The sequence below is a fragment of the Sciurus vulgaris genome (genome assembly GCF_902686455.1).
Source record: "Sciurus vulgaris genome assembly, chromosome: 11".
Classification (NCBI taxonomy): domain Eukaryota; kingdom Metazoa; phylum Chordata; class Mammalia; order Rodentia; family Sciuridae; genus Sciurus; species Sciurus vulgaris.
In genome coordinates, this window is record NC_136472.1 from 68,095,533 (window position 1) to 68,167,621 (window position 72,089).

The 72,089-nt window shown below is 36.1% G+C and overlaps 3 protein-coding genes and 2 pseudogenes across 5 annotated transcripts; 3 read left to right on the forward strand and 2 right to left on the reverse strand.

The window, feature by feature from the left end:
- Window positions 1-4,583: 4,583 nt before the first annotated feature.
- Window positions 4,584-5,034, forward strand: LOC306640544 (mediator of RNA polymerase II transcription subunit 28-like; annotated as a pseudogene). The gene has a single exon. The product of its transcript is annotated as a mediator of RNA polymerase II transcription subunit 28-like (transcript).
- A 7,036-nt stretch (window positions 5,035-12,070) lies between these two features.
- Window positions 12,071-13,015, forward strand: LOC306640494 (olfactory receptor 51V1-like; the record flags this gene model as incomplete). Its single annotated transcript, XM_079104777.1, has 1 exon — window positions 12,071-13,015. One exon carries the CDS (start codon window positions 12,071-12,073, stop codon window positions 13,013-13,015), a length of 945 nt encoding a protein of 314 aa, XP_078960903.1.
- A 21,365-nt stretch (window positions 13,016-34,380) lies between these two features.
- Window positions 34,381-35,332, forward strand: LOC306638545 (olfactory receptor 51G2-like; annotated as a pseudogene). The gene has a single exon. The product of its transcript is annotated as an olfactory receptor 51G2-like (transcript).
- Window positions 35,333-37,053: 1,721 nt separating this feature from the next.
- On the reverse strand, window positions 37,054-37,998 carry LOC306638547 (olfactory receptor 51I1-like; the record flags this gene model as incomplete). The annotated part of the gene is made up of 1 exon (XM_079101768.1): window positions 37,054-37,998. The coding sequence occupies one exon, from the start codon at window positions 37,996-37,998 to the stop codon at window positions 37,054-37,056; it is 945 nt and encodes a 314-aa protein (XP_078957894.1).
- An 11,306-nt stretch (window positions 37,999-49,304) lies between these two features.
- On the reverse strand, window positions 49,305-50,258 carry LOC306640469 (olfactory receptor OR51C1-like; the record flags this gene model as incomplete). The annotated part of the gene is made up of 1 exon (XM_079104753.1): window positions 49,305-50,258. One exon carries the CDS (start codon window positions 50,256-50,258, stop codon window positions 49,305-49,307), a length of 954 nt encoding a protein of 317 aa, XP_078960879.1.
- Between the last annotated feature and the right edge of the window lie 21,831 nt (window positions 50,259-72,089).

Here is a 72,089-nt window from a genome sequence, read left to right on the forward strand (position 1 = left end):
TGACATTTCTGAGGCCCATTCTAAAGTTCATTTTAAGTGGTGTGATATTCAGATATTCTGGAACATTTTAATAAAATATTGTATAAAGGTCTGCCAGCAAAGAAAATAGATGATTCTGAGTCATCAAGTGACTAAAACAATGTTTATGTAGTCTCTGGATCCACTTACTGCACTTGTTCCTGTGGGGAAATACAGTTTTTAATTGATTGATAACTTTTTAGGAGCTGATATTTCTTCTTAGAAAAACAAACTCATATACCCTCTCTGGCTGGACCCTGACTGAATCTGGATCATCTTTGGCTCTCACCACCCTCCTCATTTCCATAGTTACAAGGTCATTTTGCTCCCTTTTTTGTAAATTCCATTGTTTTGAAGACATAAAATTTTATGTGGAAGTGTCCTCTGTAAGAAATTAAAATAAGCTACCCTCAATTCCTTTTATCTCTTTTTTTCTGTCATATCTCAAGATAAGTTTATTTTCAGATGACTTTAGCCCCTCTACCATCCTGGGGGACCACTGGAATTTCTTAATACCCAGAGTGTTCACCCTGTACCAGACATGCTTGATGGTTCACAAGGATGCATGCTTTAGTCATTTAATTCTATATTTCAAGGATAAGATTTGGGGACTGGGAATTAAGATGCTGACCTGAGGGTGGGGGTATGAAAAATGGTGGAATGAGACAGGCATCATTGTCCTATGCACATGGATGATAACACAAATGGTATGAATCTACATCATGTACAACCATAGAAATGAAAAGATGTACCCCATTTGTGTACAATGAATCAAAATTCAGTCTGTAAAAGTAAAAAAGTAAAATTAAAAAAATGATGCTGACCTGTTGCCATAGGCTCTTCGTGACAAGGGAAGATCTTGTAACTTTTTTCATGCCACACAGTACCCAGCCAAAGCCATAATGTAAGCTGACCCAAGGCTGCAGGAGACCTGTGCTTGTGAACTGTTATATATTCTCACTAGGTATGGCTGAAATCTGACAGAACTTAAATTACTAATCTAATATATGAAAGGGTGATGACAGCTTATTATTTACCTATCTACACAGTAAGACATTGCCAAGAATTTAAAACGGAGACTTTTGAAGATGGTGATAAGCACAGGAAAAGTGCCAAGTATTATATTGACCTCAAATATAGATAATTAAACAATAGAATTGTTGTTCATGGAGAGAGAGAAGGTGTTGTGAAATTTATTACCAGCCTTTTCATTACTTTATAATGATGTAATATCTATCTGTACCAGCATAAATCTACCCATATAAAATGACTTGGAAAGTATTTTCCTCTTTAAAAACATTTTGGGGAAATGACACTAAGATTTTCTCTCACTTCAGTCAGAATGGCAATTATCAAGAATACAAATAATAATAAATGCTGGTGAGGTACATCGATATTGTTGGTGAGACTACAAATTATACAACTACTCTGAAAAATAGTATGGGATTCTTCAAAAAACTAGGAATAGAGCTTCCATATGACCCAACTATTCCAATCTATTTATCCAAAAGAACTAAAATCAGCATACTACAGTGATACAGCCACTTCATTATTTACAGCAGCACAAGTCTCAATAGCCAAATTACATAACCAGGCCAGATGTGTGTCAATAGATGAAGGGCTTAAGAAAATATGGTATATATACACAATTGCTTTTTACTTAGCCATAAAGAATAATGAAATTATGGCATTTGCTGGTAAATGGACAGAACTGGAGAATATCATGCTATATGACATAAACCAGATTTGGAAAATCAAGGATCAAAAGTTTTGTCTCAAAGGCAAAAGCTAGAGCCAAATAAGGGAGAAAAGAAGGGGGGAGCCAATATCATAATGATATAGGGCAGATCAGTGGAGTAGTACAAGGAGGTCATGAGCAGGGGAGGCCAGGCACTGTGGTGCACACCTGTAATCCCAGTGGCTCGGAGGCTGAGGCAGGAGGATCGTGAGTTCAAAACCAGCCTCAGCAAAAGCAAGGTGTTAAGCAACTCAGTAAGACCCTGTCTCTAAATAAAATACAAAATAGGGATGGGGATATGTCTCAGTAGTTGAATGCTCTTGAATTCAATCCTCAGTAGCCCCCCAAAAGTAAAAGAGCAGGGGAGAAGGGGTAGAAAGGGGAGGAAATCCAGAATGAATTTAACAAAAATCATACTATGTATATAAATATGCCATAATGAATTCCACCTTTATGTGTATATATAAATCACAGATAAAAATATATTAATAAATGAGTGAAAAGAAAACCAGTAAAATAGAGGGAAATGCATGCATGATTTTGTCAAAATGAACCAGTATTACACATAACTATAAATCTCTAATAAAAATGTTTTGGGAAAAGTTTATAGAGTTTTTACTTTATTTTTTTCACTCCTATTTAGTAGTATTCACGTATTAAATCTAGCTGGGCCTGGTAAATTCTTTGTTAAATGTTTCCAATTACAATTTCTCAAATAAATGAAAACTTTGTCATATCATTTCTTTTGGAAGGATCTTTAATGGTTTGTGTTACAAGTAATTTTCCTTTCTTGTCCAAGTATTAAATATATTGGTATAAATTTGATCATAGTATTCACTAATTATATTATTGGTCATTTGTATCTTTTTATTTTCTGGTAAGTTTGGCTAATTGTTTCAGTTATACTGATCTTTACAAAGAACAATGTTGTACTCTAATTCCCATAAGTTTCAAGGTAGTATTTTCAATGTATAACAAATAAAGAATATGAATATGTATCAGCATTGGTCAACAACATGATATTGAAACAACAAATCCCAATACAACATTTATAGTTAAATTAACCAGTGGCCACACAAAAATTTGAAAATCACAATGAACTTATTTTCTCATCTTCATTGCCAACTTTTAGAAAAAACATGAATTATTTCTACATAATATGGTAGACATTCTTCATATACATTAATATGTCTTTCAATAATTTTTATTATACACTTCAGGTTACAACTGAAGATAGGTCTTGATGTCTTGGACTGTATGCTAAAACTATGCATCTCAAACAATATGTCCATAATACAATAGTCTCATGCTAAACATTATCCCTGTTTGGTTTGTCAATTTTATTTCATGGATTTGGAACAAATTGTCACAGAATTTTGCTTATCAATTTTATAAAATTCATAGTTATATTCAAATAATTTCATATATACTGAGTTTAGATTTTATGAGCAAATTAATTGAAGGAAGATAATAAAATATAACAGTAATTACACAGTTTGAACAATTCTCTAAAAGAAATATTGCATTACTATAGAGTAAGAGGTAAAAATAATGGTGGTCAGAGAACTTCTGTAATTAAAATATAATCAGTTTCAATGGCCTGTCAGGTGGATATGAGCTCCAGCTCCAGCCTATAGCAGCTACACTTTCATTTGCACAAATAAGTATACTTTTTGAAGAGAGTATGTCTAGAATTTTGAAAAAAAAAAAGATTGTGAACTTAGAATTCTATAGTCTTATATACATTTGCCTTGTTCATCCTTTACAGAAACCTGTAATTGCTTTCATATCATTCTCTGACAAAACTTCCACAAAAATTACCTAAAATATCCTCCTTTTTAGTGATCAAACACTGAAAACAGTTAAATGATAATTTCAAGATATAAAATAAAACAAACTTAAATCTTGAACTTTTAGATAATTAGCATAACAATTTAGATAATATAAAAATAATTTGGAAATAAGATTATGTTATATGAAGAAAACAGGAATATCTTTAGGACATGTGGAAAGCAATAATGTCAAGGACATGTATCTCATTGTGGAAAGAAAAGAATTGACAGTTATAATTTAAGTTTTAAATATATCTTTAATAAAAATACTGTTTATCAGAAGCTAAATTGTTAACATTTAATATTGCTTTTTAAAAATGTCCATTGTTAGAACCAATGATCTTTTAAAAACTTCATATATTTGCCTTGTGTTATCTGCTGATTAAATGTGATTAGCTCTCTGTATTTAGAATACATCTGTGATCTAGTGATACTCTTTAAGAGACAATATCTTTAATTTTGCACAAAAATCTCTCAATTTGACATAACATAGCCAACATTAGATACCCTCATGTTGCCAAAAAAAAAAAAAAATTCCTCACCAAATGAAATGAAAGAAAGGTATGCCCATCTTATGCACATTACACCAACAGTGTCCATGATACTAGTTGCTAGGGGTGTCTCATATCAAGGGAATCATCACGCTGGCCTATGGAAGGAGCCATCTTTTTAGACCAATATTTTCAGGCCACAATAAATGGGCAAAGGAACTGAACAGGCACTTTGCAAAAGAAGAAATAGAAATGGTCAAACATATATGAAATAATGTTCAACATCTCCAGCAATTAGAGACATGCAAATTAAAACTGCACTAAGATTCCATCTCACTCCATTCAGAACAGCAATTACAAAGAACACAAGTAACAACAAATGTTGGCAAGAATGTGGGGGAAAATGGTGGTGGGATTGCAAATTCATTCAACCACCCTAGAAAGCAGTATGGAGATTCCTCAAAACTCCAGAAATCGAGTGGGCCCCGGCCTGCCATCCCAAACATGGCGGCTCCGCTGGGCTGTATGTTCTCCCAGAAGCCTGGGGCCACTGCCAATCCCCGCCGGGCTTCCCTTCTCCACGTAGCACCTGGCAGCAAGGAGAACTTCTAGCAGCACCTTGGTGGACGAGTTGGAGTCGTCATGTGACGTGTTGATCAGTGTATCCAGAAGTTTCTAGACATTGCAAGACAGAATGCTTCTTTCTACAGAAAAGATTGCAGTTGTCTGTCCAGAAACCGGAGCAAGTTATCAAAGAGGACGTCTCGGAACTAAGGAATGAATTGCAGCGGAAAGATGTGCTGGTGCAGAAGCATTTGACAAAGCTAAGGCATTGGCAGCAGGTGCTGGAGGACATTAATGTGCAGCACAAAAAGCCAGCCAAAGTCCCTCAGGGCTCCTTGGCCTACCTGGAGCAGGCTTCTGCTAATATCCCTGGCCTCTGAAGCAGACCTGAGAGGGGTCTGTCCTACAAGGTAGCCTCTTGAAGACAGTTTCGCCAAACCTCTCTGTGTGGACCTTGTAATGTATAAAGCCACTGTCCCGCCCACCAGGTACAGCCATTTTGCCCACCTCCCAACCACTTGTCAATCTGCGCTCCACCCGCCTCTTACATTACAGGAATTTTCGGCTTATGCTACCACCATTTTCCTGCCTCCCACTTTACGTCCTAACATGCTATTGGTTCATCAATCGGCCTGCAAGAATTCTCCTCTGCCATTGGTTCCTTCCAGCCCATGAGATTCCAATATCTAGGAGAAGCCACATGCCATCTTTCTCTTTTTTTTTCCCTTTTTTTTGCCCCAAGCGGACGTGAATCGTCTGCATAAATTCTCTTGCGTGAGATCTCGTGTCTGCGGAGTGCTTTTTCTGGGAGCTATCAGTGAGCCACAACTGAGCCAGTGACATTTTAGAAGAATTATTTGCCAGGAAATGAGTTGGTGTTAATTTTGTTTCCACCTAAAAATTTCCCTGATTTTTGTGAACTGTTAATTACTTGATTAGTTTATAAAATGCTTATGGCTTGGTGAACGAAGTGAGATTTGGTTTTGTTTGTAGCAAAGTTTAGACTTAGTTTGTTGACACGGATTCTTTCTTTCTTTCTTTCTTTTTTTTTTTTTTTTTGCTTGTTTTTAATATTTTTATATGACTTTTATAAACTTTTTTCCAGTTGTTAGTTTGTTATTAACTGAGGGGGAAAATTACAATATTCCAGAATCAGTGAATCAGTGGAGAAAAAGTTTGGTTTTAGTCCTTTAACATTTACTACCCATTCATGATAGTAGAGAAAAATATGTAAATTTCCTGTCTCAAGACTGTAACTACCTCAAGAAGAGGAATCTAATGCAATGTTTGTAATGCTTCCATAGTAGTGCAGATATTTTGTAAATTTTTTTGAAAATGGATCAGAAAAAGGGTTAAAATATGCTGTTAGTGTAGTAAATATCACAGTAGATCTTTAATTTGATGCTGCCTTTTGTTTAGGTGAGTTTGTGTTGTGTGGTGTTGCCTGTTGGAAGGGGAGCTGTATTAGGAGCATGATATGCTAGATGCCTTGCAGTAATTAACCATTGTGAGTAACAAGCAGACCCAGTCTCTAACAGGACAGCTGGGACGCAGGTGAAGCACGAGGGGTCAAAGCTTGGTCTGATTCTTTTTCTTTTGAATTTTGTGTTGTTTGCTTGTGTTTTTGTTTTACTCTTTGAAGAAAAGGCCGTTTACATGAAGGAATATTCTTGCTCATGAATTTGATTGCCAGGGACTAGGGCCTTGGGGCAGAGGTGACCTACAGAGTGATCCTCTGCTCCTTCACCTCCATAGAGAGCACGCAGCTCCTCTGGGGAAGGTATTTGTCCTCTTGTTGGAGGAGGTTTTCTGTTCTCTGTTGTATCTTTTCTTAGATCACATCCCTTCAGCCAGTACAGACACTCCACTGTCTTCTGAGTACTCAGTAGGTCTGTGGCTCTTTTGTCCTCTCCAACAAGGAAGATCCTTCCCCACATGCTTTGATATCCACTCTTGTTCCTGGTCTGGCCGGGAGGCCACCTGATCGAGAAGCCACCACTCCATTCCAAGGCACAGGACTTTCATTCCTTCCAACTGCCTTGTGGGTTAGTGTATAGTATTTGTTTCTGTGCCCCTTGCTGCATTGTATGCTCATGGGAATAGGCATTACTCCTGTTAGGAACTGAATATACACATCGTGTATTTTACGTAATACTTTGTTCTCACTTTGTGTGTGTATATATATGTGTGTGTGTGTGTGTGTGTGTGTGTATAACTCATTTTGTTTGTGCGCTTTGAGGATGATATTTGTTTTGTGGACCTATGACTTGTGTTGATCAGCCTGAGGCTAGCATATTCCCTTCCCTTGGTTAGAATGTATAGGTCGAAACTTGAAAGTTATTTTTTACTCATAAGGGTTTAACCTGGTCATCTTATGCTAATTAGAAGCTCTGATTGGCAGCTTTAGGTTTCTTGATTAAAATCCTAAATAAAGTAAGTTTGAAGCGGTCCTTCAATGATAAAGTTATTTTTGGTGGAAAGATAGGGAACTATTCTACTTGGTGCTTAGTGAAAATGTTTTGAATTAGTGTGTATACAAGTTATTGTCATTTCTTTATATTAATTCAGAAGTTTTCTGTCAAATAAATGACAATTTTTCAATATAAAAAAAAATCCAGAAATCATGTCACCACTTGATCCAGTTATCCAACTCCTCAACTTATATCCAAAGGATTTAAAATCACATACTACAGTGACACAGCCACATCAATGCTTAATAGCAGCTCAATTTACAATACCCAAGCTATGGAACTAAACTAAGCGCCCTTCAACAGATGAACGGATAAAGAAAATGTGGTATATATACACCATGGAATATTACTCAACTATAAAGAAGGATTAAATTATAGAATTTGCTGGCAAATGGATGGAACTGGAGAATATCATGCTGAGTGAAATAAGTCAGTCCCAGAAAACCAAAGGTCACATGTTCTCTCTGATATGTGGATGCTAACCCACAACAAGGGATGGTAGGAAGGGGAAGTATGGAAGCTCATTATATTGGACAAATGGAAATGGAGGAAAGGGAGGGAGTATGGGACTAGGAAAGACATTAGAATGAACCAGATGACTTTCCTATGCTCATATATGAATACATAACAGTGTAATACCACATCATGTTCAACCACAAGTATGGAATTAATATTGTAATGGGTAATACCACATGCATGTATAGTATGTCAAAATATATCTACTGTCCTATATGTCTAAAAACAACAGATAAGAAATTTTAAAAAGAGACAATATCTGACCATTTTGAATGTAGAACTAAAATCTGTATTTCATCACATTATGAAGTTGAGAAAACACTGTGCTTACTAAGAACCAGCTTTTTCAGAATGACCTTTGCAATTGGGAATAAAATGAAATATATGAGGAATAAAGAAGGACACTTAGTGTGGAAATTTTTGGACACCTGATCTCTGATCTAGTTCAGGTTCACAGAATGGCTAAGTAAGGTTAGATAGGAGAACATGAATATAGGTTGGAATGTGGAAACTAAATCTGTGTGTAAAGGAAAAGAAAGACAGGAGATAAAACTCCAAGAAGACACAAGTGTGGGTGATGCCGATATTAAAGACCTCAGGCCTATCTTAATTTGTTTGTTTGTTTATAGTACTGGAGAATGAACAAAAGAGTGCTCTACTGATGAACTATATCCCCGGTCCTTTTCATAAGTTTTATTTTAAGACATGTCTTTCTAAGTTACCCAGGTTGACCTTGAACTTGAAATACTCCTGCCTCAGCCTGCTGAGTAGTTCGGATTATAGGCTTGTACCAATGAGCCCAGTTGAACCTAGTTTTCTTTGAAGGCAGCTTGAGTTATAAATAATTGAATGTAGGAGAGTGTGGTGGGTATTACAGTGAATCCAAGTATACTGCAATACACAAACTGACTACATATGTTCTTGATTTCAACAACTTCTGTTGCCAACTTCACTATAGTCATGTGCTTGCAGTATGAATAGGAGACTTTACTGGCCATTTATTCTGCATTTGAAGAGAATGAGTCATGGATATGCAAGAAGGGTCACTCCAATGCCAATCTGAATGAAAAATTGGTGGCTCAAAATTGTGTCATGTCAGAGAATCACTGAGAATAGCTTTCAAAATGAAAAGAAATGGAATTCTTAGAGCAATGATGTCCATGTTATAGAAAGAAATCCCAATCCTGAAATTCACACACTCAAAGCCAAGGATCCCAATTAGTGTAAGCACCAAGGGCTTGGAGACTGAGCCACTGAGCTTGAGCATGTTGGCCTAGAGCTCACAGCAGCCAGGCTTGCACCTTTTGATTCAGATTGACTGTAGATGTTGGGCATATTTATTCTGTTTTCTCTTCTCAATTAGTTTATTAATCAACTTTTCATTATTGCAAAAAAAAAAAAATACCTCAAAAATCGAGTGAAAAAGAGAAAGTTTTATTTTGGCTCAGTGTCAGAAGATGCAGTCCATGGACACTTGGTCCTGTTGCTTTGGAATGGTGACCACACATTATATCACCGTAGGAGCACATGGCATAGGAAATCTCTTCACCTCACAGTGGTTAGCAAGGAAAAAGAGAGGGACAGAAAGGGGCTGGGATTTGAATACCTCTTTGGAGTTCACCCCTCCTGTGACCTAACTTCCTTACACTAGGTCCTAACTCTTAAAGGTTCCAACACTTCCAAAAAGCATCACAGACTGAGGACTACATCTTCAACACATGAGTTTTGAAGGACATATCATCTTCAAACCATAGTCCCTGGGTGTACGGGTATAAAAAACCAAAGACAGAAGCTGGGCACGGTGTCACACTTCTGTAATCCCAGCGGCTGGGAGGCTGAGGCAGGAGGATGGTAAGTTCAAAGCCAGCTTCAGCAATAGTATGGAGCTAAGCAATTTAGTGAGACTCTGTCTATAAATAAAATACAAAATAAGGCTGGGGCTGTGGCTCAGTGGTGGAGTGCCCTTCAGTTCAATCCCTGATATCAAAAAAAAGTTTGACTGTTTCACACGTCCTTATTCAGACAGCCACTTACTGATGAGGCAATTAAGTAGGTCCAGGAATGCATACAGAGACACACAATCATTCTAAATGGTTTATCTCAGATTTTGGTTCTCTTTTATGTCTTTCATTCTTTAGATCTCTCTCTCTCTCTCTCTCTCTTTCTTGCACACACACACACACACACACACACACACACACACTCACACATACACACCACATACACACAAATACTTATTTACAGTTTACAGGCTTACACGCATTCACTCCAGAAAGAAAAGACACATTTTCAGTACTGTGATCCCATGCAATTTGAGTATAAGTAGTTGAAGATTATTCCACTGGAATGAGTTTGGTTTTCTGTGATAATTCATGGATTTATTGGTTACATATTCTTTTTGTATCCTTAATCAGAAGTATTTATTCATTCAATGAAGAGGTCAGGCAGAAGGAAATTGAAAAATTCACTATTTCGGTGACTATATTAAGTACTCAGTCAATAAGAACCCATGAAGAAGTTTCCTTAGTTTTAAGGATACATGAACTACTAGGCAAAGCTATGTGCTAAGTGTCCTTTAAAATAGAAATGTGGAGTAAAAAACTGATGTGAAAATCAGATTTTAAAATAAAATTTATAACCATAGGCTGGGAATATATCTCAGTGGTACAGCACTGGCTTAACACAAGACCCTGGGTTCTATCCCTAGCACTGAAAAAAATAAAAATAAATTACAACAGCAATTTTGATCTGGGAATATTTTACTTGATACAATATCATTATAAGGTGAAAATCACTCTTCAGTTTTATTTCCTCACAAAGATTTTTTATTATCAAAAAAGGTTAATATATATTGTCATGTTACAATATGTATATGAAAAAATGATCTTAATATTATTTTATAAAATGTATCAGATCAAGGCAAAAAACTACTTCCAAATAATAAACAAATCATCAGACTAAGATATGACACAAATTTTGGATCTATCTAATGAGAACTTGAAACAAATTATACCTAATGTGTTTAGATCAATGATGGAAAAAAGGTAGAAAATACACATCAAATGGGCAATTTCAGCACCCGGATAAAAACTATTAGAAAAAATAAAATGAATTGTTAGAAATAAAAATAAGATAAAATAAATTATTACTCATAGCTAGAAAATACCTTTGACAAACTTATGACAAGGAAAGAATTTGTAAGTTTGAAGGTAGGGCTACTGAAGAAAGCATAATGAGAAGAGGCAGAATAAAGGGAGGAGAAGGAAGAGGGAGGGGGAAGAAAAGGAAAGAAGGAGGAGGTAAAAAGGAGAGACTGAGGAGGAAAACAAGAGAACATCAAAGAGCTGTTCATATCTGTCATATGGTAGGTAAAACACAAATCTAAGAAGGAAAAAAGTATGCATAGGGTAGGAGAAACATTTAAAAACATAATATCCAAATATTTTTCTTCAAAATGAATAGAAATTAACCATATACACAAAAAGCTCAAAGGAAGACAAATGTTAATAACATTTGTAAATACACAAAACCACAGACAAAGGCTAATGATAGTGATATAAAACATTATAATATTAAAGGAATACAGATACCAAAGAAGATATACTTGAAAAAGCAACAGACATCAGACTACAAGATATCTGAAACTGTACCAAATTAGGACAATGAAAAGCCATCTGGAAAGTGCTGGAAAAAAAAAGAAAAACAAAAAGGAATCATTGGAATATTATATAGTGCAAATAAATATTTCATAAATTTTCAAATAAAAACTTCTGAGAAAAACAAGAAAAGTAGCAAGATTTTAGGTCAATATATGTGTTTTCCAAAAATGTGAAGGAAGATCTTCACACAGAAATAATATGAGATATAAATACAGATCTACAGAGAGGAAAGGATGTGCAAATGAATGTATTCAGATTCCACTTTGTTTAGTTTCTTTCATCTAACTTTTACGTACCACAAAGTTATATTACTTTAACCAGTCCATTTCCTTAGAGATCTTATTATCAAATGTGGCCTAGGGGAAAGGCACAGATGTGGTACCAAAGAGAAAAATTAGCTATGTATATTACATTCTCTTGAGGGCGAGGCCAGCCCTGGTGGCACTTCCCAATAATTGAGCATGCATTATTTTCTTTTAGAATTGAACAGAGTCCCCCAGAAGGTGAGCCTCCAATCTAAATCCCTTGTGTCCATTCACATTGCTGTTTCTTCATAAACCTCCCCAATTTTCTGAGATACTCATTACTCCTATTGCAAGTTCCATGTCTAGCAAAAAGGGTCACCTATAAACAATAATGAAACGGGTCTCTCTGCTGCTGCTTACGAAATTGTATTACATATTATTTTCTTCACCAATGTAGATAAACCTTATTGGAAATTCTCACATCAAAAACCTCTGCAACTAAAATAGCCCTCTTGGAGGATTTCCATCTTCTACTCATGTCCACTCTCTCTGACTCCCACATCAATAGTTCCTCATTTGTTCTCACTGGGGTTCCTGGCCTAGAAGTTTACTCCCTCTGGCTCGCCATCCCTTTCTCCTCCATCTATGCCATGGTGTTCCTGGGAAACTGCATGATCCTCCATGTGATCCGAACTGAGCCAAGCTTGCACCAGCCTATGTTCTACTTCCTGGCCATGCTGGCCTTCACTGACCTGTGCATGGGACTGTCCACTGTGCACACGGTGCTGGGAGTTCTGTGGGGGTTCATGCAAAAGATCAGCCTGGATTTCTGCATTGCCCAGTCCTATTTCATCCATGGTCTGTCCTTCATGGAGTCCTCTGTCCTCCTGGCCATGGCCTTTGACAGGTACATTGCCATTTGCAACCCTCTACGCTACTCCTCCATCCTAACTAGTAACAAAATCATGAAAATTGGAGTGGCAATCTCATGTAGGAGTTCCTTACTTATTCCACCAGTCATCATCCGCCTAAAGTTCTTAGGTTACTGCCGGCCTCACATCCTCTCTCACTCTTTCTGCCTGCACCAAGACTTAATTCGAATGGCCTGTTCAGACATCCGTTTCAATAGCATCTATGGTCTGGCTTTGGTGATCAGCAACCTGTTGTTGGATGCTGTGCTCATATTAATCTCCTATGTGATGATTTTGCACACGGTTTTAGCCATTGCATCCCGGGAAGAGAGAATGAAGTCCTTGCAGACTTGTGTGTCTCATATCTGTGCTGTTTTGATTTTCTACATCCCAATCATTGGTCTGACCATGGTTCATCGCTTTGGGAAACACCTCTCTCCATTGGTTCATGTCCTCATGGGCAACATCTACATCCTTTTCCCACCCTTGATGAACCCCATTATCTATAGTATCAAGACCCAGCAGATACGAAGAAGAGTCCAGAAGTTGTTCTCCTTAAAAGCCGTCTAAGTCTTGAGATGCAATGTGCATGTACTTAAAAGTCAACAAGAGAAGTTAACTAGTGTGAAAATCTGTAAGTTATTCAAAATAGATATCCTAACTTCTATTTTAATGATGTTTAACATGTTACAAATTCATCTCTCTCTTATTCCATAGCCATCATAATTCAGTGAAATTGCCATGCATAATATAGCAATGCATTTTTTTCTTATGATTTTTTTATTATTTTTTTATTTAGCTTTTAATTTTTTACAGACTGCATTTTGATTCATTGTACACAAATTTCGTACATCATTTCGTTTCTATGGTTGTGCACAATGTAGATTCATACCATTCATGTAATCATACTTGTACATAGGGTAATGATGTCTGTCTCATCCCACCATTTTTCATATCCCCCTCCCTCTCATTTCCTTCTATATATTCTAAAGTTCCCCCATTATTCTCTCATTCCCCACCCCCAACTCCCAGCAATACATTTTTAATATGAGAATGTACATATGCAATGGAACTGTGACTCATATTAATGTCTTAGGCAGATTTGATAGTAAATTCGTACTTTATTAGGGCCAGTTGTGTGAGAGTATTTTTGAAATATGCCCATAATGAATATGGTAATTTGGGGCGACTAAAGTCCTTCTAGGAATTATTAAAAGATCAACTATTATCTTGACTCTTTTTATTACTCTAAGTAACATATTCATTGTTTACCCATGATCCCTATACCAAGTTGAGCCACAATGCCCTATAATGGAGTCATTATCATCATCAGATTGGACTTTTTTGATCATTTCAAAAGTAATGAAACAACCTAAGAAGTAATCTTGCTGCTAGAATGTCCACCGACCCATCATTCTCTATCTCACCTATGAATAGTAACTCAACTGGAAATACGAAAAGATCAAAAGCCAGTATATAACAGAATGGAAAGAAATTTGTAATTAGTTTCTTAATACTAATAATTATATCAGTAATAATTACTATATAAGACCATTTGAATCATTTGAAAATGTGCACTTTGACTCCTTAGCCTAGACTTATTCATGTTCTTCTTTTTAAAAGGTACGTGTCCATTATGAAGCATTTAAACATTTAAAAAGTACAAAATTATCACTGAAAAAAACAGGGATTTTATTAATATATAAATATTTAGACCTGTATGTATTAATTTTCTCAAAATAGTATTTCTATGATGACATGTACATACTTCATTTAATATTTTACAAGCAGGATTATCAAGTGCAATTACAAAGAGTAATTCGGTTGGTAGATGTACATGTACAGTTTGATGGGCTTTGAACTGCATGACCAATGTGATCCTGTAATATGTATTAATCAGAAAAATGAGGAAATACACTCTATTTATGTATGATCTATTGAAATGTATAAGTGCATTCTATTGTCATGTATAACTAATTAGAACAAATAAAATTTAAAAATTTTAAGAAAACAAGTTTTGTTTAGTCACATAATCACCACCACAATCAGGATATAGAATATTTCCACCTCTCCAGAGAGCCCTCATACTTGTTTTTGTTACATTTTCTTCAATAACTTCTAGTTCCTGGTTGGTAGTTATCTAATTTCTGTCTTCAAAATTTGCCTTTAAGAGGTAGTCATTTAAATCAAATAGTAGCAAATATAATCTTTACTATTTTATTATTTCATTTACAATAGTGCTTTTGAGATTCAGTCTTGTTGCTTGTAGCCATAGTTAATTTTTTATTTCTTGTTAATATCCTATTGTATCATATATAGAAAACCATTCATCAGTTGGTATCCATTATACTGTTTTGTTATTTTTATTTTGAATAAAGTTACTATAACTATTATACCCTATGATTATAAAAATTTCCCCATAATCGGTAATTTATTTTTTATATATTTTTCTTTACTGTTATATGAGTTCAGTATCCACCACAGCAATAATTACCATAGTCTTCAAAATAAGAATTATTTTATGTTTATCAGTTGCCTATTACATTCCATACTACTTGGAAGCACCAGTAGTGACTCTATCAATCTTCACAGCAAATCTGTGGCAAAAAGTAAGCATTTAATTATATGGCTGAGAATATTGAGATAAAAAGTACTTTAGATACTAGAAAATAATGGGGGGAGAAAGTGATTTCAGAGTTAGCACTTTCACCAGGGCTACCCTGCTGCATTTTGTGTAATAGCTATCTCTGCTTTTGTTCTACTTGTATATTGGCAGTGGCATTCATGTTATAAGGTAAGGATTTTAGACTGTGTATTGACATAAATGTTTATTTTCAAGAGTTTCCAGTTCAAAACATTATTTAATAGACAGTATTTTTTATCAGCTGTTATCATATACCACATTTCTACATACTAGGTTTTGCACTTTAAACTCTAAAGGTAGGTGTAGGAAGTTTTTTGTTTGCTTGTTTTTCTATTGTTATCAAGTGCACCTATTTATAATAATTGTCTGCATTGCTAACTGTCCACTTAACGGTCAGTTTATGCTACTGGGTTTAAGAAAGATTTTTTTTCTGTGGTTCAGCAAAAAGGCATTAGAATAACCTGTCCACCTAAAGTTGATCATCTGTGCTAGAGTGTTTCTTTCCTCCTCTGCTCTCTGACCCTCACTTCCATGCCCATACCAATTACCCACTTTACTGAGGAAGCTGACATGCATTTGAGCACTAAATGAGAGAAGGGGGCAACTGTTTGGTATATTATGCTGCTTGGCTGACCCATGCAAGACATCAAGTCCATCCTGACTTTGTATGAAGCTTCATCCTTTCTGCATCCTCTCTTTAATTTTGATTGATTATTTTACTAGGATTCATTTAGCAATTCCATCCATAATCTTAGGAGTGCTGAAACCTGATCTATTTTCTCTTATTTGATTCAACATTTTGTTTTGTTTTGTTTTGTTTTTTGCAGGGGGATCCTTGGTCACAGCATCCTTTGCCAAAGTATCTGTCTTGAAAACATCACAAGAACATTTGCCATGATTTATGTGTTTCCTGCAGTGCTGTAAAGAACTACTAGATCCCTTTGCCCAACAGCACTTTGACTCTTTTGATATTGTTGTTCTTTATAGTTACACATAACAGTAAAGTCAACTTTGACATCTTTCTACAAACATGGAGTATGTCTTATTGTAATAGAATCTCCTACTGAACACACCATGTGGTCATTTGCTCTCCAATAGATTGAGACTTCACACAAGGGAATTTCCTTCAGGTATTTAAGCAAGAAATGGACTATTAGTGTCCCTTCAATTTCAGTTTTACTATTTTACTCTCAAAGCACATTGGATTACTGTGTTTTTGTACCTTTACAATTTAAATAAGGACTGGAAAATGTGCAGCTGAAACAGGCCTTGAAGACCATATATTTGCTATTATCCTTTACCATCTGTGTCTCTCCCCATCTCATGCTGAAAGGGATTCTGCTGCTTTATGTGTGTATGTGTGTGTGTGTGTGTGTGTGTGTGTGTGTGTGTGTTTAAAAGGAATTTTTCTGCATTTAAGCCTCTTTTCTCTATATCCTACTTCTACTTGTCACTTTTTGACAGAAGCACCTAATGCATTAGGCTTTAGAGGAAAAAAATTAATAATCATCAAAAGGCACAATATAGTTCTGTTTCAAAAAATTTCAGGATATATAATGTATATTTTGTATATGTATTATATATATATATATATGTGAGTGTGTGTATTCTCTGTATTCTCTGTATCTGTCCTCATGATAATGTTATGATATTGACAAGTTCTACTCATAATACAATGCTAATTCATTCTTGGCATAAATCAAGCATTTTTTAGTACCTTTAAAACAACTTCTAATCCCAACTGATCCTGAACATGTGCAATCTAAATATGATTACTATGTTTATAATTGCTTAATTATACTTATAAAATATTTATTATTTTCTAGATACTTTTGTGTTTTATATATACTTCCTTAATGTAAAATAAATGAGCACATAGATAATTTTCCAAAATCTTTAAAAATAGAAACATTGGAGCAGAGATTGATTATGGAAATCTGACTTCAGAGACTATGTTCTTTATCATACGCTTATGTTTTGTCCTAATACCTAAAATATTTATTTCCTGATAAATTACATGAAAACGATTGCACGGAATGAGGTTAAGTTGCATGAGTCTCCATCAGTTTTACTTTGCTCCTACATGAGGTCTGTACTATTTAGTACTACAATTTCCCCTTTTACTTCCTTGATTCCTGTAACAGTATCTTTTCTGGAATACACAGACCCAGTTTCCACCTGACATGTCTAAAGCACACTCTAAACTTCACTTGAAGTGACAAGACATTCACATGTGGAGCACTTTTAAATAAAATACTGTACTGAGATTCCAAAGCAGGGACAGGAGATGATTCTGAGTCATCAAGGTCCTGAAACAGCAGTAACATAGTCCTGGGATCCATTAACAGGTCTTATTCCTTTTTTCTGATTCTCTGGACTTTTCTGGAGCTGGTATTTCCACTTGGAAAAATAAACCTTCTAGACCCTCTTTGGCTGCCTGAGTCTCTCTCAACATTGGCTTTCACAACCCTCCATGCCATGGCTGCAGTGTCATTCTTCCTTTCTCTCTACAAATCCCACCGTTTTAAAGACAAAATGTTGCATCTGGGAGTAGCCTCTGGCGCTAGTGCTCTCTTTCTTGTAACTTGGTCATTTGTTCAAATTAACATACCCTTATTTGCATCTTTCTACATTTTTATATATGGGTCAGCTCATTTCCAGATATCTTTAATCCCTGACCATCCTGGAGGATCACCTTAGATTAAGTAATTTGCAGACAACACCAAAAAGGTTGGCCTGTTCCAAACACACTTTGTTGTTTCACAAGGATGCATGCTTCGGTCATTCGATTCCTCAAGAATAGAAATTGCCAGGAGATTTGGGGGCTGAGCTTAAGAAACCATAACTTTGGAAAGCGTGACCTGCTGCACAAGCTCTTGTTAACTGGGAAGTTCCTGTAACTTTTCTTCTGCCCTGTCGGCAATGGTGCAGCACCCATCCAAAGCTAGAATTTAAACTTATTTAATTCTCCAGGAGGCTTGTGTTTGTGAAATTAACCTTTATCTCATTAAGTGTGGCTGAAAACCTGACAAAACTTAAATTTCTGAACTGTGTGTTATATATGAAGTGGGGATCGGGGCTTAAGATGCGCCAATTTACACAGTAATACATTTCCAAGAATTTGAAAGATGGAAACTCTCCAAGATGGTGATAAGTATGGAAAAGCTCCAAGTGTTTGATAGGGCGAAAGGGCAGCTGGATAGGGGGCAGGGCATCACACAGCCAGCGCAGGCAGGAAGGAACACCAGGCAGTCCGAGCAAGCCAGATCATAACCACTCCGACGCTGGCAGACAATCCCCAATGGCGCCTGGCACCCGCCTGTCCCTTAGCAGGACCCCCCGCCAATTTCAGAGGGACATGAGTATCAGCAGGGTCCCTGGCCAATCCCAGGTGGATACTAAACCCTCAGGCCTTCCCCGCTTATCCGGGTCGACAGACAGCGCCGCCCTGCGGGAGCCAAGTGCCACTTCCCCAGCCCTCCACTGTGGCTGATCCCAATAAAATTTTGTTCAGCCGCTTTTGGTCTGACTCCTTTTTGGCTACCCGCATCCGATTTTACAGTATTATTATGGTCTCAGTTACAGACAGTTAAGAACTAGATTTTCCCTATGTGTGGAGAGAAAATTTCACTAGTGAAAGAAATTGCTAGTAGTTTTTGTTTCCTTACAATGAAATTTTCTCCATTTGTATCTGGGTAAAGCTGCCCATATGAAATGATCTGGAAAGTATTTTCTTCTTTAACATCTTTTGAGAAAAATTTACTTAGCTTTCATTTTATTTTTCCTACTACAGTTAGTAAATCTAACTGGGCCTGGATTTTTGTTGTTGTTGTTGTTGTTGTTTGTTAAAATGTCCCCAGTTCAATTTCTCTGTTATGTAATAATTTATTTTGAAAGAGGAAAAAAATTATAATGAGTCCTTGCTTTGCATAGTCTTGTATTAATTTAATTTTCATATATTCAAACGATTTCTTATTTTGCATGGTCCCGTTTAGCATATATTTCAGTGTAACTATTACTATACAAAATGAGTACTCATATAGAATGAGTCTAGTTCAAAAGCAGTCCTTCATCTTCCTCACACATTACCTTCCTCCATCTATTCCCTTCACCTACCCTGCTTCTTTCTCCCATTTATTTCTTATACTTTGTATACTTCCTTTCTTTCTCTTCATTTTATATTTTATTCCAACTGGAATAGTACTAGAGAAAAGAAAGATGTAGCGCATAAGAAAACAAAGTTTAAAAAAATGAGTTGCAAGCACATATACAGTAAGTAAATAAGTTAATGAATATTTTAAAGTTCTTTCTGTGCATAGCATTATGCTAAACAAGGAATCAAATATAAACCGTAAATATCATTTATTGAATTTAACTCATTCTCTTTTGTGAACCCATAGCTTGGACATAAGTAACTTCAGGGAGCCATTCATGACTGGTATGAGAGCCCTGTGACATCATCAAGCCATTAGTCAGGAATGCCTGGCCTCAGAAACTCACAGTTGGATATCCAGTGTTTGAGAATGCTGCTCAGGCTCAAGTATAGGCACCAGAGGAATTGGGAGTGACCCACTAGAGCTAAATGGCCTGCTTACCTCCATCCCCCATACTGGTTTTTCAAAGATGCTCCTACTAGTCCCCTTCTGTACCACTACAAGTAAAGCAAGGGGGAGGGATTTCTTTGTAAGAGCCAGACTCTTCTGACTCTAACCTGTACATCCCATCACACCCCTGTTTCAAAGTATTCTTGCCTTTTAGTCTTTATTTCTGATATATATGTCTTAGTTTTTATTTCACAGCCAGCCCCTCTTTCTGACAGGAGCCCTTTCCCTTGCCCACCCAGCACATGAGTGAAAAGTAACAATCTGTTAATGCAGATTAGGATAAGATTAGGATTAAGTTTAGGATAAGAATCATGGGAGATATTCAATCACATGTCTCTATCAACATAAAATAGTTGATTTCTTTAGGAGGATAGGGCAAATATTCATGAAGGTATAGTCATTAAACTGCTCAGCAGAAACACTATGGTTTCAAGAGAAAGCTTGTTTTGGGAAAGAAGAAACAAAACAAGTAACAAGCTTAAATCAGCAAAGTCAATCACTATACATATCAAGCCATCTAGCATTTGAGATCGTAGACACATGAGAAATATGATGGGACACATAGATTGTGACCTTGAAGATTCAGAAATCTGAAAGCCAAGCTAAAGGCTTTGATGTAGCTCACTATGTTAATGTCATATTATTTAAAAATATTTAATATTTTCCTAATATTTTTGAAAGTCTTAAGAAAAATATATGATCAAAAGTTAAGCTTTGTCCTTCCAAAGCAGTCTTTGCAAATGTATGATATGCTTACTTTTTCTCATTTATACACCTAGACAATTCCTAATTACATATTTTGTGTTTTTCTTCACTAATAAATTTTAAGTCTCATGATGTCTATGTGTATATTTTCAGTATCTAGCATATTTTGTTTAAAAGGCAGCAAGAATGATTGAAGTGGAAGAAAAAAAGCTAAGTGGGGTTGCTTGACAGATCAAAGCCAAACCAGAAATGTGGCCTTAACAGTGAAAATGGGATAGATGAGAAGTATATGTGAATCAATAAATTCATTAAATGAAGTATCCTGTGTCACAGGTTAATTAGGGATGAATAAAAGGCAATCACATACCTTTCACAAACTGAGTTAAACAGTGATGCCACTAAATGATATAAGGAATAGAATAAGAAATGTAGGATTCAGAGAAAGTTGTAGTTTGTTTTGAAACAATAAATTTATCTTATGTTTTAAATGAAATAAGGAAATAAATCTGCTAGGTTGTATCAAACCTGCATAGCACACAGGAAAGGACTGGACCAGTATGAGTCTGTCAGAGTTACAGCCTAACCTCTGACAGCAACCACCTGTGATCTTGGTTGATGCATATCAGCACTGTGAACTCTATTCATGCAGCCTACAGTAGAACTAATTTGTATCTACATTCTCTCCTAGATACAAAAATCTAAAATTCAATCATGGATCTGGTGCTCAAAGGGAAAAAAAATGTGAATAGAATATTGAAAGGTATTTTTCAATTATACTATAAGACATTCTCTTAGATTCAAAAAAGAAAAAATGAAGAAAAAAGAGCCACATCTGAGCATTAAATATCTTTTTAAAGTTCTGTATATATAGCATATAGATCTAGTTGATAACAGTGATAGCTCTTGATAATAATCTGGACTTCTTAATTCAAAGGACCTATATTACTTCTATTGTTTTACTTTTGAGAACATTCTATGAGCTGTGTTCTGTGTTAACCATCTTATGTAATTTAATCTTCAGAACTACCACTCAGATAACATAACAACCCAGCTGTATGGTTACTGATATGGCTTCCATTTCACACATTATAAAACTATAGCATGAGCAGGTCACAGAGCTAAGCAGAGATTCAAACTCAGGTTGCCGGGCTCTAATGCACTGCTTCATTTGTCACTTACAAGCCATCTCTTCTTCAATTCTTCTCTTTTGGTTTCCTTGATCCCATTACACTATGTCACCCTACTACGTTTTCACAGTTCTGAGTCTTTTGAGCCTTTTTCCAGGGCTATTATTCTTACTTCCTTTATATTCTTCTTCCTTGTCCCATCCTTTTCCTTTCTCCCCTCCTCCTCCTCCTCCTCCTCCTTTTCCTCCTCCTCCTCCTCCTTCTCTTCCTCCTCCTCCTTCTTATGCAGTTTTACTTCCCAATTGTTATGTTAACTTCACCAATATTGACTTTAATTTCAAGAAATTAGTGAAGGGAAGGTCTGATTACTTTGCAGAATATTGGGCGTGTGACAGCTAAAATCTTCAGTGCGTAGGAGATTGTTGAGAAGATTGCACTGAAGTAAGGAACATGGAAACTGGGATGATCAAAAGGTATTGGCAAGTTTTTACAATCCAGAGGAAATGACTACATTGTTTTGATTATTAAGAGTGTAATATTAAGAAAACTTGGAAACAAAGTGGTAAATGGATAATCTGGGGAGTTAGTTTCCATCATGGTAAAAGATCATTCAATGATGTTACCATGCGGTTGCTGTTTCTTCCTTTGAGCCAAAATGGAGTTCAAAAATGAATTAAAAAGTTACTTATTAATATCAAGGCTGTTAGATTATGTGCTGGAGATACAACTAAAATGTATGCATTGGAGATTTTGAAGTCTCACATTTGACCCAGATCTGTACAATACAAGAAAAGACAATTCTTATTAAAAGAGTGCCAAACTTAATGCAAGAAAAAACAAAAAAGAAAAGGAAAGAGTGCTGGGAATGGGAACACAGTCTGCAGTCTAGTGGTAGAATGTTTTCCTAGCATGTGTGAGGCCCTGGGTTAAAATTCCATCACCAGAGAGAGAGGAAAGAGAGAGAGATCTGGAAGAAATACCAGTGAGAAACATGCGTGCAAAGTACAAAGTAAGGATGAAAAGGATGAACAACTGTTGTGACTTGTGAGGACTTTTGAGGAGATGAGATAGAAGAATTTTCTAGAAGAGATCTCAGGGGACTCTGGGAGACAGAGAGCCTACATATGTTGAACTAAGGATCAACTGATTTTCATCAGTAAAGTTCAGTCTTCCAGGGTCAAGAAATAAAGAAGCAGAAATACAGACAGGAGGGCACAGTTATCCAGCAACGAAAGGATATTCTAAGTAGATGGGAAAGGTATTCCCCACGATGGAAGCAGTGACAAAGACCCAAGAAAGAGCAGGTTTGGTCCAACTAATTTCCCCCTCTTTATCTGATTCTCATCAGGTAAGTTTCTGTTCTTGGTTCTTCCAAATTTTCTTTCTCTGATTTGTGGTCTGCCATCACATTTCTCTACTCCTAGTATCTTCTCTACTGCTCACCCTGAATTATCTTTCCTCTCCAAAGTGCTGTGTATACTAATTTTAAGTGAATGTATATTAATATATCAAAATCCACTTCAGAGGAAAACAGAAATGAATTGATCACAGAAACTAGCTCAGATATCTATTAGATCAACATTCAGAAAGTAATCAGAAATCACAGTCCCTAGTGTGAGCTTCCTTTCTCACCTTTAGTTGTTCACTTCTGATCTAGGAATCATCCAGACCTCCCACAGCTTCTGCTGTAATTCACATCATTTTGCCTTTCTCCCTAATAATCAGTATTTATCTCACTAAAGCAACAGCCTGCTACAACTTTAGGATTATACTAAATCCACAACACTGGCAAAGGAGGCCATAAATATTTGGGAACAACCAAACTGAGAAACTGATAATTCTCATGCAGTCTATTGCCCATGGGCTTTTTACTTACTGAGACTGAAATTTTCACTTAATACCCTCCTTTGATATTTCCTCCTTAATCCTATTTATGTGTTTCTCATCACCCTTGTCTTTTAGTTATAACAAAGTGGCTTCCACATCCATCAAACACCTGCCCCTTTTTCTGTTTTGAATGAAGTGAGGCAAACCCCTTCTGCCCTTAATTTTCCATAAAAATCTTTAATTACAAAATCATTCAGGAGCCTATGAGGTACAATCTAAGAGAAACTCAGGACTCTCTCTTCACTTCAAGGAAATCTAACCTGTGATTAACCATGGTTGGAACAGCAAACCCCAAACTCTTGTCCTATTTACTCCAGTTTGTAAATGCTCATCTTTCACATTCTAGGATATTTTTTCCTCATGGAGACTGGCTGTTATCAAAGTTAAGATTACTTAAATGAACCCTCCATTAGAATAAAAGAATATTCTCTGGCTGGGTAATCAGAGATGAACTTCAGTAACAAATATCATTTCAAGAGCATGAAACATGGTTCCATCCTAGCCTTGGGTCAGCTAAAGTCACTGTCCTGGGTGGTTGCTGTAAAAGGGGGAGACATGGCAGGGGAAAGTCACAGATCCTTTCCTCTGAATCAGAAGTTTACTTAATCTAAAACCTGAGAGCCAAGGGACTGAGTGAGTCTCTATAGAATGTGTTGCCTCTGCATAGTCTAGAACCCAGCCCCAGCCCAGAGTCTGGTTGTATTGCTTTCTCTATCCCAGGAGACCTAAGCCTCAGTAACTGAAATTCAGGAAAACATTTGTGTCTTCTGAGCTCTGGGTCCTTTTATGAAGTTTAAAGAGGACCCATTGAGTGATAATAGGCTCCCTGGGATGAGTATATTTCTGAGATAATCCTGGGAAATTAACAAAAGCCCTATCAGTGGGAATAGTGAACAATGTCACTGCTCTGACAGAAACAAACCAACCAAAGAAGACAGGATGTTCCTTTGGTTTCTATTAAATGCCTGAATTTTGTGACAACATGATAGTCAGAGCTGAAGGGGCTATTTTATAGTGTTAGAAATGCAATCCTTAGGAATTCTCCACCTCCTGATATAGCATTAGCTTTGGAGGTAAAAACAGAACAACTGACATAGAATAAGTTAAAGATTTTATTCTGTGTTGAATTTCAGTAAAACTACAGTTATATTAATGAATATACAACCCTTATTCCCTGCTCATAGTCTAATATAGGGAAAAAGATATTTCTCTAGGCAAATTAGTCATCACCATCAACTCCCAGCATCATAGAACTTCACAAGTTTCAAAAACTTGAACTGATATGTCAGTTCAAGATCCCCAATGTTATTATTTTTCCATAATGAAGGTTAGGACATCAAAATTCAGAATGTTGACTCACTTTATTCATCTGTACAAATCGTGAGTAACAAGCTGAAAATTAAATGCAGGCCACCTTGTCAAATCTTATGGTCATTTCATAACAGTTTTCCCATAAATTAAGCATTGAGTGTGATTAATAAAATAGGAAGTGGTTCTTTAACCACTTATAATGAATTTATAATAATAAAACCATTCAGGTGAAGTTAGAAAACATTCAGAAGAATTCACTATTTTCATATGTGAACTGTTGTGATAATAATATAGGACTGTGTGGATTATTTTTCATAAATTATACTTAACACTAGATGACTAAAATGCATTGTAGTAGATCAATGGTACAGAATAGAGGACACGGACACAAACCCAAATAAATACAATTTTCTCATACTAGACAAAGGGGCTAAAAATATGCAATGGAGAAAAGATAGCCTCTTCAACAAATGGTGCTGGGAAAACTGGAAAACCATATGCAACAGAATGAAATTAAACCCTTATCTCTCACCCTGCACAAAACTCAACTCACAATGGATCAAGGAACTCGGAATCAGACCAGAGACCCTGCAAATTATAGAAGAAAAAGTAGGCCCAAACCTTCAACTTGTTGGCTTAGGAGCAGACTTCCTTAACAGGACTCCCATAGCCCAAGAAATAAAAGCAAGAGTCAACAACTGGGATAGATTCAAACTAAAAAGCTTTCTCTCAGCAAAGGAAACAATCAGTAATGTGAAGAGAGAGCCTACAGAGTGGGAGAATATCTTTGCCAATCATACTTCAGATAGAGCGCTAATATCCCGAATCTATAAAGAACTCAAAAAACTCTACACCAAGAATACAAATAATCCAATCAACAAATGGGCTAAGGAAATGAACAGATACTTCACAGAAGAAGATGTACAAGCAATCAACAGATATATGAAAAAATGTTCAACATCTCTAGTAATAAGAGAAATGCAAATCAAAACTACCCTAAGATTTCATCTCACCCCAATTAGAATGGCGATTATCAAGAACATAAGCAACAATAGGTGTTGGCGAGGATGTGGGGAAAAAGGTACACTCATACATTGCTGGTGGGGTTGCAAACTAGTGCAGCCACTCTGGAAAGCAGTATGGAGATTCCTCAGAAAGCTTGGAATGGACCCATCATTTGACCCAGCTATCCCACTCCTTGGCCTATACCCAAAGGACTTAAAATCAGCATACTACAGAGATACAGCCACATCAATGTTCATAGCTGCTCAATTCACTATAGCCAGATTGTGGAACCAACCCAGATGCCCTTCAGTTGATGAATGGATAAAGAAACTGTGGCATATATATACAATGGAATATTACTCCGCCATGAGGAATGACAAAATTATGGCATTCGCAGGCAAATGGATGAAATTGGAGGGTATCATGCTAAGTGAGATAAGCCAATCTCAAAAAACTAAAGGACGAATGATCTCGCTGATAAGCAGATGAGGACATACGGGGGTGGGGGGTAGGAGGGGTTAGTGTTAGGGTTAGGGTTAGGTTTAGGGTTAGGGATAAGGAGGGTGGTAAGAATGAGGAAGAAAGGAATGTATAGAGGGAAAAGAGGGATTGGAGGGGAGGGGGGAAGGGGAAAAAAATAACAAAATGAATCAAACAACATTGCCCTATGTAAATTTATGATTTTTAATTAAAATTAAAAAAAAATAAAAAAAATAAAAATAAATAAAATGCATTGTATACCCTCCTGGTAAGAAAATGGCCTCAACTTAAAAGGGATAGGATAATTAGGCATTAACATGCATATTCACACACACATATTACATAGTATATTTACAAACACAAACCGTTTTTTTATTCTTTTAATCCTATGACGACTACAGAAATTACTTTTTCCCCACTTGGTGATGATCTACAACAAGTACTTGGCCTAATTTACATTATCAGTATTTCTGGATAATGTGTCTATTATAAGAGAAATAGTAAGTTATTAAATTATTAGAAACAGAAGATACCATATTGCATCAAAATACAATGCAAGGAAAATGAACCAAGCCTTCACAACTGCACTCCATTTATTCCTAAAACAACATACGGATTTGGGAGAAGCTGAATCTGGCCATCTCTGCCTGATACAATGAAACTGTTGTAGGTTTTATCTGACTCTGACTCTCTTGTTCAGAAACATATTGAGTGAAATACCTTCTCATCAATATTTTGCATCTCATAAAGATTTCTTCTTTGTACAGAAGTGCACTGAGTACAATATTCCTTGCAACTGAACAAATTGATATTTTATTCACTTTCATGTCCCTGTAACTCATGTTTGCATAATTTTGGATGCATTGGAGCAGATGCCGAAAAGTGATACCCTATATCTATGCAGACAAATGGCTGTTTTGCCTATGAATCTTACATGGGCTATAGATCAATTTAAAACCAAACTGCTGAAGGGGGAATTTTGCATGTAACTTAATTGTCCTTCACAGGTCAGTGCATAATCTTTGAAGATAACCACTTTCAGGGTTACAGAAGCATTTGGGCAGAACTTAAGATGAGAAAGCATTTGACTGAGAGAGACAGTGCTACTTCACTCTATGTGATGACTGTTTATACTACTTTAGCCACATCTCTCACTTCAGCCACCACACTAACAACTCACTAAGCTGAGGTTTTCATCACTGTCACTTAAATGTTACCAGACACTTGTCTCTTCCCTGTGTCAGTAACTCTGCCCCTGCTGCTTTTGGATGCCTACACTTTTGCCTCCGGGGATCAAACCTCGTTCAGCAACACAGTGGATGGGTCAGGCAGGGCCATGGGTGATGATATAAGTACATTCAGTTGTGGTTTTAGGGTACCCAAGAGGCAATAAGATCAATAGTGCATCAACACAAAGAGGTTCCTCCAGATTCACAGCATTATGTCTTGTAGGTTTGTTGCTACTTCTTCTTCTCATGTGGAAGAAATTAGCCAGGACTGGTAGATGTAATAATACAGAAAGAAAACAGATAGTTCATGGACCCGAACAGAAAGCTATAAAGCCTAAACATACAAAGAATCTTCACATGTACTTATTTGAACAATAAATAGCATATAAGTAGTTTAATATTCCTCTAAATATTTTTATTGCTAAAACATTATATCTTATGTAGGCTCATGGATTGTTTATAGCATTTATAAAATCAGATCGTTCATATTAAAAAGCCCTCATACAAATTAAATATATTCTCTTCGGGTCTTTTATGCATTAAGAGTAGCCTTATTTGGGCTATGGATACATTGATATGGATACTTCTTTTCTAAGTAAAGTCATATACATGGATGTAACATGGTTAGCTCCTGACCTTCTGGCATTGAACACTTTAAAAAGTGGAATAAGGTTTTTGAGAAGTCAGATTAAGAGTTAGCAGGGGATGGAGAAATATTTGAATCTCAATGCCTTATTTTCTTTATAAGTCGGTCTAAAGGTCCCTTTAAATATTTTCCACTCTTAGAATCAGTGTACTTTGGATAAAGTGCCTTTCTTGGCAGAAAATTTCCATTACATTTCAAGAGTCTGAGGAGACTTCAGTGAAAGTCCAGGTATGTTGGGCTTCTAACAAGGTAAATGAAACACTAAGAAAGTATAATTTGGTTTGTTTTCTCTCTTGGTAATGGTTGTCCACTTTTGTAGTAGAATGGTGTGGATATGTTTCCCAGGGAATGGCATGAGAGGCGATGCTTAGAACAAAGCAGTATTCAATGCCAGCCAGAAAGGAGTGCCAAGATTGCCGCTTGCCGCCGACCAGTGGGACAAAAGACAGGTTCACTAGAGAAGTTCATGAAGCAGCTTCCGCTTTATTTGGATAACACCCTCAATATATAAGCAGTCTCATGCATAAACAATTGTAATCAGATATGTCCATCCAATCCTATTAAAGGTCAAGCGATCACGAGCTCAAGCATACATGTAAGATATATCTGTCCATGCGCTAGGTGACTGACCTAATTATCATACAGCCAAGGCTGTATGTTTTCTCAAGGCACATTCAGCATGCCCTTTGGCTCTCTGCCAGTCGCCATCTTAGATGCATGTGGCGTAACCCTGGGCCCCAAGTCTCCCCTACCACAAAGATGAGAAGTAGGACAGCCTCAAACCAGATGCAATAGCAGCAGCATCACAACCAGGTCTCAATCGAGATCTGTAGTGGTCTCAGTAAAGCTTCCCTGAACAAAATAAGGAGTGAGTCAGCAATGTCATGTATTCATTTTTATACATGCACAGGAGATACATGCTAAAGACAATCTGGCCATGTGTGTATCTCATGAACCACAGAAATATTAAGCAATAAAGACAGTGTTTTGTATCAGTTCTTCCTTTCAGTGTAACAAAATTTTTAGATGACAAATGTGTCAACATAGTGACTTAACATTCACTCAATTGAATATATTATTTTTGGTCCTTGCAGAAGGGCTACCCAGGACCTACCAGCACTACCCACCAGGCAGTCCAAGGTCTGGTCAGTGACAGAAAAGCACACTTGTTTGCAGTTTTCACTGAGCCAAAGTAGGTAATGGTGGCCCATGGGTGGCTAGATTCAGCTCCAATTCTGATTTGTGATCTAAGTCCCGGGCACCAATCTTTGTACACTTTGCCCATCATCCTCCTCTCCCTAACTTCCCACCCCTATAACATTCTTAATCTTTGTTCTGAAATTCCCTTTAAATTTTCTGGAAGCAGTATTACTTTAAAAGGTTTATCAGGCATAACCAGAGAACACAGTCTGGGACTAATTACTTCCCACTACAAAGACTGTTTTTCCATGTACTCTACTGAGTTACCTATGAATTATGAGGCATTCAGTGTGGCTGGGAAAAAGGTGCTCATTCAGGCCATGTTGAGCATTGGCCTGTTTCCTTTTATACTCTGGGGTGCCGTAGGGGGCTCTGTTTGTTTGTTTTTGTTTTGACCCAGTTACTTTTCTCACAATGGTGCATGACTGGGTACATTTCTACAGATCCCTTCATTTGCAAAGCTCTCTCATCCACTCTTAGGCACTCAATACTTTGGCCTCCTTCATTCCTCAGTAATGAGTCATCATCTTGGTAAGTTTACAGGCTCTGTCTAGGTTTTCCCTTCGTTTACCTTGAACTAAAATCTCAAAACAGGGAGATGCAGTGATAGTAACACTTCCCATGTTTGTTTCCCCATCTCTCAGAGATTATAGTACTTTGTTGCCAGATGTTCATTATTTTGGAAATAGTTGCTTCATACATTGCCTATTTATTTTGACTGTTTTAGATGGGAAGATATATCAACCCTTCTCCTTCATTAACCAAAACTGGAAGTTTCCATCCATTCCTCTTTCATTAATCAAACATACATTGACTTCCCTTTGTATACCAGACACTGTCTTAGGCATTTGGGATAACAGAGGAAATAAATAATAAAACCTTGAAAAGAGTGGAAAAAGTTACAGCAGGAAATATGTAATAAAACCTTGAAAAGTGGAGCAGGGAGAAGGGTTGGGGGATTTCAACCAAGTCTTATAGAAAAAAAAAAAAAGTAGGAAAAGCCAAAACTTTTAATGAGGCCACACTTATTCAGACTAAATGGACCTATGTCCACCAAAAAATGTATAGCATTGCCATGTTGTGAGGCATTATGTTAATGATAGCGGGACTTTATAACAACAGGTTAAAAAAGAGACCATTTCTAATTCTCAACTTCTCAGAAAGAAAGTTAAAAATCACATTTCAAAATTACTTACCTCACAAAGGCCCAAACCTTGGACACTAACAAGTCACTTATCAGGAGCAATCATTTGTAAAGAAGAGCTCCTCACATGTTTGTCATGGACAGTAGGGGAACAAATGATCTCGTGCTTGAATGCATGATTAATGATAAGAGCCCTGGAGCATCCAGAGAAGAAACTTCGGCATGGCTTGACTCCAAGTGATTTGTTTTTGTGGCATCTCGTGTGTGTCACACTAAAACCAAGATCTCAGGGGAATATTTAAACTCTCCCTCTGGCACCTTCCATTTGTGATTCTCTATTGAGTGTAATAACTTTGGTGTCAGGCAGATACTTCTACTAAAGGTTTTTAACAACTCCTAACAATGCACCTTTTCCTCACCTGAGCCAAAGGGGCGAGACTGGAAGAGAACTGTGCTGCTGAATTCATTTGCCAGCTTGTGCTGAGGCTTCTGGTTTCATGGTGAGAAGATCTCGCAGTGTGTTCGCTAAAATAACAGAGATGGGGCACTGCCTTTATAAGTTGCTTACCTGAAGGTTTCCTTATTTTTAGAATGAAAAGTCATGGAAGAGAGTTTGGGAAAGTGAAAATAGAGAGCGTTCATGGAGAAGCCAAGAATAAAGCTAGAGGAACTAAGGTTTAGCTGATGGACAGTCCTAGTGTACAAGTAAGAGAAAAGGTGTTGTTTGGGCCTGCTGAGAGATTAGAGAAATCATAATTAGAAAGGATTTAAACACAGTGGAGTAGGATAAGGAGATTACAGGGTAAGGAGGAGGAATGGGAAAAGTGAGGCACTGTGGAATGAAACTGACCAAATTATGCTGTGTACAAACATGAAGAGACCACAGTGAATCCCACCATATGTCTACCTAAAAAGCATTAGTTAAAAAAATAAATAAATAGAAGGAAGATCATTGCAGTGACGGAAGTAGAACAAGAGAGGAAGGAAAGAGGCTAAGTGGAAGTACTGGGATTGAAATGGAATGAAGTATATTCCATGCATTTATGAACTTGTCAAAATGAACCCCACTATTAGGTATAACCATAATATACAAATTTACAAAAAACATTTTTAAAGGATTTGAGGGGAGGTTAGAAGTGAGCCATACTAATTAGCTAAATGTTTTTTGGATCTCAAAGTATAGTGTGAGGAATATCTTTTTTACTACAATAGACAGCCTACCACAAAGATCAATGGAAATCTGAGCAAAGATAACTGGAAATTGAGTAAGTTGACAAATTCTAGAATGAACATTCTCTATCAAATGATATACCTCTCTTCTTCTATTTTCAGGTTTAATGGCATATATTCTTCAGTTTTAAATACTCCTAGAGGAAAGTATGAGCCTGAAAACATTTTATACATCAGAGTTTAAAATGGATCTTAGATTACTGGTGAGTTTTATGTCTCTCCTAGGCATTATGAAAAACTTGCTACAGTAACACTCTCTAAACTATTGGGCCTTATAGGTCCAAACAGATCTGGACAATTCTCACTGAGCTCTGTGAAGCCAGCAGTCCCAAATTCAGACATTTAAACTGAGTTAAATGAGTTAAGGGAAACTCATTTAGGTAACAAAAGTTAATATGAAAGCATATATATTAAGTGTCAAATAGAGGAATAAAGAAATGCTTTCAGTAAGAATTTAATGGCTGGAGGAATATTTCAATAGAATGCTGAATACATGCTGGTCTTTAATTTGTTGATTTAATAGCTGTCAAATCTGAGTTTGCGATTAACTGGTGCACAAAAACTCTGATGTGAGCATGAGTAAGTCATAGGCAACCCAATTGGATTGGAGTGTAACTAAAACATAAAATTCATAGAAACAAAAGATATATTCATTGAAAGAGCCAGGGATGTAGATGGAAGAAATATAAAAATGAACTAGGAAGTGATATGAACCAAGTGCATCCTTGAGTTTTACACTAGTATTTGCAAGATGTCAATGATGGGCTTGATGCTGGTGGTATTAGCAGTGCCTGAATCAGTGAAGAACAGAGGGAAAGATGAGTCTTAGCACTGATTCAGGTCCAATGTGTTCTGGAGGAGAAGAGCAGAAGGAGAGCTGACTATATGTGTACACAAGAATTTGTAGTATGCATATCAGTACATGTTTAAAACAGGTGTGGAGGGGCTGGGTTGGGGCTCATTGGTGGAGTGCTTGCCTTGCATGTGTGGGGCTTTGGGTTCAATCCTCAGCACCACATACAAATAAGTAAATTTAATAAAAGCATCGTGTCCATCTATAATTTAAAAAAAATTGAAAAAATAATAAAACAGGTGTGGTGATTTGGTCGGTGAGAATTTCATGTTTATAAGAAAGTTCTTAATGCACTCAGCAGTAGTGTGATGAGTGTGGGCAATATATGCAGTGTGTACGGACACTCCAGACTATTGGGCATTATGACTTTTTTCTCAGCCAGCTGAGTGACTCTGATACTCTATGTATACAGAGGGTGGAGTTGTATTAGGCTTATTTTGTCCTCAGTACTCTAAGATGCTAAAAAGAAAGTCATAGCTTGAAATCATGCAGGAGAGTATGGCAGGCAGTCAGTGCTGAGAATGTCTGTATGGAGGACACAACGAGCATAGGTCTACATGTCCATGGATAAAAATATGTAAATGGTGATTCGTCTGGCATTTGCATTTCAAAGATATATTTACATCTAAAAGGATTTTTTTACATTTACATAATTCTAAAATGATTCAAAAGTTCTCAATTTTGCTAAGAGAAAAAAAAATGAACTAATTTCTTGCCAGAATGCTTTGTGCTTATGGTCATTTTCCTGAGGGGGGCAAAAAAATGATTCATTAGCTTCTGTTTAAACTTTTCTTCTGGTACCGCTAGACTTTTTGTCATATTTTTAATTTTTATCAATTTTTCAGAAGTCATTGAGTTTGGATTCATGCTCTTCTTGATATGGGTTTGTCTCAGTTACTTTCCTACTCCTTTCTCCCTATTCAAATCTAGTTGCATCAGTATTAACTGTTTCTGCATAGAAAATTGCAGTTTTAAACATATTTAAATCTAAATGTACTTAACCAATCATAGCTAATATCTTTTCTCACTTTTTTGTGGGATAGAAACATAAAATAATACCATTTCTTCCAACTATGCTACCTTAAGACATTTATTAAGATATTGGTATTTATGGGTTCCTAATACATTGCATTCATATTTTGGAAAAGAGATATTTTTAATATTTTCAAGAAATTATTTGTTGTTTGATACTATTTTAGCATTAGCTGAGAAAATCACTGTTATATTTTGATGAATATGTTCATTTGAAAAGCAAATAAACATACAATTAAAAAGCAACAGAGAACCCAGAAATTCATTATTATAGTGAAGGAGATCACCAGAACGTCTTTAGAGTGAATTGAGGTTTAGGTGGGTTATTGAAAGACCCTGTGGTCTATCTCTGCAGGTAGAAATACCGGGAAAGCTACACATGTTTCCAGATGCCTGAGTATTCACAGGTATGATATTAATGGAGGAGAAAGTACAACAACTTCTTTAAGAATTTTTTCAAAGATGATTGAAAATAAAGGTAGACACAAATATAATTAAATAATACCAAGAAATAAAGACATGCGAGAGTGATATTTTTTTCCTAAGAATTGTAATAATGAATAATGTCCTCAAGTTTCATTTTCACTTGATCAATATTCAAATGTTCTAGACTGAAGGAACTCTGTTAGCTCTTACATATTAATAGCAGTTATTCATTGACCTCACTCCAAATAGTCATTTGGATAGGTTTGAAAACATTCTAAGGATGAATTGCTTAAGGTAAACATGTCTAGAATTAATGCTTCCCTGGAGGAGTCAGATGCATTATCTTTTGCTATCTTAAAATTTATAATTTTTTTTTGCAACAGGAACATTTAAAAGCTGCTCTGGGCATGATATGGAGCTTACGAACAATAGTTGGTTTCAGCCACCTACTCTCCTTCTAACAGGCATTCCTGGACTGGAGTTTGTACAAATATGGATCTCTATTCCACTGGGCTTCATGTACCTAATTGCACTCCTTGGAAACTGTACCATTCTCTTTGTTATCAAAACCACCTCCATCCTTCATGAGCCTCAGTACCTCTTTTTGTCTATGCTGGCAGCTACCGATGTGGGTCTATCTTTATCAACTCTACCTACAGTCCTCAAGGTCTTCCTCCTGAATCACAGGGAGATTGAGTTCCATTCTTGCCTGGCACAGATGTTCTTCATTCATACCTTCTCCTCCATGGAGTCTGCCGTCCTGTTGGCCATGGCTTTTGACTGATTTATAGCTATCTGTGACCCACTGCACTACACTTTAGTTTTAACTCCTACTCGGATTATAGGGATGGGACTCTTAGCCGTGTTTAGGAGTGTGCTGTTGATGATGCCTTTGCCAATCTTGCTCAAGCGATTGCCTTTCTGCAAGGGAGTCATTCTATCCCATTGTTACTGCTACCATCCCGATGTGATGAAGCTGGCCTGTGGCTCCGTCAGAGTTAACATCATCTATGGACTGTGTCTAGACGTCTGCTCCTTTGGCATTGACTCTATATTCATTGTCATTTCATACATCTTGATTTTGAAAACAGTGCTGGGTGTTGCCTCAGGAGATGGTCAGCTCAAGGCACTTAACACTTGTGTTTCTCACATCTTCATTGTCTTCATCTTTTATGTCCCCCTCATTGTGTTGGCCTTAATTCACAGGTTTGGTACATTCACATCTCCTCTTCTCCATGTCACCATGGCTAATCTCTTCCTCTTCCTGACTCCTGTCCTTAACTCTTTGGTTTAAAAACCCAAAAACCAAACAGATAATGTCAGCAATGCACAAGATACTCAAGAGCAGGGTACGCTTCATGTAGTCATATACGACCTTAGTCAGAGACACCCTGACCCTCTCTGCCCTTTGGTCTGTTTGCTTTTCTAGGGAGATGTCATCACTTCGAGGTATGGTTTCACAAGAATTGAAATATTTTCTTGTCTGCCAAGAAGTTGGTGGTGTCTTGTTTATTGTCTAAGAAGAAAATTGCTACATTGTGAAATGAGAGTACATGTAAACATCAGCGTGGGATAAGTGTATTGCTATTTTGTTTTCTCTTTTAAGGAAACACATGAAACGATGCACCTTGATAGTCGTTGAAACTGAGCAGTTAATGATCATCTTCTGGAAAAGTAGCAATGAAACCAGAACTAGGCAGCAAAAAGAAAAAGACATGAACTTGTTTTTATAAATTTCAAATTATTCTTTCAAAGAATCATCCAATAGTATAAGTGAAAAATTTGAAAATTGGGGAGGCAAAAATATTTTTGTGTCATTAACTAAAAATAATAAATTCAAAGTTGATGGAAGATTATCATTTAATAAAGGGATCTATTTGACTTTTTGAAAAAGTAAAGTTATATTAAAATTAAAACTTCATATATATGTCAAAAATTAATTTTAAAAAATGCAAAACACTAGCTTTCAGGTTGCTCTCCCAGGACAACTATCTTCTGGGCGTAGCCAGGCCATTTGATGGTCAGGGAATAAACTTTAGGAGACAGTATTTCAGTCCATTGTTTAAAGGAGCACTTCTACCCAATGGGTGTGCATGTCATGTACATGGATATGCCATGTATATGTCAGAGGATAAATTCAGAGGAGATGAGAGTACCTGCTGTGGATGGAGAGAAAGAAAATGGTCATTGAGAAGAAGGAACTGTGAATATAAGAAAACAACCTGTCTTCTCAGAGGATTATCCTGATCGAACCAATGTTCTCAGAAAAGGCAGTACCTTGTGTTTTCTCTCTTCCACTCATTTTTAGGATGTTCTTCCCCTGTCATTCATAAATTTATTCCTGGTGCCTATATGAAGGCCTGGAACACAGTAGGTGGAAACATGAACATATTTCCTGAACGTAATAAATTCTTTTGTGTCTGCTGACCTACTAGACTTTCTCCATTCCCTTTTCTCCCCCCATCTTCCTCATTTCCTTAACTCTTTTAGAGACTAATTTATATGTTTCTCATTTGCTGAGGTCTGGGGATATGAAAATAATGCAGCAAATTACTTTAGTTTTGAATAGAATCTATGGGGAAAGGCAAGGAGTAAATGATGGATATACAGTGTCTATCATAATAGAAGTAAGGTTAGAGCACTATGGGATGTATAAACCAGACTGTACGAGTCAGGGACTGAAATAAGGAAATGAATAAAAATCAGACTAATAGCCCTTAGTCAGGGGAAAGTGTATTGAGTATATTAAGCAAAATTAGAAGTATGTACAAAGGCCTGGGAGTAGGACAGAGGACTATACCTACAGGAGGTACAGGTAATAGAGTACAACTACAGAAGACAGTTTTATTTCACAAAAAAATCTCAGAACAAATGTTAGAAAATGTGGGAGCAAAGACAATATTATGAACAAATAAATGTATAATCTTCATTCATAAAACCATAATTTAGAACATTCGATCTCATATTCATATTTATATCCATATCCTATATCTAAAATTACAACAAAGATCTTCAAATATCAAACAAGTATAAAACTGAGAGTTCTACTTCCCTCATTTAAACCATCATTAACTTTCCTAATTCTTCATGCTTGCTGGATCTTGAAAGATTTTCTCAGAGCAGCACGGATCTGTTTGGTCTTCAGACTATACACAATTGGGTTGAGCATTGGAGGCATAAAGAGATAAATATTTCCCAGGATTGCATGTGCTAATGGAGAACTTCTGCGGCTGATTCGATGCATGACAGTTATTGCCAGGAGAGGTCCATAATAAATAAAGACAATAAAGATATGAGACAAACAGGTATTGAGAGCCTTCATCTGTCCTTCTCTGGAAGCAATACTCAGCACCGCTTGGAATATCAGAGCATATGAAAGTGCTATGAGGAGAAAATCAATCCCAAAAGAAAAGATGACCAAAACCAGACCATATAAAATATTGATTTTGACTTGGCCACAAGCTAGCTTCATGACATTTGGGTGGAGACAGTAGGAATAGGAGAGTGTTTGGCCCTTACAGAAAGGCAATCTTTTTAGCAGGATGGGCAATGGAGTCATGAGTGCTACACCCCTCAGTAAGGCTGCCAGTCCCATTTTGGTGACTCGTGAGTTGGTAAGTATGGTGGTATATTGCAGGGGATGACTGATGGCCACAAAGCGGTCAAAAGCCATAGCCAACAGGATCCCTGAGCCCATGGAAGAGGATGTATGGATGAAGAAGAGTTGAGTGAGGCAACTATCAAATGCAATTTCATAGAGACCAAGGATAAAGACCTTGAGCACAGACAAAAGTGTGGAAATAGATAGGATGATATCAGCCCCAGCCAGCATGGACAAGAAATGGTACTGAGGCTCCTGTAGACTCCGCTCAGTCCTTACCAAGTGTATTACTATGCAGTTTCCTGCCACTGTAGTGATGTACATCAGGCTCAGGAGTGGTCCCAGCCATAGGCGGGCATCCAGCAGCCCTCGGAGGCCAGTCAGGATGAAAAAAGAAGGCTGAAATGCCGTGGTATTGATTTCAAACATGAAAACTCTAAGCCCTGTTCAAAACAGTTTCCCAGAAATGGATCCTAAGGAAGAAGAAAACAAGAAATGTCAAATTCAGGAGACTACTAATTTGACTAAATGTGCCTACTGAATGTTATAAAGGTCAAGAAAGAGACTGAATGAAGAGTAAAATGACACTGACAATTCTTATGCCAGGGAATAAAGGTTGTTTTCCTTCTGAAACTGCTGTGAGATCAGTTAGTTTCGTTTACTAGGACAGACATAGGCAAGTTAAAATTGAAGTGAAAATGAGTAGTGTAGCTGTGACCAGTCTATTTTAAAATTAGTCAGATCCAGGAATTATGCAGTGGTAAAAGCAACTGTGTTGTAAAAACACAGGTTACTTAAGGAAAGAAATTGAAAGAAACTGAAGAATAAGTGATCTTGAATAGCTAGCTAACCAGTGCTTCTGCATAGTTATAGAAGCAATCTAAATAGGAAAGAAATAGTGCCTAAGTGTCTCTCTCTCTCTCTCTCTCTCTCTCTCTCTCTCTTTCTCTCTCTCGTGCGCTTGCACTCATGCACGCACACACACACACACAGTGTTGAGTTTTATCTCTGCTGAAACTTTGAGAAACTCTTTTCAGTTCCCAAACTAACACATAGAACTACTATTGTACACTGTGCTGTCGTATTCTGTTTTCTAAGATAATCTTTTTCTCAATTTAATCAATACTGAGCTACCCCTCTATTAATCATTTCACCTATAACTTCAGCCTCTCCTGCTATTTGTTTCCTTACATTAGTAATATAAAATGCTCAAATTACTTATGATATAATTTTATAACAAAACATGTCTCCTTTGAACTCAATTGATTCTCTGTCTCATATTGTTATACTTTGAACTTTAAATTTATATTTATATATGTACATATATAGGTACACATGGAATATATGATATAGTTTCATATGTACATATTTATATCAAATTGTTGTATATAAGTTGAATAGATATACATACTGTTTCATATGTGCCCCTTTATCATTTAAGCGGTATGATGTTTACCTCTATGGTAAAAATTTAATATAATTTTCAAACATATTCATATATTTTATATGAGTAAAGGCAGCTGAAAGGGAACTCTAATAATTGTTATCACAGAATAAGAAGCTTGAGCTCCTACTGGAGCAATTCTCCGTTGGGCAAAGTGGGATGCATGCTCACCAGCTCTGACATTAATATCACCATTGGTTACTAACTTCTTTGGGCTTTTGAAAGTAGATGACCACCTCAGTTATTTTGTCCATGGAAAGTTATCTTTCTTGACTTAAAACATTACATTCTCTTGATATTTTCTTGTTTTAATGAATAGTCCTTAGACATTTTTTATGGTCTCTCATTATCTTTGTATTAATAAATATTAGCATTACATTGTTGTCAATCTCTATGTTCCTTATAGTCAATTAAATTTTAATGTTGTTGCTTTTAAAAGTATATCCAGTTTTGTTTTCTCATGTGTTTTGAATTTAACTTTTCTAAAACTAAATTCACTTTCCACGTACATAGATATCTGAAATGTCTCCATAATAGAGCCATCTAATCATCTCTAACACAATCTTGAGGAAATCATCATACCTGTCCTAGATTAATTAAATACATTACTATGGACACATCCATTTAAACTGATGAGAATACAATTCATTTGCTAGTCCTAGAATTTCCCCTTTTCTTCATCAACTAATAAGTGCACAAAAGTTCAAAACATAGTATCATTTAACAATCTAATGGTCCAAAAATATCAACTTAGATAAATAAAAATTTATACCTCAAAATACTAGAACACTAAAGGACTTTAAAAAAATAACATGAGAAAGAACCTCAAATAAATAAAATTATCTATACAAAAGTCTTCATTTTTCATTGTCTCTTCCTTACCTGTATATGTCTTTGTGTCTTATCCCTCCTGACTTCCCAGTAAAACAAAAGTTAACAAATATACACTAAAATGTTGAATAATAGAAGAGAAAGTATATTTGCTGGAAGAGTAATTTGAACATTTTTCTTGGGCAAAGGAAATGAAAGTTATCAGATAAAATTGATTTGAGTAATGACCAGCCTCAAGTATGCATGGAGACAAGATGTTAAGAGAGAAGATACCTGTTCCACAGAATCATAAAGATTCCTATCTGGCATGATTGGCAAAAGCAAGAGGAGAAAATAGAATCAAAGATTTGTAGTATTTGAAATTTTGTTTACTAAATTGATTTACCAAATTGTTTACCAATTGACTTACCCAAAAAACTATTCACCTTCCTTTCTTCCCATATCCCCTTCCCAGTCTAGTTACCTAGAGATATGTAGAATAGAGTCAGGGATGCTGAGGTCCCTTCCTTGAAGATATTGAAGAAACTACCCAGAAGAGATTGATAGCATTAGTGCCCATATCAGTTTTGCATGCAAAGTAAAGGACTTATCCATAACTATCTAAAGTCCATTTCCATATAGTGCACCAGCATATCTACCATTGTCAAATAACTATATCAAGAAAGAGACATACCAAAATTAATAATTAACTGAAATAAAACTAGTACTAACTGCTTACTAAAGTAAGTAAAGTAAACATAGTATTTCAGTGATAAATAAAAATAGTGAATCCAGATGTGGTGGTGCACACCTATAATCCCAGCTACTCAGGAGGCTGAGGCAGGAGGATCCCTCTTGTTCAAAGCCAGCCTGGGCAACTTAGTGAAACCCTGTCTCAAAAAATAAAAATAAGAAGGGCTAGAGTAGCTCAGTGGTAGGTGTTTGCTCTGGTTTCGATCAGTACTAAAAGAAAAAGAGAAATAGATAATGAAGTTTTCAAAGTTACTAATAAAACAAGAAGCATAGAAAAGCATATCATCTAACTCACAGATGAAGGAAATGTATGTACTGGAAAAGAAACTTAAAACATAAATTAATATTCTCTGATACGTTTAGATATATAATATTTAAAATAATCCATTCATAAAGCAATAGGATACCATGTAAAACACTATCTCCCACTTGGGCTTGTATCAGAAGTGCCTGCTGTGCTTATTCAAACACTGAAGACTAAGCCTCAACCCCAGGATCTTACATTTAGGCCTGGGAGGGGCCTGAGGATTTGTATTTCTACCAGTGTCCCTGGTCATACTTAGGCTGTGGCTCAAGGACCCAATTTTGAGTACCGCTGAGGTAATGAAAAAAATCTGAAGAAAACCTCTTATCAATTCAATCTGGACAATTATAATACAAATAAATAAAACTCAATTGTAAAAAAATGAAAAAAGGCAAAATAAATTAGAGAAAAATAAATAAAATCATAATCAGACAAATGAGAATATATGGATAAGTTAAGGAGGTACAATATGTGATTTCCCAAAGAACAGAAGACTGACATTGAAGGCAGGATCACATAAGATATTGTGTGTGAAAAAGATTCTTAACATCAGCTTGAAAGGATACATAAAGATAAAAAAGAGAATGACAGGACAAAATCACCCTTATGACACTTGAGAACTTATTGGAAAACATCAACTTCTTAAGTGTTCTTGATAACAAGACCACATAGAACAAAATAAAGAGGGAAAAGTTCACAAATCAGAGATAACCAGATAAACAGTTATATGACGTTAAACAGTAAAATTATGCTTCCCTGTGTTGTTGTTGTTGTTCTTCTCCTCCCCCTCTCCTCCTCTTCCTCTTATTCTTCTTCTTTCTCCTTCCTTCCTTCCTTCCTTCCTTCCTTCCTTCCTTCCTTCCTTCCTTCCTTCCTTCCTTCCTTCCTTCCTTCCTTCCTTCCTCTCTCTCTCTCTCTCTCTCTCTCTCTCTCTCCCCCTCTCTCTCTCTCTTTCTCCCTCTCTCTCTCTCTCTCTCTCTCTTTTATTCAGCCTGGAATTCTGTAGACATCTAGCTACCAGTTAATATGAGGGGAAATTACAGATATCTCAAACATATAAAAATAAAGGAATTTCCCCTCCAAAGTCATAGACAGAGATTCATTTAGGAAAGTGGAGGTACATTTAAGATAAAATATGGGCAATCTCTAGATTGAGAACTTCAGGGTAAAGCAAGGAATATACATTATTATCTAAGTTGATATTTTTGGACCATTAGATTTGGACCATTAGGGAGAGTAGGTGTCCTCTCCAAAGGGACAGACAGTCAAGAAAGTTTTGGGGTAAATATGCTGAAAAAAATATTAAAGAATGTTTGCCAGAATAATGAGTCTGGAAACAAAGGAAAAGAAATGAGAGATGCATTACATAGGATGCAGGATTCTCAAGAGAGGTAAGGTTAAGGTGATGAATACTGCGGAGAGAAACAGGAAGTATGCATGACTGAGACAAGAAGTGAAGGCAAAACAGCAGCAAACTAACCAGATGAAGAGAAAATGTTCCAAAATGAGAGGATGAAACAAATAAAAAGAAACCTAAATAATATATTAAACATCAAAACTGGCAGATAGCATCTGGGGTCATGATAATGGAAGTGTGTTTTTTTTTTTTTTATTAATGGAATAGAAAATTGTTTTCATTAAAAATTCCATGTAAGACTAGGGGTGAAGCTCAGTGAACTCACCTTAGCATGCAGGAGGCCTTGGGTAAAAAAAAAAAAAAAAAAAAAAAAAAAAAAAAAAAAAAAAAAAACTTGCATTGCACAGAAAATAAAAATGAAGATAAATTAAATTACCAAATATGAAGAAAACTAAAAAAAAAAAAAAACTAAAATATGGTATGGTTGCCAATAACTTTTAGAATGGGAAAAATCTAATGATTTTCCCACTTTTAGAAACATTCTTATTGCACAGTGATTTCTGTATTAGAATCTCACATAATAACATTTATGACTCAAATAAGAGCCAGTGCTACCTAAGAAGAATTTTAGATATTAGATTCAGTCTACAGAAAACACAGAATATTTCAAAATTATTTACAAAACAAGGTTAATACCAGCACAGCCAATGCAAAACTAAATTTAATAAATAAGAGAAAGAAAGAAGATTAGAGGAGAAATGGTAGAAATTTTAGAGGTGAAATCTTTCATGGAGGGGCATAAAAATATACTACTAAGTAAACAGAATAATAAGGAAATATTTACATATAATACTTAAATACCTAGACAAATTAATAGAAAAAATATTCAAGATATAAGAATTTTTTTTGAGAAGGAGGTCAGGAAAATAATACTGTGTTTCATGATTGCTAAGCTAAATTTCATGAATTCATGTCCATTCTCCTTTGTTACACCAAAGGAAAATTGTTAAATATTTTTTCAATATAAACCACTATTTACAAATCAATATATGGCAAGAATGATACTTTCTGATTCATGAAGAGAAGGAAAGAAATTAAACTGTTAAACTGGAAATGTACATTTCTTCAAAGCCTGCTCCTCTTCTTCCAAATTTCACTCTTTCAAAAATAAAAGATGTGCATCCTTCCTAATGCCCCCTGAATCCTATAAACATCAGACTTTCCTATATTTTTATACAACCCAGTGTTCCTTGCACAATCTCTGCTATAAAATATGTATGTCTCTTTTGGAATTCATTTGTTCATCTTTTCAATTACTCATTAAACATTTACTGGAAACACACTGTATGCAGGGGATTTCTCTATGCTCTGAAGATGCACTGGTATTCTCTAACTTCATTTTTTTTCACAACATTAGTATTAAAACTAATATATATAAAATCTAGACGTATACTCATGAATATCTGTAAACAGTGAGTCAAATGACATTTTTTTAGTTCATCTTTAAAAATTTCTAAATCTCTGAAAACAAAACCAAATTTAATAGAGTTTTCAAACACTGTTACACAGGAGAGAACACTTTTACTAGACATCTGATTATCATCCTAAAATGTACTGAATATCAAAAGATAAATTCAAAAGCATGCAGTTACTGTTTGGGGTACTCTCACAATTTATAGGAGAAACCACATTTTTTCTTCTTTGTTCAAGAGTTCCTGATATCCAATGTTCTAGAAGTCAATATATTATGGGGCTGAGGTACTACTTTTAACCTTCTGAACAGTGTACAGACCTAGATTTTAGAAAAAAAAACAAGTAGCAAAAAAAGTAATTTCTAGACTTTAATGATGTGTCCTCTCTAATGGAGTCAAGGTATTATATTAACATTATGATGTTGATACAAGTGCTTGGAAAGAAAAGGGGAAATAAGTTATCAGGAAAATACATGGAGCATTCTTATCAAAGGAGAGAGCAAGGGACTTAGCTCTAATGCATGTGGGAACATGTGAGAACAACCGAAAGAAAAATGGAGCTTAGTGGAACAGGGGACCTGTCTGAAATAGTTGAGGTGATGATGGATTTATTTTGTAAGGACCAGGTTGTAATGAGCCCAAGAAAATCAATAGACTGATGATATGATTATGTTTTCATTTCAGAAAGGTAAGTTCAGCTACTGTATGAGACACTCTGAGCCTATTTTAGTTTCCCAGGGAAGAAGAACCTGGATCAGAGTGTGTTTTTTGAATAAAAGTGAATGGGCTCAAGCCATATTTTGGAAGAACGTGGACATGATTCTTTAATCCTTAGTAAATCACTAAATCCTCTTGATATTGCTTAAGTTTATGTCTAATAATGTATAAGGCATGTCTTGGAACTGGACCCCTTCAAAATAACATTGTGATCTCAAGTATGGGCAGACGAATGTGACCCAGGAGCAGAACAATAAAACAATATTCACATTTAGCATCTTACTCTCCATCTGTATCCTAGGCAGATTCCCAAGCACACAAATGTTTAGTTTTACCTCAAAGTCTACAGCTGCAGAACTCGAGTGAGGCTGGCACTGCAGTTCCATCAACTGAATTTTCATGGAAGTACTTATTGCTTTGGATAGTGGTCCCAATGGAAATTCGTGAAAGTTTTCAGTCTCTCTCTCAATCTCTCTCTCTCTCTCTCTCTCTCTCTCTCTCTCTCTCTCTCTCTCTCTCTCTCTCTCTCATGAAACACTTACACATAAATACATGTATCCCTAATGAAGCAATTTCCCTTCCATTCCAAGAATATGTGGGTTTATGGGCTGAGAAGGGGGTTGTTTAGAAATGTGCAATAAGTGGTCATCAGGTGATAAAAAAAAGTTAATAAGATTCAGAGACCATTGCAACCAAAGAAATCCAGTTATTGCAAACATAACAGACAGAAATGAACTTTAATTCTCTTGATGAAAGAGAGAAAAAAGACATTCAAGTTTAAGATAAGACTCATTTACTGAGATGAGTCATGATAAATAGCCGTAAACTTTGAATCATTAATCAGTTTGATTATAAATTAACCAATTGATACAATTTATAATGAGCATAAAATTCATTTGAATTGCAAAGGATCTAGAGGAATCAGAATATTTTAAAAATGAAGTTGTAAACAACTTTACTGTGTATGATTTTAAGTCTTATTATAGTGCCACAGTAATAAAGAGAGCACTATTAACATAAGGATGGTTACACAGATCATTGGAACAGATTAGACTGCTCATATAGAGATTCATATGTATATGCTTGATTTATCCAAAAGTAGTATCAGAATAAATCAATGGATAAAATCTAATCTTTTCAAGAAATTTTGATGGTTAAACAAGACATTCACAAGATGTCATAATTTATATAACATAAACATTAGTTTAATATCATATAAAAATTAACTATAACTACAAGATCTAAATGTAAAATCTAAAATCATAAAACTTCTAGTAGATAACCTTGTTGAAAATATTTTTGATCCTTGATTATGATTATTAGAACTTAACAACATGAAATTTAAAAATATAATAATTTAGACTTCATCAAATACATTTTTTTAAATTCTGTCCTTTGAAAAACATGATTAAGAAAATGAAGAAAAACCATGTACTGAAAGAAAAATATGTTTCTGAAATGACACAAAATAAGTTCAATACCAAAAGTGCAATCAAAATCACAGGATCATAATAGAATTGTTGGAATAAAATAAGCTGTAGTTATTTTATTCACAATACTGCTCTAGTTATTATTATTATTATTATGAATTCACTTTCCAAATCAATTGAAGGCACTGAATTTGCTTTTTTCCCTGTTGCTTTCTATCATAAGTAATTTTCTGTCTAGAAATAGCACCCAACACTCTTCTCCTATCTTGACCTGAGTTGAATATCTTTGGGTTTTCGACTAACAGTTGAGTGTGAGCTATGGAGGATGACAGGTTTGCATTTTATCCTAGGAAATTCCAATGCCAAGATATTTACATGGAAAATTAGTCAGTCTGAATTTAATTTGTTAAGATATAATTTTCATAACATTAAGTTACTAATATAAATGCAAAAGTGGCATATTTCAAATATTCATTAGTTTGTTCATTAACAAAGAAACTGTAATATGATAGTAAAGGTGTGGAGCCTCTGAAAACAGGAGTTTCAACAAAGGGAATTTTTATAAATGTTTGAGTAGCTTGCTAAGTTAGACATAAAGTGAGTTAATGTATGTAAGTTTATATCTAACAATGTCCATGTCTTGGAACTGCAGTCTCTCAGTATAGACATTATGGTCTCATTTACAGGAAAGAGTATTAGCCAGGAGTAGAGTAAGACTAATAAAACAATATTTATGCCCTAATACCAAAGGGTTTCTTGGTGCTCAGGAAAAAAAGATTATTCCCCTTAGCATTTTATGCTAATTGTTTGTTAATGACAGAATAATAAAAAGCCAAAAATATGTTCAGTAATAAAATACAAGGCAATTGTTACCTAATGACTAAGATAAAAAGGAATACATTTTTCATATTATAGGATAGAATTTAATAAATGGTCCAATCCATCTAAACAACGTTCTGTACCCTAAAGCTGCCTCATTATTTCATTAATGAGTTAAAAAGAGAAGTAAACCAAAATACTAAAATAGATTCCAGATTCAAAGTAAGAATTTCATGTACCTAAAGATAGTAGTAAGCACTCAGCATTATTAGATTTTTTTTTCTTTCTGAAAGCCATCTCTCATTTACTTTTATTTTGTTTTAGACTACTTTCTTATCATTTAGACAGGCATTAACTTCTGTGTATCTGGGAAAGATGATTATCACAAACAGTTTGCTATTTCTCCAGTGTTGCAATACAAACATTAAACAAAAAAAAAAAAAAAAAAAAAAAACTTTCATACTACATAGTTCTACAGTAAAACCTGAAGGGGAAAATGGAATTCAGATGAAGCATGAAGGGAGGGATTTACTGGAATATTCATAGTATTGATCTCAAGCACACCATGCAGAAAAATGAGGGATTTATCAAAGGAAATCCATCTCATTTTCAAAAAAAATGGAAGAATTGCTGAGCAGTGGTCCCCAGATCTCTGCACTCCTGCTTGGAGAAGTCATTCAAGGGGTATCTGACCAGAAAGACTCACCAAAAGAAAATGATCAAATGAACCTTGAGATGGGAAACAGTTTCATAGAATTTCATTTAATATTTTCAGTGTGTTAATGTTTTTCAAATGTTCTTTTACTGAGAGAAAAAAGCATAGTTTATTTTTAATTAACCCCCTCTCTCGTGTAAATATTTACTAGAACACGGAGAAGTAAATGCTTTTGAAATTAGACCAAATTTCCATTTTTTTTGTTCACAGATTTCAGTCTTCCTGAGTGTTGTTAACTAGCCCAGTCTTCACTGCCTTACTTCCCTCAGCACTCATATACCAATTCAAACCAAGCCCCATCCCAATAATTATGTTCTGTTCTCTGCTTTATTGATGTATTATTTTCATTAGTAGGATGTAAGCTATGGGACTATTACAATTATGTCTTCTATATGACTCTAATGCCCATTAAATATATCGGAGAGATATTAAAATAGATATTTGTGTGGTACTGAGTACTGAACCCAGGAATACTTTACCACTAAACTACATATTTTATTTCGAGACGGGGTCTCTCTAAGTTGCAGGAGGCGGTCCTAGATTTGGCAATCCTCCTGCCACAACCTCCCAGGTATCTGAGATTACAGGTGAGCACCACCCGGACTCGTTTAAAAATATTTTTGAGTGTTATTTGAACTATCACTTAAAAATTCATTTAAAACTTTCTTAAAGCAGATTCCAATACCTGCTGACTCTACTAAATGTTTATTTATTACCACAGGCAATGAAAGTCACTCTTTTTCACTTGCATCCAATCCTGAACCTAGCAAGACAAATCTTTATTTGCTTATAACTCTAAAAGAGTTGGTCCCAGAAGAAAATATACCAATTCATTTTTCATCCTGGGCAATTTGGAGAAGAGAGATATATCTTTGTTTATGAAGTCAGGATATGAATATCTATTTGTAGAGAAAAATGGAGTCTTGTTTAAGTGTGCTTTCAAAAAGTGAAATCGGGGCAAGGAGTAAAGAACTTGCATGAGGACCCCTGCTCAAGGACAGATAAGCTCTCTGTCCAAAAACATAAAAAAAAAAAAAAAAAAAAAAAAAAAAAACCCACCAACAACAACAAAAAAAAAAACCTTAACGACATCTGGTTTTTGCTCTCAAGGTCTGGCTCCTGGCCAGATCCAGGTCTGGAGACCAAACGTACTGATGGCACTGAGCCCAGTGGCTCCAGACAATAACTTTATATATCTACTCTGGTGTATTTAAGAGATGGGAAGAACTCAAAGGTGACAAGATTGCTTTCTTTTGCTTTGTGTGCTGTGAAATGCCCATGATGTCTCTCTGGTGCTGAGTTGGTATGCTACCTGGGATGGTTTTCCTTTCGTATATACTTTAAGTATGAATTTTGACTGAAGTATCAAGATGGATAAGAATAGCCATTTCTCAGACTCGTATAATTTCTTTTCAGAAATCTCCTTTATCTTTTGTTAATATTTAGGATGTTCTGAATACCAATCAATATCAAACATACAGTTATAAATTCATCATTAGTTTTGAATATTTAGTGTCCCATTTTAAGCAATGTTAAATCAGGAAAAACCATATGACATTTGGATTTATCTATAAAATCAGTCCTTTGCTGATCATTTATAGTCCAGAGTTAGACTTAACTTTCATAGCTTAGTTGTGATGATAATGTATTTTCATTTAACTCATACATCAAAACAATGAACAGGGCTTCCTTTGAGGTTTCTCCTTATTACTACGACTCATCGTTCAGGATCACAATTATTATAATTTAAGTATTCTGCCTGTCTTTCCTGCCTTAATTCCCTTCTTAAGGGAAATGCCTGAGCATTTTTTTTTTCATATTCAAATGAATGGTACCTAGCATGTTATTTGGCACATAGCAGATCCTAAATGTCATGTTTTTAATATGATCACACCTTCTGATACAGAGAAAATCTCATTCCCCAGCCACAACACGTTGTGCCCAAAATCGCTTGCGCAGGGCAGCTTGGATCTGCCGGGATTTGAGACTGTAGACGACAGGGTTTAGCAGTGGTGTCATGAGGAGGTAAGCATTGCTCATGGTGGTGTATAGAATTGGGGAAGTTTCCTGGGTGTAACGGTGCAGTACTGCAAGGCTGATGAGAGGCAGGTAGAACACAAGCACTGTGCAAAGGTGGCATGCGCAGGTTTGCAGTGATTTCCAGTTTCTGTCTTGTATCCCCAGTTTCATAACAGTGGCCAAGATCTTCATGTATGAAACAAGGATAAAGACAAAGTCCACTGCAAATGTGCAGAGCACACAGACCAACCCATACACACTGCTGAAAGTGACATCCCCACAGGCCAGGTTCAGCATATCTGGATAGTAGCAGTAAGAGTGTGAGAGGATATTGGCCCCACAGAAAGAAAAGGTCCTGAGGAAAAAAGGCAGAGGGGCCAGCAGAGTGGCACCCCGTATAAGGGAAGCTCCACTAAGGCAGGCCACTGTGTAGTGTGTCAAGATCCTGGTGTAGTTTAGCGGAGCACAGATAGCCACCAAGCGGTCAAAAGCCATGGCTACCAGGACACCAGATTCAATGGAGGAGAGGGTGTGAATGAAGAACATTTGGGTCAGGCAGGCGTCCAGACCAATGTGGTGGACATCAAACCAGAAGATAGCCAAGACACTTGGCATTGTTGACAAGGAAAGGCCTAGGTCGGTGAGGGCTAGCATGGCCAAAAGATAAAACTGGGGTTCATGAAGATTTGGTTCAGTTCTGACTAAGATGAGGAGAAGGACATTACCCATGAAAGCCACCAGGTACAGGAAACAGAAAGGGATGGAGATCCACATGTGTGCAGTCTCCAGACCAGGAATACCAATGAAGAAAAAAGTGGGCCAATTAGAGGTGTTATTAAAAGCCAGCATGGTATGATGTAGGTAGGAATGGAGTCCAGGATGCTTGCAAACCTACAAAAGAGAAATGGATCATATGTCAGGGGAGAGGAAAAACAAATTGGAAGTAAAAAGATTATTTTACATGAAATTGTAAGAGAACTCAAAAATAAGAGCCAAATTTTGTGAGTGAGGATATAAAACTACTAGAACTCTCATATATAGTTCATGGGGTGCAAAATCGTACAGACTCTTTGGAAAACAATTTGACAGTTTCTTTCAAAGTTAAATATGGATTTATCATTCATTTAATATTACCCACTAATTCCATACTTAAGAGTTTACCCAATAGAAATGAAAACACAAATCAACATAAAGACTTACACAAAATTATTCCTAGAAACTTTACTTAAGGTAGCAAATAACTGAAAGGAAATCTGATATACATTCATTATTGAATGAATAAATTGTACCAGATATAAATTAAATTTCAAAAGAAAGAAATTACTGAGGGTTGCAACAGGAGGACTTGATCACTTATGCTATGCCAAAGAAGACAAATAGAAAATACCAAATGCGTATGATCTCCTTTACATAAGAAAAGAAAGCCATAGTAGAAGCCTGATCACAGGTGCTAGAGGCGAATAGGGAGTGTAAAGAGATTTGACTACAGAGGGCTATGCACAGACCTTTAGGAAGATGGAAATGTTCCATACTGTGGTGATTATTTCCATGCCTTACACACTTTTAAAAATCTCATCAAAAGTTGAGATTGGCTCTTAAAATTGGTAAAGTTTATTGTACATAAGTAATAAGTCCATAAAACTAACCAAAAATAAATATCCCTTTGTTTGAAGAATGACTTCTTAACAATAATAAATCCATAGTCATCAAAGTGTATGCATTTTGGAATTCTCCCTAATTCCTCCCTTTCCATTTATTCATAAAGGATTAAATTGAGTGTGTGAAATAACTTGACTCCCATTGTATGTGCATATCAGAGCTCCTTTCTTAGAATTTATTAGTTCAGGAATTCATTATGTCAGGAATGAGCCCCAGACAACTAGTATTTTTTACACTTCTGTATTTGACTCTGATGTAGGTGTTTCACATTTCATAAAGGGCTTTATGACCTCACTGGTATTGTTGTTTAAATATTATCTTGTAATTTTTTTTTCTCCATTTCAAAGAGCCCTAACTCCATGCATGCATCCTCTACCTCACAAATGCAAAGCTCTCTTTCAACAGAAAGCATAAAATTCTATATTTCTCTTTGGTTAGCTTCTTCTCTACTGGTTCTCTGCTGGGCAATTTGAGTTCTCTCAAGTCTTCAATTAACACCCTTACTCCCATACTCAATCCAGGTTACCTTTCCTAATTATATATTTTATTTTCCTGAGCCATAGATATCACAGCCCAAGTGGTTCATGGGGAATTGAAATATATGCCCTAAGTATATGGGGCAATTTAATCTTTTTCAATCCTTACAACTTTCTCTTGTGTTTTCTCCAGAAATATTATTGATGGGTCAACCATTTATTCAATGCCTGTTGATTGTTATAGTTCTTAGGATCACAGGATCAGGAACCAGAATATCTGGGCTTGAATTATGCCCCTACCTCTTACTAATAATTTGTCGTTGGTTAAGTTTTCCCTCTGTGCCTATTTCCCCATTTCTAAAATGGGAATACTATTGTCTACACTCCCTAAGCTTATAAAGAAAAGCATAAACACTATTTAAGCCAAAGTCAGTACTAATAAATCAAAGCATTATTCTTCATTTTAATCATTGTTGACTTAAACTCTGATCTATTTTTTTCTGAAATCTGTCTCAAATATCCATACAATTATTGTATGTGCATATCAGAGCTCCTTCCTTAGAATTTATTGGTTAAAGTCTTTAAATATTTGCTCAAGCCAAGTACTTTGACTCAATCATTGGAGTCTCCCTTCATCTTTCATAGTTAGTGAATTTCTGTTCAATCTTTAACCTTTCATTAATCACAGATTTTATCTGTTTTAGACAGTATACTCTGACTCTTTGACATAGAATTAACAAACTGTCTTCTGAATATTTTTGATACCTTTTCATTATTCTATGTTTAATTTTCTTTCTTCCCTGCAAGTATTTGAAATCATAGCTTTTTTGTTTCTCAGAGTTTATTTTTTCACAAAAATGTTAAGTATTCTAACAAAATAATTTTGTGTAAGGATGTGATTGCCTCAGTTAAAATGACTTGATTTTATTGAATCCTTCTTATCTTTTAAATAAATTTGTAATAATGGTACTATAGGTAAATGTTGTTGTGAGAATTAATTCTATTAACTGAACAAAAGCACATAGTTCACTTCCTAAAAGTCAATTAATTCACATTTGTATCTGAGTTTTCATGGTATTCAATTCAGTACAAATATAAACATTAATGAATTGTAGAAATGATAAACTCACACATTAATTTCACTAGAAAGCACAGCTATCACTAAGAAATATAAAATTATTTTTGTAAAACAATAAAATCTTATAGTTTTTGTAGTTCAGAATTTCATAAACTATATAAATGTAGTCTAGGATTTCATAAGCTATATACATATATAATTTTATTAAAAATTATTATATAAAATAATAGTACATGAAAGAAATTATATATATGATTGAGGTTATGTATATATATATAAAACTGATATTTGCATATATTATGCATTATTTGTACTTTTGAGAGCATTGTGAAAATGTAAGATTATATATTTTATCAAATTCCTGGTAACTAATAGCAGTTTAAATATTTGTTGCATAAAGAAAGAGCAGAAATAGATAGCAATAAAGATAGGACTGGATGCAGAGGAAGAGAAGGAAGGAAAAAAAAGTTTTCAGAAAGAATAATTAAGAGCACTTGGTGTCTGGCCCATCTCCATTTCCAGTAGTGAAGCTGATACACATTTACTAGATCCTGATATTTGAATTTCTATGAAAAAAATAAACTATTGTGTTTATTAATATATAGACACTGAATGTATTATATATGTATTATGTTTTTTCCCTTAATTTTTAAGCAGAATGTTATACATGTTCTTATATAATTTTCACCTCCATGGAGGTAGGTTAAAGCTCTACAATAAATAATATCATTAAAATATCCTAGATTTACACATAAGCATGTATAAAACCCACTCCTTCATATACGTACATGTCAACTATGCATGAATCTTAGTTATTAGCACAGAGCTTCTTGCTTTACCATAACTTTAGTTTCAAATATCTCCTTTCTTTCCTTTCTTCCTTCCTTTCTTCCCTTTATTTTCTATTTCTCTTGCTTCTTTTCTATGTTTATGTTATAATACACAGTATTAGGTTGTGTTATGTTACACCAGCTTGTTTGAATTTTTGTGTCAAAGTTCTAAGCACTGAATGATAAATTCAAACATAAGTGGAAAATAAAACAAGTCTATGGAAGAATACTGAATCATTACAGTTTAATTACTGGCTTTGTCACCTCATGTTTGTACAGTCCAGAGAGACACCTGACCTTTCTGAGAACAACATTCCTTATTGTCAAAGTATGTGTAATCATAACTATCTTAATAGGTATTTAGAAAAAATAAACTTAAGACAAACAATGCTAACATAATTGAAAAACAGAACTTATAAAATATCTGATTCAGAGGTATATATCAAATTCATATCTATATCTGGATCACTGTAATTTTAGATTATAAGGAAATCTTGGCTAATAAATTATAATTTAACCAGAATTATGATGAAGCATCACTTGGGGAAAGGCACACAACATTTACAAAATTGCAGTGACTTTAAAGAAATCTTAAAAATATAGTCATATAGTAGTATTCATTGAGGGTTACAGTTGAATATCAACAAGTCTCAAAGCACTAGCAGAAGAGGTCTTCATGCTGATGAATTTTGTGTTTTTTCATAGATTTTAATTTGCTTTTGAATGGTCATGCTCACAAAATATAATCCCCTAATGGATTACACTGGAATTTGTAAAGAAGATGACAAATATCACTAATAGGCATAAGTTTAACATTCGGATTGGGAAAAACTTTTTTACTTAATGAGGGAAAGAAAAAAAAATACCTCTGCACTTACAAAAGCATAGGGTATTCTTTATAAGCATCCAAAAACAGAGCATGTTGATTTATTCAGATCTAATGCATGTTTGCAAATTATATTCATGAGATAGTAGTTTCAGGACACAGAAGAAAGCTATCAAAACAAAAACCACAGTGCATAAAATTTAGGAATCTCTAGATTTAGAAATTCAGTTTTTAAAACACAGTATACACATAATACATTAACAAATACTCTAAATAAATCATTGATGAATACAATAAATATTACACTTAAAAACCCAGATAAAAATTTACCAATACTTTAAACTGTTATTACTTATGAAACACAAAATCCCCCACATAATTTAATCCTCATTTCACATGTCTTCTAACTCAACATTATCCATATATATATTAGTTCCTTTACCCCCCCAAAACTAGTTATTATTGGTATTTTTCTATTGTGAAATTTTTAAAACTTAATTTTTATGTAAATTGGTTATTTGTGTACCAATTTACTTGAAGAGACAGTACCAAGGTTAAGATCTTGAAGTACTTCACTCACTGAACAATGTGTGTGGCCTTTTCAATTTTGCATGCATCTGTCCTCAGGATTGTCCTTCATTCTAACAGGGGAAGTGCAGCCTTACTTGAAGCATTGGATGGTGCTCTATAGACCAGCCAGAGAGGGTCTCCCAGGAGCCTGAATAGCCCTGGTGAGAGCCTAACAGCCCTGGGAATTCCCAAGTATCCTAGTCAAGCTGAAACTTATTTTCCCCCAAGGGATCTGAGAAAGGAGAGGGCATATCTTAGACGTTATATTTCTTCTTTTGTTTTGTTTTGTGTGGTTTTTTTTTTTTATTTTGTTTTGTTTCATTTTTTGAGATTTATAATCTGATGACAGAAACAGACATTAAATAATTATAAGCAATACAAGTATTCGAGGGCTGCCTGACCTTGATTGAGTGACAATTCTTTGTGTAGTTAGCTGTGTGTGTATGTGTGTGTGTTTCAGTAAAACTTTATTTCTTTTTTTTTTCAATTTATATTTTTATTGTAAACAAATGGGGTACAACTTGTTTCTCTGTACATGAAGTAGATGCATACAATTTGTGTAATCATACATTTACATAGGGTAATGGTGTTTGATTCATTATGTTATTTTTTCCCTTCTCTCCCATCCCTCCCACCCCTCCCACCCCTCTTTTCCCTCTGTACAGTCCCTCCTTCCTCCATTATTACCTCACTCCTTCCCCCCATTATGTATCATCATCCACTTATCAGAGAAAACATTCGTCCTTTGGTTTTTTGAGATTGGCTTATCTCACTTAGCATGATATTCTCCAGTTTCATCCATTTGCCTGCAAATGCCATAATTTTGTTATTCTTTACAGCTTAGTAATATTCCTGTGTGTGTGTGTGTGTGTGTGTGTGTGTGTGTGTGTATCACAGTTTCTTTATCCATTCACCAATTGAGGGGCACCTAGGTTTGGTTCCACAATCTGGCTATTGTGAATTGAGCAGCTATGAACATTGATGTGGCTGCATCACTGTAGTATGCTGATTTTAAGTCCTTTGGGTATAGGCCGAGGAATGGGATAGCTGGGACCAAATGGTGGGTCCATTCCAAGTTTTCTAAGGAATCTCCACAATGCTTTCCAAAGTGGCTGCACCCATTTTCAACCCCACCAGCAATGTATGATTGTACCTTTATCTCCACATCCTCTCCAACACCTGTTGTTGCTTGTATTCTTGATAATCACCATTCTAATTGGGGTGAGATGGAATCTTAGGGTAGTTTTGATTTGCGTTTCTCTTATTACTAGAGATGATGAACATTTTTTCATATATCTGTTGATTGCTTGTAGATCTTCTCCTGTGAAGTGTCTGTTCATTTCCTTAGCCCATTTGTTGATTGGGTTATTTGTATTCTTGGCGTGGAGTTTTTTGAGTTCTTTATAGATTCAGGAAATTAGTGCTGTATCTGAAGTATGATTGGCAAAGATTTTCTCCTACTCTGTAGGCTCCCTCTTCAGATTGCCAATAGTTTCCTTTGCTGAGAGAAAGCTTTTTAGTTTGAATCTATTCCAGTTATTGATTCTTGCTTTTATTTCTTGGGCTATGGAAGTCCTGTTAAGGAAGTCTGATCCTAAACCGACATGTTGAAGATTTGGACCTACTTTTTCTTCTATAAGATGCAGGGTCTCTGGTCTGATTCCAAGGTCCTTGATCCATTTTGAGTTGAGTTTTGTGCAGGGTGAGAGGTAAGGGTTTAGTTTCATTCTGCTGCATATGGATTTCCAGTTTTCTCAGCACCATTTGTTGAAGAGGCTATCTTTTCTCCATTGCATATTTTTGGCACCTTTGTCTAGTATGAGAAAACTATATTTATTTGGGTTTGTTTCTGAATCCTCTATTCTGTACCATTGATCTATCTGTCTATTTGGTGTCAATACCATGCCATTTTTGTTGGTATTGCTTTGTAGTATAGTTGAAGTTCTGGTATTGCGATACCCCCTGCTTTACTCGGATTGCTTTAGTTATTCTGGGTTTCTTATTCTTCCAGATGAATTTCATGATTGCTTGCTCTATTTCTGTAAGGTACGTCATTGGGATTTTAATTGGAATTGCATTGAGTCTGTATAGCACTTTAGGTAATATGGCCATTTTGACAATATTAATTCTGCCTATCCAAGAACATGGGAGATCTTTTTGCATTATTAATAAAGAAGTTTTAATTTGTGAAAAAGAGTATGCAATTTTCTTTTTCTATGAGGTTGGTGCCTTTTATATCACAATCTAGGAAAATATTTTCTGACTCAAAATACCAATCATTCTTGATATTCTTCTAGAAGTTTGACAGTTATAAGTTCAGATCTATTTCTATGTTTTTAATTGCTACAATAACTGTCATTTTATATTGAGTTATAACAGCAATTTAGTTGAAAATCAGTTGAATATAATACATATATATATAATTTCAAAATCTTTATACCTTTTTTTCTGTCTGTATATACATATTTTCACCATTACTATACTATTTTAATTATAGCAATTTAAAATATTTTTAAATCAGCAAAATAAGACATGATTAAACGTTTCTTAACTAATATGATTAAAGGACCAAGGATGTGCATTGAATCCATTTATATACAAAAAATCCTTTAGCTCTTTTCATGCTATTTTTACTTTTGGTTCATTATAGTTACACATAATAGGGTGTTCATTTTGACATATATGCATATAACATAATTTGCTCTATTTCAATCTCTAGCAATATACCCTCTTTCCCCTCCTCCCTGCCCCTCCTGCCCCTTCTCCACTCTATTACTTTTAGGCTTATTTATTTATTTGTTTATTTACTTTAATGGGAATTGAAACCAGGGCTCTTTACCCTTGAGCTATACCTCTGACCCTCTTTGTTTCTTAATTTTGAAAAGGATCTCCATACGTCGCCAGTGCTGACCTGGAACTTGTGAACCTCCTGCTAAGCCTCCTGAGTAGCTTGGATTACGATGTATGCCACCTTGACCAGCTCATATTAATTTTAGAATCCATCTATTCACCTCTATAAAACATTCTGTTTTTATTTTTAAATTTAAATGTATTTTAATTGATATGTAACATAAAAATTGGCATGATCTCTGGCTAAGTGACAGATTCCACAAACATTTTATTATTGGAAGATGGAACATTTGCAGAGGCGTTCTCTTCCAGAACAGACTAACTAACCTGGATAAAAAAGAAAAGGCTGAAACAAATTCCATAAGGCCTTTGAGTAGATCCCTCAAAGCAACCATTTATTCTTTGAAGTAGCTGTATTGTGGAGATATTCTGACATCATTCCTTGGGACCATCTCAATGGCACACCTATGTCTGCCCCCTTCCCGATGAAATTCGTCTTGTCTACTCACCAAAATTACCAATGAAAACAAATAGAAGTGGTTCTATTAATAAGTCAAATGTTCACTAAGGGAAAGTTTTCTAATCCAAATAAACACTTAAAATTACTTTTTAAAAAGTGTTTATTAACAATGATAAATTATAAATAAAGTCAGCTTTTGGGAGCTCAATAAAAGGAAATTAGAGTTTGAACCTAATGTGAGACTTGGCTTACTCCTACAGTTATTGAATGGTCTAAGCAGGAGATCTAAAAGTAATGGATTTTTGAATCATGATGGGGAGGAGGATATAAATTAGATCCAAATTTTATTACTTGCACTAAAAGACAACACTCTTTTGACATGGTCTTAAGAGTGTTTCGGGATAAGATGAACAGGTTGAGATATTTTTAGGGTTTTAATAACAGAATAATCAAACAGCATTGCCCTATGTAAATTTATGATTTTTAATTAAAAAAATATGTAATTTAAAAAAAATTTAAAAAAAAAAGATCTGGACTCAAGTAATTTAAGGCCCCTCTAAGGTATTATTACCAGTGATGTTCTGTTTCCCCAGAAGTGAAGATGGAACACCCAAGAAACACACAGGCACAAGCAAGCAGAGAAAGCAGGTTTTATTTCAATGATAGAATGAAGACAGACTTCTCAGCTGAGAAGGGGTCTGAAAGCTGGGTATCCAACGAAATGGGGATGTCCAGTCCCTTTTATACTTTTTAGAATTCGTTTGTTCTCATGCCCTTCTTCTCCCCTCTTCTTGCCTATGTGACCAGGTACCAAAAGATCGATGAATCAAAAGGTGAGAAGGAAGCCTTCCAGGGTTGCCTCTTATAGTCTTCCAAAAAGGGCTGGGAAGCGTAGCCTAGGAGGTGCTTCATTAACAACCTTTTGGGAGGAACAATTCCTTGTAACCAAGTTGTAACCTGTTGCCAAGGTTGCAGGTAACCTTGGCAACAACTTGAAGGGAGGAGAGGAAAGGGCTCTGGAGGTATTCGCATTTCAATTCCCTAGAGACAGCCTCCATCTTCACAGGCCCAGATCTTCCCAATCTGACCCAATTATTTATCATTTACACTGATTCCTGCCCCCCCCCACACACACATACCTGCCCTCAAGGGTGGGCTCTGAATGGCAATGGATGAAGTTTACTGCATAATAGTTTAGACTTGGTGGAGACAATGTGGTAAAAGTCAACAAGACTTTTGTTGAAACAAGTTGTTTCGTCATGTGAACATTTTTTTCCCAAATAGTTTTAATTATTGGTCATTTGAATAAGTGTATTTACAAGGATTTAGTGAAACACCTGGTGAAGTTATTTCTTTATATCTTTATCTGCTTGTGGAAGAATTCTTTGAGTGAGCAAGAAGGTTGGCATAAAGAGCTTTAGTTTACAGTCCCAATACAATTAGTCTGTGAGAAACAGATGTTCTTAGTTCTGTTGACCATTTTGCCAGTAGATCCAGAAAAATGTTTTGCGCTTAGTAAGCTGGATTTGGATGTTGTACATTGTATGGTCCAAGTCAGAAATTGTATATAATTTTTAGATGTTCTCAAAGGCTCCTGGGGGGTTATATTTACAGATGATCTCTGTCATCTTATTCCATATGGTCATTGTCTAAAGCATATAAGCAGATTTTAACAAACACAGTTAGTTACTTAAAACATAAGTACCATATTATTGGTTTTGCAAACATTGATAACAATGTTTATTAAATGTCCTCTCTATGCTAGTCCTTAGTATACTTTCTATATACACAAAAAAAATAAGAATAACAATTAGAAACATTTATTTTTCTGAAGAAGGCCAGACTATGCATTGGAACACGTCATCTAAGATGTGCCTTCAAATCTCAACATTCACCTCTTTAGGAGCATCATCCCCATACACCCTGTCCCCCATTTAATCTACACATTTCCCAAAGGTTATGGGGCTCCCCAACTTCGAGTAGAAAAACAATCACCTGAGCTGGGGCGCAGCTTAGTGTTAAAGCACATGCCTAACATGTGAGGCCCTTGGTTCAATTTTCTAGAACTGAAAGAAAGAAAAGAAGAAAGGAAAAAAAAAAAGAAGAAAGAAAGAAACTTTCCTACTTTATTTAACCCTAATCCACAACAAGTTTAATGAGATAAGTTACAAATGTAATATATTTTTCAATATTACTGCTTTCAATTGAACAAACAAAAAAACAGCAAAAGCACTCAAAAATGGCAAGCTCCTCCTCCTTATTGGATAATAAACCTTTGTTTATGGCACTTCATTTTACATACATTGGTGACTTCAATTCTGTATAGTCAACCACATGAATACAGGTTGAAAATAACCAGTGCAGATAGCTGGTCCACTCACATCTGCACTTCAGTGATGGTCATGATTTTCTCCACGGAGGAGAAAAGTAAATACTTCGCATCAAAGAAGAGAAACTTTGCCAATAAGAGTCAAACTATACAAATTTCAGTTTTCATCTTATTGTGCAATATATTTTGATAGAAGAATATATTACAATTCTCCAGAGAAACAGAAGTAAGATGATAGATATAGAGATATATAAGAGGAGATGTATTAGAGGAATTGGCTCACCTGGTTATGGAGGTCAAGAAATCCCACAATATGCTGCATGGGAACTGGAAAAGGAGGAAAACAACTAGTTTAATCGATTCAAGCAGGAAGGTCTGATAATTGGAGGGCGATTGTATAAATCTACATCTGAGTCTGAAAGCCAAAGAACCAGGTGTACCTATCACCTGGAGAAAGCAGGAAGGTGGATGATTCAGTTTAAGAAGAGAGAGCACATTCATACCTCTTTATCCTTTTTGTATCTTTCAGACTCTCAATGAATTAATTGTATGGCACTCCACACTAGGAAGTACTATGTACAATACAGAAGTTACCAATTTAAATGTTAATCTCTTCTCAGACACCCTAATAGTCACATGTAGACATAATATTTTACTACTTATTTGAGCATTCTTAGCCCAGTGAGGTTAATGAAAAAAATTAACCATCACAAAGGAGACAATGATCTGGATCATGAATAAGGATTGAATTCTAGTTACCTATATATGAATTGCCTAACATAGGATCAATAAATCAATCTATTTAAATTTCAGTTTCTTCAAACATGTCAATGATTTGTCACCTTGATAGAAAAAAATGTGTTTCAATATGTGAAAAGGTAATCAATAACAATGTATGAGATTGCTTTTTTAAAATTTCTAAGCTGGATTCATCATAAGGAGGATCTACTGATATAGTCATAATATTCTTATCAGAATTTGTTAAATTTTGATCTCTGCTGGGAATACAAATATGCTTATGAGTTTGACTAGGCTAAAAGAATGTGTCCATATTTTTATCTTAAACTAAATATCAGAAAAGGTCCCTTGATGTACAGGTAGGCTCATGTGTTTGTGTAAATAAGTACTGTGTTTCATAGTCGAAACACATAATGGGAATTGAAAAATCCTACTGTTCAAAAAGATGCCTGCGATACAATAAACTTTTGAATATTCCCCAAACATGATATAAGACTTGGGCAATTCCAATGTGTAGGTAGTATATTTTTTTAAAAACTGACTTTAGAGTGAATTAAGATGACACCAACATTTACTGAGTGATTTTCCTCTCATTTGATGTGAAGAAGTACCTTGTATGTGGGCCATTTATAACACATACCCAGAAGTCAATGAAATAGAAATTTCAAATCAAGAAAAAGAGGAGGAGTTTCAAGATGGCAGCCTAGAGGGCGGCTGCATTTCATGTTGCTCCAGGACTCAGGATTCAAAAGAGGAGATATTGAGACACTTGGGACCAACTCAAAGCAGCCGGGTGACTCTCACACATTGGGAAGGCATCCCAGATGGGACGGTAGTCCTGGAACGCAGGAAACTTTGTGAAGTAGAACTGCCGGCGAGACGCCCCTCCCCCCGCTGGAGCAGTGAACGCGGACAACTGGGAGCGCAGTAAAGGAGGCCGCTCGGCACAGCGCTGGGACTCGGAGCAACCACTGGGGCTCCGGCGGCTGCCCAGGGGAGGAGTGGCGAGGAGAGCTGTGTGGACTCAGGACACCAGGGCCTGCCCTGAGGAGGAGGAGGAGGAGCGTGGCCGCTTGGATTCGGAGTGACTGCACCGGAGCTACAGGCGGTTGCCACAGGAGAGGCTGCGCGGCGAGCTGTTTGGACTCAGGGCGACTGCTTCTGAACACCGGGGCCTGCCCTGAGGATGAGGAGGAGGAAGAGGAGCGCGGCCGCTTGGATTCAGGGTGACTACACCAGAGCTGCAGGCAGTTGCCAGAGGAGGGGCTGCGTGGCGAGCTGTTTGGACTCTGACCACTTCTGAACCCCGGGGCCTGCCCGGAGGAGTAGGAGGAGGAGGAAGAGGAGCGCGGCGGGTCCTTTGGACTCGCAGTGACTGCATTAGCGCTCCAGGCGGCTGCTCAGAGGAGAAGGCGAGTGGTGAGTTGTTTGGACTTAAAGTGACAGCTCCTGAACACAGGGGGGCTGCCTGGAGGAGGAGTGTGGTGGGTCGCTTGGTCTTGAGTGGCCGCACCAGAGCTCTGGGCAGTTGCCCAGAGGACCTGTGCAGCGGGTCATGTGGATTCAGAGCCACTCAGAGCGTCTGCTCCTGAACACCCGGGGAGTTATCTGGAGAAGGAGGAGGAAAGGGGAGGGTCACTTCGACTCGGAGTGATTGATTGCCCAGGGCTACAGGTGGTTGGTGGGAGGTGGAGGCACGCAGTGAGTTTCTTGGACTCCTAGTGACCGCACCGGAATACTGGGCGGCTGTCTGGAGGAAGAGGCGTGCGGCGGGTCTCTGGGACTCAGAGCGATTGTTCGGGGCCCCAGGTGGCTGCTCAGAGGAGGGGCAGCATAGCCAGGTGATTAGGTGCAGAGCAGAGTCCCAGGATCTAGGAGGCTTCTGGGTGGAAGAGCCGCACAGAGACAGGCTTAGGGCGGAGCGAAGGTTCCAGGCCTGCGGGCAGATTCTCTGAGGAGGGGCAGCCTAAGGAGATTCATCTGTGAAGGGTGAGGCTCCCAGGCCAAGGAGGTAGGGCCGGGCCCCTGGGAACATTGCAGAGGAAGGCAGCCCAGCCCAGGCGGTAGCCGTAAATTGAGGGGAACTTCTAGGAGGGAACTGACCAGCGAGACCTCCTCACCGGGCGAGTCTTCCCTGCCGGGTGAGGTTTCCCCACAAGGACGGTAAAACCAGAGACTCAGGCCCAAACAGGCCTTGCCTCAGCCCAGAGCCTAGGTCCCCTTTGGATGGCCATTGGTCATCAAGTGGAGGCACCTCTGCCCACTAGCAGGGATTATACCCCACCTGAAGGACACCACTCCTAGAGAGGCAGCTTCCTTGTGGAGCACCGCATTATCAACTTCCTCCAAGACTTCAGCCTACTGAAGGCTAAGGGGGAATATGTATAGAAATCTTCAGGGACATTGTAAGTCAATAGAGGAAATCTGCAATATCTCAGCGGTCCTCTGATACCTGAACAATATGAGAAAACAAGGAAAGAAAATGCTGCAAAAAAATCTAGATGTTACATCAATAAAACCCAGTGACAGCATGGCAGAAGAAATGACAGAAAAGGAGTTCAGAATGTACATAATTAAAATGATCAAAGAAGCAAACGATGAGATGAAAGAGCAAATGCAAGCATTGAATGATCCCACCAATTGACAGTTAAAAGAGCAAATACAGGAAGCAAAAAATCATTTCAATAAAGAGTTAGAGATATTGAAAAAAAACCAAACAGAAATTCTAGATATGAAGGAAACAATAAACCAAATTAAGAACTCCATAGAAAGCATATCCAATAGGATAGAACACCTGGAAGACAGAACCTCAGACATTGAAGACAAAATATTTAACCTTGAAAACAAAGTTGAACAAACAGAGAACATGGTAAGAAATCATGAACAGAATCTCCAAGAACTATGGGATATCATGAAAAGGCCAAATTTAAGAATTATTGGGATTGAGGAAGGCCTAGAGAAACAAGCCAAAGGAATGAACAATTTATTCAATGAAATAATATCAGAAAACTTCCCAAATCTGAAGAATGAAATGGAAAATCAAGTTCAAGAGGCTTATAGGACTCCAAATACACAAAATTACAACAGACCCACACCAAGGCACATTATAATGAAAATACCTAACATACAAAATAAAGACAGAATTTTAAAGGCTGTGAGAGAAAAGAACCAAATTACATTCAGGGGGAAACCAATACGAATATCAGCAGATTTTTCAATCCAGATCCTAAAAGCTAGAAGGGCCTGGAACAACATTTTTCAAGCCCTGAAAGAAAATGGATGCCAACCAAGAATCTTATACCCAGCAAAACTTACCTTCAAATTTGACGATGAAATAAAATCCTTCCATGATGAACAAAAGCTAAAATAATTTACAAAAAGAAAGCCAGCACTACAGAACATTCTCAGCAAAATATTCCATGAGGAAGAGATGAAAAACAAAGAAGCAAATCAGCAAAGGGAGGAATTATCCTAAAGGAATTGTCAAATAAAGGAGGAAACAAGTTGTGTCAAACAAATAAATAAATAAAATTTAAAAAATGAACCAAATGACCGGGAAACCAAATCATTTCTCTATAATAACCCTGAATGTTAATGGCCTGAATTCATCAATCAAAAGACATAGACTGGCAGACTGGATTAAAAAGAAAGATCCAACAATATGTTGCCTGCAAGATACTCACCTTATAGAAAAAGATACCCATAGACTAAAGGTGAAAGGATGGGGAAAAACATACCATGCACATGGACTCAGCAAAAAAGCTGGAGTATCCATCCTCTTTTCCGATAATGTGGACTTCAAGACAAAGTTAGTCAGAAGGGATAAAGAAGGACATTTCATACTGCTTAAGGGAAGCATAAATCAGCAAGATATAACAATCATAAACATCTATGCCCCAAACAGTGGCTCATCCATGTATGTCAAACAAATCCTTCTCAATTTCAGAAACCAAATAGACCATAACACAATAATACTAGGTGATTTTAACACGCCTCTCTCACCACTGGACAGATCTTCCAAACAATTATTGAACAAAGAAACCATAGATCTCAATAACACAATCAATAATTTAGACTTAACGGACATTTATAGAATATACCATCCAACCAAGAGCGAATACACTTTCTTCTCAGCAGCACATGGATCCTTCTCTAAAATAGACCATATATTATGCCAGAAAGCTAATGTTAGCAAATACAAGAAGATAGAGACACTAGCATGTATTCTATCAGATCATAATGGATTGAAGTTAGAAATAAATGAAAGAGTAAAACACAGAAACTCTTACAACATCTGGAGATTAAACAATATGCTATTATATGATGAATGGATAACAGAAGATATTAGGAAGCAAATTAAAAAATTCTTAGAGGTAAATGAGAACAAAGAAACATCATATCAAAATCTCTGGGACACTATGAAAGCAGTACTTAGAGGGAAATTTATTTCATGGAGCGCATTTAATAAAAGAAGTAAAACTCAACAAATAAACGACCTAACACTACAGCTCAAAGCCCTAGACAAAGAAGAACAGAACAGCACCAAAAGTAGTAGAAGACAGGAAATAGTTAAACTCAGAGCTGAAATCAATGAAATTGAAACAAAAGAAACAATACAAAAAATTGACAAAATAAATAGTTGGTTCTTCGAAAAAATAAACAAAATTGATAAACCTTTAGCCACACTAGCAAAGGGAAGACGAGAGAAAACCCAAATCACTAAAATTCGGAATGAACAAGGAAATATCACAACAGACAGGATTGAAACACAAAACATAATTAGAAGCTATTTTGAAAATCTATACTCCAAAAAAATAGAAAATTTCGAAGACATCAACAGGTTTCTAGAGACATATGTATTGCCTAAACTGAAGGAGGAGGACATAAACAATTTAAATAGGCCAATTTCAAGTACTGAAATAGAAGAAGTCATCAAAAACCTACCAACAAAGAAAAGTCCGGGACCAGTTGGGTTCTCAGCCGAGTTCTACAAAACCTTTAAAGAAGAGCTCATTCCAATACTTCTCAAAGTATTCCATAAAATAGAAGAGGAGGGAACCCTCCCAAACTCATTCTATGAAGCCAATATCACACTGATACCTAAACCAGACAGAGACTCATCAAGGAAAGAAAATTTCAGACCAATATCCTTAATGAACATCGATGCAAAAATTCTCAACAAAATTTTAGCAAATCACATACAAAAACATATTAAAAAGATAGTGCACCATGATCAAGTGGGTTTTATCCCAGGGATGCAAGGTTGATTCAACATCAGGAAATCAATAAACATAATTCACCGAATTAATAGACTTAAAGTCAAGAATCACATGATTATTTCAATAGATGCAGAAAAAGCATTTGATAAAATACAGCACCCCTTCATGCTCAAAACACTAGAAAAAATAGGGATAGTGGGAACATTCCTTAACATTGTAAAGGCCATTTATGCTAAGCCCATGGCTAATATCATTCTAAATGGTGAAGAACTGAAAGCATTCCCCCTAAAAACTGGAACAAGGCAGAGATGCCCTCATTCACCACTTCTATTCAACATCGTTCTTGAGACTCTGGCCAGAGCAATTAGACAAACCAAAGAAATTAAAGGGATACGAATTGGAAAAGAAGAACTCAAACTATCCCTGTTCGCTGATGACATGATTATATATTTAGAGGAACCTGGAAATTCCACCAGAAAACTCTTAGAACTCATAAGTGAATTCAGTAAAGTAGCAGGTTATAAGATCAATGCCCATAAATCCAACACATTTCTATACATAAGTGATGAATCCTCAGAAAGAGAAATTAGGAAAACTACCCCATTCACAATAGCCTCGAAAAAAATAAAATACTTGGGAATCAATCTCACAAAAGAGGTGAAAGACCTCTACAATGAGAACTATACAACACTAAAGAAAGAAATTAAAGAACACCTTAGAAGATGGAAAGATCTTCCATGTTCTTGGATAGGAAGAATTAATATTGTCAAAATGGCCATACTACCTAAAGTGCTATACAAATTCAATGCAATTTCAATTAAAATGCCAATGACGTACCTTACAGAAATAGAGCAAGCAATTATCAAATTCATCTGGAAGAATAAGAAACCCAGAATAGCTAAAGCAATCCTTAGCAGGAAGAGTGAAACAGGGGGTATTGCAATACCAGATCTTCAACTCTACTACAAAGCAATAGTAACAAAAACGGCATGGTATTGGTATCAAAATAGACAGGTAGATCAGTAGTACAGAATAGAGGACACGGACACAAATTCAAATAAATACAATTTTCTCATACTAGACAAAGGTGCCAAAAATATGCAATGGAGAAAAGATAGCCTCTTCACCAAATGGTGCTGGGAGAATTGGAAATCCATATGCAACAGAATGAAACTAAACCCATATCTCTCACCATGCACGAAACTCAACTCAAAATGGATTAAGGACCTCGGAATCAGACCAGAGACCCTGCAGATTATAGAAGAAAAAGTAGGTCCAAATCTTCACCTTGTTGGTCTAGGATCAGACTTCCTTAACAGGACTCCCATAGCACAAGAAATAAAAACTAGAATCAACCACTGGGATAGATTCAAACTTAAAAGCTTTCTCTCAGCAAAGGAAACTATCAGCAATGTGAAGAAAGCGCCTACAGAGTGGGAGAATATCTTTGCCAATCATACTTCAGATAGAGCACTAATCTCCAGAATCTATAAAGAACTCAAAAAACTCTACTCCAAGAATTCAAATAATCCAGTGAACAAATGGGCTAAGGAAATGAATAGACACTTCACAGAAGAAGATCTACAAGCAATCAACACACATATGGAAAAATGCTCAACATCTCTAGTAATAAGAGAAATGCAAATCAAAACCACCCTAAGATTCCATCTCACCCCAATTAGAATGGCGATTATCAAGAATACGAGCAACAACAGGTGTTGGCGAGGATGTGGGGAGAAAGGTACACTCATACATTGCTGGTGGGGCTGCAAATTAGTTCAGCCACTCTGGAAAGCAGTGTGGAGATTCCTTAGAAAACTTGGAATGGACCCTCCATTTGACCCAGCTATCCCACTCCTTGGCCTATACCCAAAGGACTTAAAATCAGCATACTACAGAGATACAGCCACATCAATGTTCATAGCTGCTCAATTCACAATAGCCAGACTGTGGAACCAACCTAGATGCCCTTCAATTGATGAGTGGATATAGAAACTGTGGTATATATATACAATGAAATATTACTCAGCCATAAAGAATGATAAAATTATGACATTTGCAGGCAAATGAATGAAATTGGAGAATATCATGCTAAGTGAGATAAGCCAATCTCGAAAAGCCAAAGGACGAATGATATCGCTAATAAGTGGAGGATGACACATAATGGGGGGGAGGGAAGGGTTAGTGTTAGGTTAGAGTTAGGGTTAGGGAGGGGGGCAGGTATGGAGGAAGGAAGTACTGTATAGAGGGTAAAGAGGGGTGGGAGGGGTGGGGGGAAGGGAAAAAATAACAGAATGAATCAAACAACATTACTCTATGTAAATTTATGTTTACACAAATGGTATGCCTTTACGCCATGTAGAAACAGAGAAACAACATGTATCCCATTTGTTTACAATAAAAAAAAAAGTTTAATTTGAGGTAATAATATAAAAATAAAATGACTAACAGAAAAAAAAAAAAATAAGAAAAAGAGATTTCCCAGGAGATCCATGTCCCCAAGAGACAGCTGCATGAATAATAAGAAAGCTCAAACCAGGTTACAGGCATTCTTGATTTTGATCATTCAAGTGAATTTTTGCTTGTAAATCTTTAACAAATGCACTTCCTTGAGATGCCAGGTGACAAGAACATGGTTTTCCTATACTTTAAATAGGACTAAGACCAAGAAGACTTTTAAATAAATTATTTGTAGAGAAATTTTATCACATAGTACAGGGAGTCACAGGCATTTAGAGGATGTTTCTTTCTGTGAAAATGTCCTAGATTTGCTTTCCTCAAGGACCTGAGGTATTCTAACAAATGATATTGGGTAAAATTAAAGGAAGTAAGCCTAATGTAGTCCTCACCCAGAGAAGCACAGAACTGTCCTTGCCTATGGAAACACTGGATATGAGGTAACTCCATTCCTGAACATAAATACCCTTTGAGATGAAAAAGTATAGATAATACAAATGCTTAAAAAAATCCATGGATAAGAAAAGACACTTGGCATAAGACATTTACCAGTGGAAGACAATGATTTGGACTAAGCAGATGTGCTCTTATCAATGGAACTGAGTGTCTTAGACCCCTTCCCACCTTTTCTGTCCTTACAGCAAATTTCAATAGTAGAAAAAAATGCTAACAAAGCTTCTGAGGATAATAACTATTTCCTTCCATCTTAATGGTAATGTGTAAAACTTTGCTAATCCTTTCTTATTGCTTCTGAAAGTCTTATCCAAATTGACATAGATTAAGATTTTGAAAAATTCATTAACATGCCAGGTGAAAGTATATCCACAAACGAATGCATAGGATCATTAAAATTCTAGTCCTCCTTGATACTAGGGCAAGGCAGGGGCTTTAAAGGAAAGATTTCTATTATTATTGTTATTATTCTAGTCTTTCTCTAAGAATTTACCCCTGATGAAAGATTAGAACAAGGTGGGATTTGAATGGTAGTTGCTAGGAAATGCTCTGGTCCCCACCACTAGTGTCTTTAAGCCTCATGTAGGAAATAGTGTTTTGTGTATCTTCCCAAAGCCTTGCTAACAAAAGGACTGGCATTCATGACTGAGGATAGGTAAGCAAGTGGATTGTTACTGTAGGTAAATATTTGGAGGGCTGGCTTGGTGTTTGTGAGGATAATTGCATATACATACAAAGAGCAAATCTGTAATATCTACTGTCATATTGTGGTGGAAACAACAAGACCGCACTTGGAAAGCAGGAGAAACCAAACTTTATTTTACACCAGCACGCCCAGAGGAGATTAGCACTCCAAAGTACTGAGGACTGATCTACAGTTTCTCACAATATTTATAGGTTATTTAATGTCATCTTAGCCCCATCCTATCATTGGGGCTTTTTCCCCTTTTAAAAAAAAAAATCCTAATCTCTGCAGCTGAGGGTCTTGTGCAGGGTCTCTAACATAAAGCATGCTCACAGAACAGATAAGAAGAAACAGCTCTTTTTACAGACATCTATTACATTTCAGGAGGGAGTCATCAGACTCTTAGTGCAGTTATTGATAACTCAAAAGGTAGGGACGCTCCTGGAGAAAACCTAAGGGTGGGGAGGGTAACTGACCCCTTCCCCAGGCATTGAACTCTTACTGTAACATTTTTGTAATTTCATTTCACAACCAGGTCTGATTGTGCCATCACAATACATACAGAATGTAAGGAGAGGTGGACTCCGAAAAACTGAGTGCTATGCTCTCTGTGGGAAGGAGAACCAGTGTATTCAAAGCTAATTTTATCTTGATAACATAGAGTATGAAAATGGTCTTATCTCTCATGATATTATAGTTGGATGACAGACAGGCTTCTCATGTCTTTAATAAAAGCAGCTAACTACTGAGAAGCAACAATGCTATTCAGAATGGAGTGCAAGTGTAAACTTATAAATTATTTCTGGAATTTTCCTTTTACTATTTTCAGGCCATAGTTGACCATGAATAACTGAAACTGGAGAAAGTAAAACCATGAATAAGTGGGGATACAAATTATGTTATTAATAAACATGATTTATACCAGGCAGATAGAGAAAATAATTAATATTTCTTAAATGCATAGATGAATAAACTCAATAAAATTAACATTATATAATATTTAATATTTAATTATCAAAAATTAACTATTTGTTAATATACACATATACATATATACAACGTTTAAAAGTAATTTTTAAAAATGTACCGAGTGTAAGCACAAAAGGACAGGAGGCAGACCTGGACGGATTCAGAGAAGCCTTTATTCCTTCACAGATTTGGGCATCGTTGGGGCCCATTTTTCAGATGGTGAAAATGGTCGTGAGTTACAGAGGGGATTTTGGTTTTATAGGGTACAATGTTGTAATCACTGGGAGCTGTGTACGTGCAGTTTTGATAGTCAGGGGCTAGTTGAACAGTCTAACACTTTAATTTTGGAAGGTAGTTGTCAAAAGGTTGAAACTCAGTGTTGTCTGGGGAGGTGAGAGTCCAGATCCCAGGGATGAGTAGTCAATTCTTGCCCATTGGTATTTGCTGTGCTTCCACCCCTTTCCCCCAGGGCCCATTGTTCCTTGGCTGGTTTCCCTTCCCTGTCTTAGGATTATTATTTTCCATAACCCTTCACCTAGGTTTCATTAATTACAAATTTTAAAAAGTAGTCCTATAATAGAGTCCAGGAACATGATTTTTTAAATTAAGCAATCTATTGAATATTTAGTATTTTATAATTTTAAAAAGTTTTATTTTTATGTGTTCAATTTTAGAAAAAATATATTTACATTTGAAAATGAATAAACTATGTGTTAAAGGATTATTTAAAATTTTCTGTCTATAAAAGAATGTTTTTAAAATATAACAAAAATTATTTTAAAAAAATCAGATAAAAATACATCTAAAATGTAAAAACTGAATTATCATGCATGAATAACAATGATTATTATTACATTAAGAAGTACAGAAGTATTATATCAAGTTGACAAAAGTTTCTATGTGCTTGTTTTAATTTCTATTCTTATCACATGAAGAAAACATGGGGTATTAAACATGTCCATAGACTACAGTTTGAATAGCACATCATTATTAACCAAGGCAGTAAGAAATGCCCTGGTCATGACCTACTAGTGTAACAGTGGTCCACTTTACCTTTTGAAAATAGCCCTCCTTACTCTGA